This window comes from Cheilinus undulatus, linkage group 5, assembly GCF_018320785.1.
Source record: "Cheilinus undulatus linkage group 5, ASM1832078v1, whole genome shotgun sequence".
Lineage (NCBI taxonomy): Eukaryota > Metazoa > Chordata > Actinopteri > Labriformes > Labridae > Cheilinus > Cheilinus undulatus.
The window spans coordinates 50,114,447-50,177,317 of NC_054869.1; the positions used below are offsets into that span (position 1 = coordinate 50,114,447).

The 62,871-nt window shown below is 37.6% G+C and overlaps 1 protein-coding gene across 3 annotated transcripts; it reads right to left on the reverse strand.

The window, feature by feature from the left end:
* Window positions 1-208: 208 nt before the first annotated feature.
* LOC121510214 (nuclear receptor subfamily 5 group A member 2-like) lies at window positions 209-49,771 on the reverse strand. Of its 3 annotated transcripts, none has more exons than XM_041788171.1 (7): window positions 49,541-49,771; window positions 47,136-47,254; window positions 46,086-46,227; window positions 35,211-35,872; window positions 12,818-12,937; window positions 10,249-10,396; window positions 209-1,642 (listed from the first exon to the last, which is right to left on the reverse strand). In XM_041788171.1, the coding sequence occupies exons 1-7, from the start codon at window positions 49,560-49,562 to the stop codon at window positions 1,389-1,391; spliced, it is 1,467 nt and encodes a 488-aa protein (XP_041644105.1). In that variant the 5' UTR covers window positions 49,563-49,771; the 3' UTR covers window positions 209-1,388. The 3 variants fall into 3 exon arrangements, with proteins under 3 accessions (XP_041644105.1, XP_041644104.1, XP_041644106.1); XM_041788170.1 differs by having other exon boundaries at window positions 47,136-47,257; XM_041788172.1 differs by lacking the exon at window positions 47,136-47,254.
* Window positions 49,772-62,871: the final 13,100 nt, after the last annotated feature.

A 62,871-nucleotide genomic window follows, 5' to 3' on the forward strand; every position in this document is an offset into this window, starting at 1 on the left:
ATAGGTCAGTCTTCTTCTCCACCTGCCTTCCAGGTAGCTTTCAGGACCGGCAGGCAGGTTCGTATTTAAAAAACGCGTTTCACTCTTTCTGTCCCCAAAACATTGCCGTAGACAACATGGCGGTTCTTTATGTCAGCCTCCGTGAGGGCGACCCGCGGTAATGTAAATTTAAAAAGCTTTTTTCTAATTTTGTAAAAAGAAAAAAGTTTAAAGGGGATGATTGTGCACTTATTTTAACATACTTTACATTGATATATAAACATTATATCCCATGTACACCGTTTCTGTTCGGCGAAATGCAGCCAAATTCTACACATTGTACCTTTAATAGTGGTGAAAGGTTATAGAAGCTATGGATGCTGTTCACTGCTGCTGAAGTGTGTGATGCTTTCTTGGCTGTATGCATATTGCAATGATGTGAAGTCTTAGGCCATATTGTAGGTCTTGTTTCATAGGGAGGAGGGAGGGCAGGTATGATTGTTGTCAGCAAATTCTGATTAATTTTTTGAGAGGAGGATTTTCTCATTGCTAAGGCTGGACTTGTGTTCAACTTACAGCTACAATGGGATTTATTTATGAGCTATAATTGTATTTTTGCACGACTAAAAGAATGCGGGAGAGTCAGAGAGAACACATCCAGGTACATGTTGGTTTACTTTGTTGGTCTGTTCAAAACCTGAGCCATGATCAGTTTTCTGAACTCTGTATTTTCCTGCTTGAACAAAACCGAAATGTGATCATTTCTCATTATTATCTATACTTTTATTTTTGTTGCATATCCAAGAGTCATAAGATGTGAAAGATTTATTATCAGTCATTGACCCTCAGATCCCTGCGGGTGTACATCTTCAGCTCGTTTACAGCGTGGAGTGAGATCGTTTCATGTACAGCAGGTCTTCGTCTGTCAAAGTGTTTAAAACTACTCAAAAATTAAGCAGCTGTGGACACTCTTGTCCACATGTTTTTGGCGCATGCTGGAGGAGCGCCTTCCTCCCAGTCTGAGTGTTTCCCAGGCAGCCTGGTCATCTTTGATGCTGGATCAGTGTGATATTTTGTCAAAAAGGATATAATATAAATCTAACAGCAAATCTAATTTTAGATTTGTTGAAAGGAGGGTACAAAATCCAGTTTACAAAGGTTTCATTTTATGAAGCGCTGCACACTATGAAAACAGTGACTTTGAAATTCTACCTTGATGCAGACGGAGTTTTATAATCAAACTCTGAAGAACATTTATCCTTTTTTTACTCAAACAAAAAGCCCTCACAAAGAGGAGCCATTGTGTCAATCTTCATATGATTTTTTTTTCCCACTCACACTCAACCTCCCACACACGCTCCTACACACACTCTCACCTAGAGAAACAACACGTGACGGCAGAGCAGCCCTCACACGCACGCTTGCTTTGCGTGCAGCATCTCGATGAGCAGGTTGTTGCAGGGCACCTCTCCGCTCAGGTGCATGTAGCACAGGTAGTCCTCGGCCTGCGTGCTGAGAGAGCGCAGCTCGGGCAGACGCATCACCAGCTGGCTGAACTTCTCCTGGAACTGAGGGTAGGTGGACAGTGTGTACTCCAGCAGAGCCCCGTTCACCTGCTCCTGGACGCCCTCCACAAACGCCTGGTCCTCCAGCAGCTTCACATCTGTGTGCCCAAAAATAATTGAATGATGAAAATGAGCCTGTTTATAATACGTTTATAAAGTAACTGTTTGTTAACCTTTGCTAGGCTCGCCCTACCGTGGATCATTTCTTAGTTAGAGGGGAAGAGGAAGGTGTAATTATTGTACTTATATCAAACAACATAGGGGGAAAATTTGCTTTGCTCCAGAAGTCACATTTGATCACGAGTGTCTGAAAGATTTCACCAAAACTGCAAAATACCCTCCACACGGCAGGTGTCTAGTGGTCTGGCAGAATTTTCTGTTGCAGTGGTTCCCAAGCTGTGGGTTGGGACCCAAAAGTTGGGCACAAATGTGTGCCTGGGAGAAAAAACGTGTAGCAAAAGTCTGTGATGTACATAAGCTCTCAACAGAGATGCATATGTGCCTTATTATTGTACTCTCTCTCCTTCAAAACAAATGAATTCAGATTGTTCTCTCAAGGTTTTCACTTATTTATTTCTATGTCTTAGCATTACAAAGCTGTTTTTCCACTATAACCAAGTGGTTCCTTTAACCTTACAAAGCAGATTCCATGTCTGTATCAGGCAGATCCAATCTGAAACCATTGTGCCAGGTCTGAGAACAGGCCTGACCAGTCCACGTCTTTTGAGGTTCTCGGATGGATAGAATAGTGGCAGTTTAACAGAACTGGAAAGAATTTCTTTATTAAAACAAGAGCAGAGAGAAGATGTTTTTGCACTTCTCCCAGCCAGCCTCGGCATAAGTTTTATCCACTAACAAGATTAACTGTTCATAAACTACAACAGCTGCTTAAAGAGAGTAGATGCCCACTAACTAATTTTGGTTGCTGTGACAGACAGAACTTTCATCCAATCACATTCCAGAAATGTTTTAGAAAGTCTTGTCGATCCCCAACACTTTCTGTAAGAGATTTCCGAATGAATGTGAAAAATATCAATGAAATGGATATATATTAAACAGTCTATCTGGTGTACCAGAATATTTTAATAGCAACTGTGGCTTAGTAGGTAGAGTTGGTCAATCAGAAGGTTGTGGGTTCGATACCCAGTTCCTGCCATTACATGTCGATGTGTCCTTGGGCAAGACACTTAACCCCAATTTGCTCCCACTGCTGTATGAGTGAATGGGTATGTGTGACCTGTGATGTAAAAGCGCCTTGAGTAGTCGGACGACTACACAAGCTCAAGTCCAATTACCACAATTTATTTAGAAACTGCCAAAATTCATACAATGATCGTTTTGTGGGAACATCTGTGATAACGATCATTGTATGAGTCCTGAATCACTACTTTGGTGAGTAAAATCTGATCTTTCCTCATTGGCAATGACAACAAGAGGATAGATCTCCAACCAGGTTATTCAGATAAATCTGGATAATAACAATGTACAGCAAAATTGACAGTGTCAAGTAAAAATCATATAGAGTAAAATTTAACACAATATAGTGTCTATATTGGTCCATTTAGTTAAGTTACACTTTTTAAAGTGTTAAATATTATACACAACAAGAGCTGCGGAAACTCTTGACAAACTGTTGGTCTCAAATGCAGATAGTCAACTTTATAGCAAGGGGATCCATACTGATAAAGAAAATGAACTATGACTCCTTTAGGAGCACCTAAAGCCTAACTCAGTGGATAACTTCACTCATGGTGCAAATTTGTCTCATAAAAAATGCACCAGAAAGCAAAAGAACCCCAGGAGGTAACACTGTACTAAAGGCGACATCCGAACACAACTAGAGGGTATGATGCTAGGGTATGGAGGGAACTCTGCCTACACATCTACTCAGATTAGAAATCGCAGTGGATTTCTAATCTGGATGGATGGGCACTGCAGAATAACTCCAACACTGAAGACCATTTCACCCAGAATAGAGTTCACATTACACTAAAATCAATTTGGAAATATTTTACTCTGACAAATCAACACTCCAGTTTTTGCTGTTTTGAATGTGATGTGGAATCATTCTCTCTCTATGTGCTACTGTGTAGTCAACAGAGGTGGGAAAAGTACAGGAGTGTAGTGCTCAAGTAAAAGTAGATACTCCGGTAAAGCTTACTTAAGTAGAAGTAAAAGTACTGATTTTGAAATTTAATTACTTTCCACCCCTGCTAATATCACAGTTCTCTTTTTAAGTGCTACTGATTATTTTAACTATTTATGTATTGCACATTTGGACGGAAGCCCCTTTTTGCCATAAAGATTTCAAAGTTGTTCTCTGACAATTTCAAGTGAAAAATCTTTGGCAAAAATTCTCCAGTTGATTTATTTGTGTGTTAAATGTAATGTAAGCCAAAGCTAAAATCAGGGCATATATGCATTCAGTGACATGAGATCATGTTTTTTTTGTCTTTGGTTGTTTTTTCCCCCTCATTAATTGAACATTACTCTGTTATTTAAGGCATGCTATAGTTAAGCCATAGTAACTGCACAGGATGCTCCTCACTGTATCTTCATCCTACTCCCACAGTGGTGGAAAACAAGGACACTACTGCTGCTTTAAATGATTCATTTCAGCTAAAATACTCACAGACATCTCAGTAGAAAAGTCAAAATTAATCCACACCTTCTGATATATCACTTTTAGACCATTATCAATTTTTTAAATCAATTTTTCAATTTTAATTTTGCTTTATTGGCATGAACGATCAGTTACTGCCAAAGCAATTAAAAAATATAAAAACATTAAATATTTACACATAATATTAATTTGCATATTACATAATTCCACAAATAATCAATGTATCATGAAATAAATCTGATTAATAAGATAAAACAACAAGACTAAAAAAATAATGGAGATAAAAAAAAAAAATAAAAAAAAAAATAAAATAAATACAATTCAGTGTGTACGCTGGGAATACACTGATTGGTTGTCCCTCAGGCTATGGCAGGATTGAATGTATTTAGCAGCATCTACACAGACGATTCTGTGTTCTCCTAACATGTATGTCATTTTATGTTCATGCTGTTGTGATTTAAAGTGAGGAACCCCTTGCTGGATTTGATTAATGAATTCTCTTCTGATGTGTTCATATGTACTGTAGTGCAGCAGGAAGTGTTTGTTTCTACCTGCTTCTGAGTACAGAGCTGACAGTCTGTCCTCTCTAGGTAGCCAGGTGTGTGCGTGTCTACCTGTTTCTATGTTCAGGCGGTGATCACTGAGTCCGTACATGGTCAAGGTAACAGTTATCGATAACAAGTACTTTTTCATGGTTAAGCCTCATGTTGTAACTGTAAGGCCTTGTTTATACGACAACGTTTTGCTTCATTTTCCATTTTCGTTTCCCAAAAGTTCCACGTTTACACAGCAACGTTTTGAAAACAATCTCCGTCTACACAGGAACACAGGAAATTAAAAAAACGCCTTAGTGAGGTGATTTATTGCACAATAAAACTGTCTCTACAACAAGGGCAGTGTTTTTCATGTGTTTTTGATAATATGTAACATTTTTATCATACACGTGTGCATGACAGTAATTCATCACTAAATCCTCATCATCATCACCATCGTAGCGTGGCAGCGAAATTTTACGGCACATATAAACACAAAGATGCATTGCAAGACCAATCTTATTATAACGACATCCTGTTAAGACTGTTTGATTTTCCAGGGACAAATTTTTCTCCTAAAGCCTTTGATTTCTCGTGGATTTTCTCCGAAAGTGCGGCGCTTCCTGCTTTTAGCGCAGCAAAAGAATGATAGCAATTTCAGAACAATATTTCTACTTCCCCTTTTTCAATTCTATCTATCTATCTATCTATCTATCTATCTATCTATCTATCTATCTATCTATCTATCTATCTATCTATCTATCTATCTATCTATCCATCCATCCATCCATCCACCCATCCACCCATCCATCCATCCATCTTCTTGGAAGTGATTAACTGTCTTTTTTAACCTTAACACGGAAGCTTTAATCCTGTCACCATCAACTTTGCATTGATATGTAGCCGGTGAGGAGGAGACAGGGGAGTCTATGGGCTGAAGTTAGTTATTAAAACTTAAAGAAAAAAAAGATAAAGTCTAAATCATTTCCAAGAAGCAGATATATAGGAAAATAGAAATATCATCCTGAAAAGAGGCTCCAGCTGCGCTCATGTGCAGCGCCACGCTTTATGAGAAAATCAACGAGAAGGTAAAGGCTGTAGGAGCTGAATTTGTCTGTGGGGAATTAATTATTCTCAGCGGATAGCTACGTTATAACAAGACTCATCTAGCAAAGCATTTTTGTGTTAATATGAGCCAGGAAATTTCTCTGCCTCACTACGATGATGGTGATGACGGTGATGATGATCGATAAAAAAGGTAAAAGTAATCATTTCCAAAATGAATAGCATGACTTTATCTAAAGAAACTGGCACTGATAGCCCTCCATACGAGAATAATGGGTCCCCTTTTCATAATCCAGCTGTCTGTGACATGACAAGCAGTAAAATCAGACGGCTCGGCTCGAGCTGTAAAGTGCTGTGACACTCGTGCTTGACAGCTGATTGCAGCCGTGGTGCGCATGTGCGTTTTCAGATAATGTCATTTTCCCTGTTTACACAGACACAGGGGCGTTTTGGAAAACTTCCACCCTGGAGCCCATTTCCAGAAAGTTTCGTTTTCAGGCACCAAAACGCCGTTGCCGCGTAAATGGACAGCCAAAATGCTACAAAACTTTTGCGTTTTCACCTGAAAATGTTGTTGTATAAATGGAGCCTGACTCAGAGTGAAAGTGCTGTCACACAACCAGGGGATTATTGGAAATCAATGAATCATTTTGTACATGCACTCCTGCACATATCTTATAACACTGTTATCGTCATTGTTGGACATAGAAATGTGTTTTGAATGCAAAGTAATTTCCATTTTAATAATGATATGATTTTTACATGGGATAGATTGCTATTGAAAGTATTGATTAAGCCTGGATTATGGGTAATTTCAGCATTTCATCAAGACTAAATAAAGGAGTTCTATTCAACGGTGGCATGTGAAACCTTCATTTATGGTATGCATTTTATAACCAGTATTTTTCTGTCTATACTTTATGTGAGAAATAAGGGAGTGCACATTGTGTGGGTGGTTGTGAGTGTATGTGAGACAATAGCCGAGCCCTCCGGTGGGCCAGCATTCAGCATCAGCTGAGCCCAGCTCTGAGGATCCATTCACACAGTAATTAAATGTTTTTGAATCAGTGTTCTGAATCATCTTTTCATACTGCTTAAGGGCAATTAAATTACCCCCGAAAACCTGACTCTGAAGACGAGGGAGAGCGAGAGCAAAGCAGCCACAGGCAACGACAGCAAATATTTTCTGCCTATGACAAGTGCTCTCACCATTCAAAAGCTCTTTGTTCCCGCTCTGCCAGCGCTAAACAGCAAACACTTCTGGGAATCTGGGCCAGCCACATCTATGCTCTCTCCATCTGCACAAACCGCCACATGAATGTCGGTCCTGCCATCGAGTGATGGAGCCATCCATTACGCTTCTTTTGAATGCCATTAGTGGACAATGGAGGAGCATGTCTTTGTTAATATTGGCTTTTGTCAACCCTAGAAATTTAATTAAGTGAATTTATTGGAGGGAAAAAGGCCAGTTTGGAAAACACTTGTAACCTTACAGATAAATAGGTATGGCAGATAATCTTCAATTGTGGCATTTTCTTTTTTTATTAGGATGTCAGTCGTGCTATTCAAATTCCGCTAAAGGACAGCATCAGAATGGCCCTGCAGCCCCACCAAGATGATTGATTTTTACATCCAAACACTCTTTTCTTCTTCAGCAGGATGCACATGAACACTCGGTATTCACAGATGGGTCAATAAATGATGAATAATCTTTACTTAAGGAGCAAATCTATTATAAATCTGTGTAGACCTGGGTACACATCCAATAATAAATTAGCAGTGCTAAGTTTTATGTCAATTATTAATGCGGACATTCACATTAAGATTTTCAAAACATTTAACTTCTACAGTTTCCACAGCATAATTTTCAATGCATGAGCTTCCTGTACTTTAGAGCATTGATGCCCATCCTGGGGGTGTCCAGGCACCCAGGGGTGGTAAAGGTCTCTGTGTTATATGGTTGATTAGTAGGGATGATATTTGATGCACACCGCTCTACCACAGGCACACCACGCATTAGGAACTCGTGCTTGATGGTGTGCCATTAATGTTTATATCAGGTGTGCCATACAGCCGGCCAGTGAGCAGGGTCTACCTGACCTACAAGTTGTTCTGGGGAAACAGTATATTTCTATAGTATTTTCCTTCATTTAAAAAATCGAGCATAATTGGAGTAAAATACCAGTATAAGTATCAATCATATGTCATGGCTTGCTAAATTTGACAGGTCAAATGAAGCCAAACTGGAATCCACCCAAATGAAGAGCCGTTCTTGTTGAGCTGAACCAAAATGCCCGTATTACTAAAAATGAGCCAGAACTCTCATCACTAGTACTGTCAACTGTCTGGGAGGGATATATGGGCAGAGTTCCCATCATGCCCTTGGGCAGAGTGTTATATGTGTTTAGGTGTTGTCTGTTGTACAGTAATCCCTGCTACTCCTGTTTCTGGTGGATTGTTTTTTTATGGGAGAGACATTTGCACCATGTCTGAAGTTATCACCTGAGTTAGAGTTCCTGTTTTTAACTTCAGGGATTCCTAAAGGATTCATAGTGGGTATTGTTCATGAGTATGCATTGCTTTGCTATGAGGCTGACTCTCTGCTTTGTTCTTGCTAGAGGAGATCCACCTTTCCACAGATTTTCAACAGGGCTGCAGCTCTGTCATATTGTAAAGTAGTAACACTGAGGAATGAGAGAGACTCTTAAACACAACGCTTCCTTAGATACTCAGTATACAGTACTGTGAGTAAACTTTAAATGAAATACTTTCTACTTTTACTTGAGTAGATTTATAGGCCTAAACTCTGACTTGTACTTAGGGGGCAATGCCAGGGAAGGCTTGAGACTTTGTCTGCTCTGAGGTTTTAAGATTTGCTCCTATTAATGATCTTTCAGTGAGAAAAGAGTATTTAAAGGCCTATGTTGTTGGGTTTATATCAATGAAGAGATGTAAAACTGATGTTAGCTTACACAAAAATGTGCAACACTTTTCTGTAATGGTGGGAAATAATGGGGGGAACTCCTTCTTTAGAGAGCTTTTCGATATCAGGTCACCTGATAGTCCGGGGGTCTCGGTTTGGTTCGGTTCGGATCTCAAATTGCAACATTGTTGCACTTTTGTATGGTTTGGTTCGCATTCACATTGCCCTAGGTCAAACGAACTGAATCATAGGTTTGTGGCACTGTCGTCTCAAACAAAGATAGGGAAGAGGAAAAGGAGATGTAGAAGAAGACAAACACGGAAATCCATCTAATTCCAATGCTCTTTTTTTAAATAAACAATGAAAAAACACAGAATTTATGCTGTCTTGGGGTTTCTGCTTCTGCACTTGGGCATTATTAGCAGCCAGCAAGCTGTTCTTTACATGAGACAAGTAATTCAGCCAAAGACAAAGACGAGAGACTACGAGGTGTTGCTATGGCTACACAGACGTCAAACGAGGTACCGACATGTATTTGAGTGTATTAAATCACATATATAAACCTGTATGTCATGATGTCTTATGCCACTTTCTGCCTTTGGTTTACAAGTTGGTCCGCTTTGCTTCCACACCTCAAACGAACCACACCAGGTGTCATTTGGAAGCGAACCAAGACCCCCTGTTTTCAAGTGGACCAGAGTCGAAAACGAACTGGACTATCCAGGAAAACAAACCAGAGTTTGTTTAAAGTGGACCAAACAGCCGTGTGCTTTTATTGTGAAATGTTGCTTCCTCTTTGTAAAGTTTCATACATCTGGAGCTCTGATATAGAGCATACTGTAGATATTCACATGGTAGACTTTATGACCCTACATATTGTTTATTGGTGGCCTGACAGATGCGTAGGTTGTGGCTGCTGACTTCATTCTTATCACAATCATAGAAATCTTAACTTTCTACTAAATAAAGGCATAACACAGCAGTTTTGTAGATAACCTTGATAATGAGGTGAAAACAGCATGACTGCCTGTGGGCAGACTATTGGATATTTATAAACTTTAAATATTACTGTTAATTAGGGCTTTCAGCATTGATGTGTTGACTGGAATGAAATTAGGGTCCAGAATTTTCAGTTACATTGATTGCATGCTTCATTTTACCTTTTTAGCTCGCATTGTTCCAATCGACCCAAAATTCCTTATTTCTTTCACAATTAAAGCAAGTCTGCACCCAAACAGGAAGCCCATCGCCCTGAATTTAATACAGGACAGACATTTGAAATAAGAATTTTGAAATGCAATTAGAGGCCTTTCAACAATTGTGACAAGAAGAGTTTTCACTATGTCCACCGCTGCAAACAGGTATAACATGAAGTTAATAAAACGAGAATTCCCACTTAGACTAAATATTTCAGATGGATTTTCCTGTAGTCAGTGAACATACTGCTGGTGACAGCATGTGTTTCCTTTCTTTTAAGGAATGATCACTGAGTCTAAGTCCACTGTAGTGTAACGCTTCCAGTGATCCCAGTTATATAGTAGAAACATGAGGCAGACTCACTTGGGTTGAAAAGAAGGAGGAATTTCATACAGGCGATCTCTCTGCGGTCCACCTGCAGCGCTCGAAGCCGGGCCGCCAGCTCCTGACCCCTTTGGACCAGACTGGAGAGAGTGGCCTCGGCTTGAGACAGAATGAACGACAGCTCCACCTGGAAACAGGATGCTGGTTAGTTTCTCTGGATTCATACAAGCGTGACATGAAGCAGCTGAAACAGGATTTAAAGACATGCCACATCTCTCCCTCTCTGTGATTTATTGAGAGGTAAAAATGGCCACCACATCAAATAAAAGAATGATTGTCTGCTATTTCCTATACTTATTTTCTGTTTGGCCTGTGAAAATTTTTGGTTTTCATCTGGAGAGAAAAAATGTCAGATTCTCAAATAAAATGTGAATGTCGAGGATAAATCACTACAAATGAAAATCTGTCAAAATACTAACAATATACAGTGTATTTAAACATAGTAAACAAACCACCTAACCAACCACTAAAATATTCTGTCTGTAGAGACAAACAAATAAAAGTTAAAATGTCTCTTCTTTCTAATTTTAAGAATGAACTCTTAAAACTAAGAACTAAATGGGAGTTTTTAACTAAGGTCTGAATTGTTTAAATTCTGTGCAAATTTGCTGACCATAATTAGGCTGCCGTAGCGGGGCTGCAGCTTGATGCTACTCACTGTTGCACCTTCCTGCTCTCACAGTGATAGAAAACAAACACTCCTGCTTTTCTAAGTGCCCCATTTAGCTTTCAAAACCAGACAGCTCCGGGGCAAAGTCCAAAGCCATCTAAACGTAGCACAAAGAGAATGGAAATTTGTGTTTTATAGATTATTTCTTTGCATCTTGGCAATAAATCTTATGCTGCTGGAAAGCCTGTTTATTATTATTATTATTTTTTTTTTTTAATGGTGCAACATTTGTAAGGAACATGCATTTGCAGGATGAGCAGCAGAGCTGAGTATGTGGGTTGGGCTCATAAAAATTTGCCAGATCTTCTCTGCCAATACCAAACAGCTTATTCTGTTGTTTCTACTACTTTTGGTACAGGTGCCTGATTGTCATCACTGGAGGCTATCTCATTACAGAGAGATACTGAAATGAGATCCAGCAACTACTTCCAGAATTTAGGAGTGGAGAGCAGTCCTGACCTCAACCACATTGAACACTTGTGGGATCAGCTTGGGTGTGCCGTTGGTGTCAGAGTGACCAACACAACCACGTTGGCTGACTTGTGACAAATCCTGGTTGAAGAATGGGATGCCATCCCACAGCAGTGTGTGACCAGGCTGGTGACCAGCATGAGAAGGAGGTGCGATATTGTGGCTGTGTATGGTTTTTCCACTGCTACTGAGGATCCTGTCTGTTAAATTAATGAATTGTTAAATAGGTCATGTTTCTTCATACTTAATCCACCAAACATCAAGAGTCAATTGCAGAATAAGCTGTTTGGTATTGGCAGAAAGTTGGCAAAGTTTTCATGGGGTTAGAGAAGTGTCAACACTCAAAATGTCCTTTATAGTGTTTTTTATTCAAGGCAGCAAGGCACCTTGCTGTTGTGCCTTGCTGCCTTGAATAAGGCAGCAAGGCACAACAGTGCTGACACTTCTCTAACTCTAGAAAGTCTTTTGTCTGGCACCTTTTAAAAAAGTTTTTGTGCTTGGAGGGTGCTCCTTTTTTTTTTGCTTTTTTGTTAAAGTTTTCATGGGCCCAACCCACATACTCAGCTCTGCTGCTCGTCCCACAAATGCATGATCCTTACAAATGTGGCACCATTTTTAAAGAAAAATAAACAGTCTACTTTCTGTGCTAAATTTATATGAAACAATCGATTTTTGTAACATTCACTTTAGTATTTTTATTTACTGTCTCTCTGGAACAAGCCTTTTTTCTATTGTTAAGCTTAACCCAGAACTTTCAGTCGTTAAAACCAAAGCAATTTTTATCCAAATAGGAAGTAAAGTAGTCTCAACTTAAGACAGTATGCATTACAAAGTAAAATCAACACAGGTTAAAGTTTGTTGATAAAATATCTTATCTTAAATGTGAACCTTAACTTGGATATTCAAACAGAGAACTCCTGAAAAGTGGGAATGTCAACCAAGGATCATTGCACATCAGTGAGTCATTTTGTACTTGCACTCCTACATATTTCTTAATTTATAACAGTGTTAATACATTATTTGACAGAATAGGCACTTTAAAGCTGTCTCCTGTCATGGTTTCAGATTCAGGTCAGGTTTCAATTTTATCAATACAACTCAAAAGGTCTGAATTAAAGTGAAAAAGTAAAATACTCAGTGGAATCCACTTCCTGTCATTGGTAAGGCTTTTTAACTGCACAGTAGTTTGGTCACCATGTATGCTAGAGCCTCCATATTTTAACACTGTTTTGAGTTTTGTTGTCAGACCAAAACGATCAATAAACAATAAGCAAAAATTTAATGTGTATTATTGTTTTTTTTTTAATCCTGTGTTTATTTTTGAGCTTGAAATACATGAAAGATTTGCAGAGCCAAGCTCCAAACTGTGTAAGGGAGCTGATGGGAAGTGTGTGAGGGTGGCGTTACCTCCTGGCCGGTCACCAGCAGGATACTATCTTCCTGTCCGTGCTGCACTTGTCTGAAAATGTGATCCAGGACCAGAAGTTCAGACCAGCAGTTATGGAGCAGCTTCATTTGATCTCCCACCTTCAGGAAGTAAACACACATACATAGAGAGTCAGAAACATTAGCCCTATTCAGACAGTGCTAGTTCTAAAAACTATATTTATACCTCTGAGATATCCTCCTTACAGTAGCATAACAGGGGTCAAAGTCACCCCACCTTTATTTAACTACTGAGGTAAGCTTTGTCTACGTATGAATTCACTGTAGCAGCGTCCATATTAAGACAAAAATAAAGAACAAAATTGTCTCCTTAAACCAGCTTTTTATCATTTTGTTATTTATCTGAAATTCTGAAGATGTTCTTTTGGCACTGATATTTATATGGAACTAACACATCTGATCTGTGTGTGATAGAAGGGAAAGCTGGCAGTGTGCTCTGTTCAGTATGCCACCATAATTGTAAACACGGGTAAAGTCTCAGTCACATCTGGCAATAGTATTTGGTTAGCGAAGAGAACTTTTGCTGTGGCAAAGACATGGAACTAAGGGTCCTGAATCTCCAAACAAACAGCTGCCCTACACACGTTTAAAAATAAATGTCATAAATAAAACAGGGGCGATATGAAGAAAATAAGCCTACTCTGAGTTTGTAAAAAAAGACAACCCCCATGCCAAGCAGGCTTTCATGTGTTTTTGCCCTGAGGAGAGGCTTCTATTTAGCTACTCCACCATAAAGCCCATCTCCACACATGATCTCTGCAGCTCAGTCAGTGTGAACATCACCTCTCTTACAAAGGCCCTTCTCCCCGGATTGATGAGTTTGGCCGATGACCAGCTCTTGGAAGAGTCCTGGTTGCGCCACACTTCTTTCGTTTGAGAATTATGGAGTCCACTGCACCTTCAATCCCGTCTCTGAGCTCTGCAGCTCCTTTGACCTCATGGTTGGTTTTTGCTTGTCATTGTCAGCTGTGAGGCCTTCTATAGAGAGGGGTGTGCCTCTCCAAATCCTGTCCAATCAATTTAATTTATCACAAGTAGACTCCAATCAAGGTGTAGAACATTGGTTCAGAACATTGGGCGCCAAAGATCTTTGGGGGGGGTCTGCTTTGATGTTGTCAAAATTAGATGTTTATTTTTTTAAAATCATGATTAGAAACATGATGTATTAGGGCCAGCCTAAAAAGTTAAAAAATGAAAAGAATCTGTGAATTTTTTTAGCAAAAAAGTTAATATTTTAGTGAAAAAAAAATCTTAAGTTCTTAGATTTGAATGTTGCTGTTTTGTTTTTTTTTCCCTAGAAAACAGACTCAGAATTTCAGAGTTTAAAAAAAAAACTTAGAAATATAAAAGAAAACTAGAAATTTCTGGGGTTATAAAGTCTTAAATTTTGGCATTAGAAAGTAAAAAATTTCAAGTTTTTAAAACCCTATATTTACAGCAGTGTTACGCCAGAAAATCCACAAGAAATGAAGTTGAAATAATGATAGGATTTTCTGCTTTTTGACTCTATAATCTCACACAAATTTACAACTTTTAAACCAAAAATTTCTTTTTTTTTTCAGGTAAATTAATGACTTTTAAACTTGAGAATTTGTGGTGTTTTGGGGTTTTTAATGATTAAATCTTCTTTATTATTTGTGGCCCTAATATACCCTTGTAAAAATGGAGAGTTAATACATTTAACCTTAACAAGTGGGTCCTGGGGGGGACGTAGCTTGTCTTAGATAAAAGTAGGGGGGCCTTAAAAAAGGTTTGGAACCACTGGTATAGAAAACATCTCAGCAAAGATCCAGAGAAATGGGGGAGATAAATTTACAACTATCTATCCATCCATCTTTCTATTTATCTGATACAAGAATGAAAGATAAATATATATAGTATAGAGAATTGATGTCATTTTTTTGTTAAAATATAAGAATGTAGACAATTCCACCCCCAAAACATAATTTTATAGATAACTTATTTATGATATTTGGATATAATCAGATCATTGTTATTCTCTTGTTCTGAGAGTGTTAGAGGAATCATTTAAGCAGACACAGGTGTTTTTATATGGGATGATTGCGGTCTGCTGTATGTGACTGAAAATGTCTACTAGTTCAATTACAGATTTTTGTGTAATTCCATCGCTATATGCCGGTTTTAAATAAATGAACGAGGCAGGAGCTGAGAAACAGATGAATTCAGAGGTGAGGGGGTTGCCATGATGATGGATGAATGCAGGGATTCTGGGTGGTGTTAGTAAATGTTTGTGTCCATGTTGTGTATTTACGAGCATCGTCTCAGACCTCATCAACCTGCTCACCTCTCCCTCACCCCCCTACCTCTCCTGGTCACATCTGCTCTGCACTGGGGGATGGGTTTGTGTTGCGCTGTCAGACTGAGCCCCCCCCCCCCCCGCTGTAATATTGTCTGTAAACTGAAGGACACAGCCGCCAGTAATTCTACAGCCACAGCTGCTAATAGACCCAGACGCACATTCATCTGACACGGACCTGACAGAATTACTGTCCACCTGAATGAAACTATATATCAGACGCAAAGAAGAGGTCCAATGTTGTTGGCCACACACTCATTTGGACCCGGCGGTGGTGGTGGTGGGGGGCGGAACGGTGATAAAGGAGGGGGTTAAGGAAGCAAGAGGTCTCGGTGACCTCCTGTGCTTCCTCTCCAAGAGGAGTTAGACTCTCAGCCAAAGGATCTGTCTGAAAAAAAAACCTCAACATGGAGAGAGAAGCTTTATTTAATCCCAGACAGAATGTTTCTGTCTATGTTACTGAGTTTAACCCATTTATCAGCTTTAATACCTGTAAGATGTCATGTTTCCCTGTGAGAATCGTATTTTACTGCACATCCAGGATGTAACATAAAGGACTAGAAATAAATAATAAAAAGTGAGTATGGTAAACCTGGTCTAAAGAGGAAAAATGGAACGTAGTGGCCTCTGACATGGCTGTCAACTGGCCAGCAGTGGAAGAAGTATTATTTAGAGTTTTTTTATGATCTGGAGGCGAATGAATGGTCTCACAAACATGATAAAGCAGAGCAGATAAGAGCTGACAAAAATAAAGTATTTCAGAGAGTTTCTTTTGAAGGTTAAAACTGCCTGTATTTGATTTCCCATCATCCCTCTCTTCATTTGCTTTTAATATTATCAGATAAGAGTGGAGGATGTGTTCAACCAAGACTGATTACGAGACTTTAAAGATTGTTCTTCTGAAACAGTTTTTTGTTTTGTCACAGGAGTGGGTTTTTTGCTTGCTCTGATCCAAATCATGGATTACCACGAGTTTGATCTCCAATCACAGTGGGATATTTATATCAAATGTGTGATGTTTTAAGAAAATGTTTTCTAAATGGTTGGCAGGAAAAAACTCAGATGTACAGAAAATCTGACATTAACTTTTTTAAATACCGTTAAATACCCTTACCTGAGTGTTACTCAACCCTGCTTAACCCAAGAGCCAAACTGTTGAAAAATATCTTTGCAAGAGCCACAATCTAAGTGGTGAAAAGTGAAGTAGCAATTAAAATAAATTAAAGGGAGGGGGGAAATGGTCAAAAAGTGGCAAAAACATGGCAAAAAATTAGAGAAAAGTGACTAAAATGGGCAAAAAGCAGTCAAGAGTGGCAAAATAGGGCAAAAAATAGGAAACAAATGATATATAATGGCAAAAGCTAGCTTAAATAGACAAAAAAGGGATAAAAGTGGCTAAAAGAAGTTGCAAAATTGTGCAAAAAAGAGGAAACAAGTGGTATCTAATGGCAAAAGGTAGCTTAAATGTGCGAAAAGTGGTGAAAATGGTGAAAAGGGGCAAGACTTGGACAAAGTAGGGGTGCACCAATTGCAATTTCTGGCCGATCACCGATCTTTAAAAAGCCTGACCTGTGGATTCCGATTTTGGCCAATACCGATTTTTTTACAACTGACAGCATCAACCTTCAATGTTACAATCTTATTTTATTGAAAAACATTGAACAATACCCGTGAAATAATACAAACTTGTTATTTTACCTGCATGACGTAGTCCTCTCAAATATAAATGAAAAGTTTAGAGCATTGCTGTCCAAACTACTTATATCACTTCCTTTAGTCTTTCATTTTTCACATTTTAGTAGGTAGAAGCATATGAAACTGATCTTATCCAGCGATCTTATTTACAAGGATCGGCCGATCTCCTATAATTAAGAAAATCGGCGCTGATACCGATTTGCGCTGATCAATCGGTGCACCCCTAGACAAAAGTGGAAAAAAGGTGGCAAAAATTGGCAAAAATGGGAAAAAAGGGGTATTTAATGGCAAAAGGTAGCCTAAATGGGGAAAAGTGGCAAAAAGAATGGGCAAAAATGGGCAAAAAAAGTAAGGAAAAAAGTCTTTTAACGGCAAAGGTAGCTTAATTGGGTGAAAAGTGGCACAAAATGGTGAAAAAGGGTAAAAATGGGATAAATGTGGCAAAAATGGGACAATTGTGTTTGACAATTAAAGCCTCCTGCATAAGTCTGTTATGTGAATAACTTCTGAGGTCGAAGTTACCCTTTTCTAAGGTTTTCTGGGGAAATAATATTTCAAATGAAGACATAAAAAGCCACAAATAATCACAAAAAGCCACATGTGGCTCCAGAGCCACACGTTGAATATCACTGCCTTATTAAGACCCTCTTAGTACATTTTAAGACCCTGTTACATCATTAAATTCTCACCTGTTCACATTAGCGATACAGGTGTATGATTTCAGCTGATTGTAAGATGTGGAGAAAATGGCCTTACTTTCTCTAAATGTACTCTTTTGGGGTTCAAGTGTGAGAAAAAGACATCAGTATGAAGTAGCTGAAAATAGAAGATCTGATTATTCACTTAAGCCAAAAGATAGGCATGCAGAATGACTTCAGACTGGTGGACTTCTAAAAAGATCTCTTGTGTGACTGAAACTAAATATAGAAAACAAAGACAGAAAAATGAACCTACAATGTTTTTTTAATCAAAATATATGTGAAAAAACAACTATTGAATTTAATCCCTTATGTTCCTGTATTTAAGACATTCTCATGATTTTTGAAAGTCTCAAGTTTCATCAAAGTGGTTTATCAAATTCTAATCATTTTAAGAGCCCATCCCATACGTAAACAAAGACTAGTCGATACATGGCGGACTGTTGCAAACTTTCCAATTTTAAAAAAGGACACAAAAACACAGACTGCTGTTGTCACTGATCATTGATTTTTTTATATTAGGAAAACCAGACAGTTTGTAAATGAGGCACAACTGAAGCTCAGGAATAACGTGGATGTGTAGGCCAAAGTTGCATATTACTCCTCCTAATCTGTGACCTGTTAATCCACTCAGATTGTGTGGTTGGATGAGCAGGTCTGTCTGTGGTCTTATTGGTACAAATGTTGAACTGGCTACAGGTCAATTCAGATATGCGAGCAGATGCAATTCGCCACATTCCCTTGTCAACCTTGGTCCTGAACTGCTCTAGCCTCCTGATGGCAATCACCCAGTCCTGCACCAGGCCTACGCCCCATCTCTCCAAGTATCCTCCCACCTGCCCTCCACGATGCATGTGACCAACCCCTGGCCAGCCCAGCGGGTCCTGGGCACCCAGTACGCAGTGAGCTGGATCAGGCCCAGGAAAGCGCACCAGGTGCCAAGTCTTGCCAATGATAACCAAAGATGTGCCAAAGAGAAGTTGTCCCATAGGAGTTCAGCAGGTGCCTCTGGCCATCAGTCAGCGTCCAGGACTCACAAGAGTACAGCTAGTCCAGGAGTACCAAGGACTGTCTACAGTAGCCCTCTGAATAAAGAAAAAGCATAACGCTTCCTGCAGTTAGGTCAGATTGCATTCTCAATCAAACAATCCACACCACTGTCTGAAAACAGAGGATTGACACCCAACTTCTCAGGAGGTCTCAGTACAGTTGTTTAGTCCATGCAAGGGTTTGAGTGGCAATTTTTATACCAGCACAAATGAACCACACTAGGCTGGACACGCACTAGAGGATTTTAGCCCCACTCTAGGCCAGAAACATGTTCTATACTTTCAATTCAAGGTCGGTCTGCCTCCGACAGAATACTGACAACGTTGAGCAACCAATTAGAACTAGCAGACTGGTTAGCATCACCGACTGGACTTTATGTACAGTGCTTAACAAATTTATTAGACCACCTGTCATATTTGTCTCAAAGACCATCCAGCATCATGAAGTGCTTTAATGCGGACTCTTTCATTTTCAGTGAGCTCTCCACGTTTTACCATTTTGAACAGGAATGAGGGATTTCAAACTGAATTCACCCAAATTCGAGCCGGCTCACTTGAAATGAATCAAGCATAACATTCAACCACTAAAACTCATTCTTCTGTTCAGGAATGAAAGTAAATAACTATCATTTGACATATTAATCAAGAAATATTAATGCACTTTACTATTTTTTCAGTTTTTTTGTAAATCAGTCAAATTGAAAATTCATGGATAACAATAATAATTATACTTTAGCATTAAAAATATAAATGGTTTAAAGAGCTTCTACATATTGGTGTATTAACCATTGCAGAAACATAAAAAATAATTTTGGTAATTACCAATGCTGTTGATTTAGGGCAGCTGTAGCATAAAACTTACTTTGGTTAGGGTTAGGGTGGTCAAATAAATTTGTTAAGCACTGTATGTTTACCCACATTAGAGTTTACCTTCATCTCAGCCAGGATTTTCCCAAGTCCTTTTCCCATATTTGGATTTTTGCTGCAACTGTAACACAGACAAGGACAGCCAACTCAGGATTCTGATTTTCTCCTGAAGGCGTGTTGACCACACAAGATTCTGCTAGATCTCCCGGTCTGCTGAGTCATCATTATGTGCATTCAAACAATTACATGATGAAGAATCATTTGAAACTACCATTATGTTTTCTTAGTTCTCTCAGATGTTATTATATACAGCTTATTCACCCAGATCCAGAAGCCATAACTTAAGGTTGTAATTTCCAGGACTAGAGCTGATGCTCATGCCAGCTACCTTCACTGTAATTTTATGCCTTCTTTGTGAAATTTCCTAGAAGAAAGGATGATATTACACATCATGACCTTTTTAAGACAGGTCTAACTGACACTAAGGGAAGCAGAGATTACCTTTAGAAACCTAGCAACAGGAAGCATCAAAGAGAAATGCTCTGAAACTGAGGCTATGAGTGCTTAACCATATAAAGGTCTGTCATCAGGTTTATCCATCTAACAAAACTTCATCTGAAACACCGTCAGAGAATGATGAGACCAATACAAGAACTCCAGCAAACTACAGTGAGAGCCATTTTCCACAAACAGAGAAAACTTGAAACAGCTAGTGTTGAACCTTCCCAGGAAAAGCCAGCCTACCAAAATGACTCCAAGAGTGTACCAATGACCCATCCAAGCAGTCACAAAAGAACCCAGACCAACATCTAAAGACCTGCAGGCCTCACTTGACTCAATTAGAGTCAGACTTCATGATTCAACTATAAGAAAAAGACTAGGTAAGAATGGCATCAGTGGGAGAGTTCCAAGACCAAAACCACTGCTCAACAAAAAGAACACACAGGCTTGTCTCACATTTTACTACAAACAACCACAATGATCCCCAAGACTGAGGAAAATATGCTTAACTTTTTAATAGGTGTGTGTCCCGTTTCATCTGGAGTAAAACTGGAGTTGTCAAAGCTGAAAGCTCTTTTTCCAAATTCTGTCCTTACCCTAGGAACAGATAAAACTAGTGAAGTGCAAGAACGCAAGGCATAGCAACTTCTTGTTTTCTGCAAAAAAGTACACAAATAAGGGGGAATCAAGCCTAAAAGAGCCTTATAAATAAGGGTCAGCCAATGTGCATATCTGCGAGCACTCAGAGAAGGCAAGTTTGATCAGTGATGACTAAAATTGTTTAGCTTTCACCAAGATGACTGAAACTAGACTGAAATGTAATCTTGATTTTGTCAGACATTCAAAATCTGTGATATTTCTCCACTGTGGGTAAATCTGTCAAAACACAATGCATCTGCATCTCTTTTGCCTCTCAGCTGTAGAAAGCAGGGATCCCAGGTTTAGCAGAGTGCAGAGAACACACTACTATGACTTGGTACCAGATTTAGGCGAAATAATAAATACTTGGACTAAAAGTAAAGACTAAAATGTGAGGACTTTTTATGGACTAAAACTAGACTAAAACTAAAAAGGGCAAAAATGACTAAAATGTGAGTAAAACTAAAAGACATTTCATCTAAAGACTAAGACAAAAAATAGAAATAGCTGTCAAAATAAACACCGCTGTGGTACAGTGCTTAACAAATTTATTTGACCACCCTAACCCTAACCAAAGTAAGGTTTATGCCACAGCTGCCCTAAATTAACAGCATTGGTAATTACCAAAATCATTTTTTATGTTTCTGCAATGGTTAATACACAAATATGTAGAAGCTCTTTAACCCAAATGATATTTTTAATGCTAAAATATAATAATTATTGTTATCCATGAATTTTCAAATTTACTGATTTACAAAAAAATGAAAAAAAAATTGTAAAGGACATTAATATTTCTTGATTAATATGTCAAATGATGGTTATTTACTTTCATTCCTGAACAGAAGAATGAGTTTTAGTGGTTGAATGTTATGCTTGATTAATTTCTGACTTCTCAGAGAAGCCCAATGAGCCGGCTCGAATTTGGGTGAATTCAGTTTGAAATCCCTCATTCCTGTTCAAAATGGTAAAACGTGAAGAGCTCACTGAAAATGAAAGAGTCCGCATTAAAGCACTTCATGATGCTGGATAGTCTCTGAGACAAATATGACAGGTGGTCTAATAAATTTATTAAGCACTGTATAATGCCTCAATTCTTATGCATACACCAGTGAATCTACTTAATTGTTTTTGAAAAATAACTTTACTTAATCTCTACACCATTCTCAAATGCTGCAAGTAATTTACAGGGGTGGTAAAAAAATCGATACAGCATAGTATTGCGATATTTTCTCCAGTGATATATCGAATCATCTCGTCCACCAAATATCAAATTCTTGTTTTAATTAATTGCTAATATGTACTGAAGTCTATGATAATAGAAAAATAACACAATTGTTAGGAGAATAGTGTGTCCAAACAGGTCAAGAGAGGTCAGAAAGCAGGAGAAAGTTAGTACAACCAACATGGCAGGACCAGGGGAAGGACATCAGGAATGTAAGCAGGGCACAAATGAGATGGACATGACACATGAGGTTTGCAAGAAGTGCTACATGAAAATAAAACACACATAAAACACAAAATACGACAAACATGAGGGCAAGGCTAATGCTAAATCAGGTAAACAGTTTGAAAAATGGTATAGATAGCAATAAATCGCTATATATGGTATTGCAATACTTACTGTATTGCTAAATGTTTAAAATCGCAATATCGAATCGTGACCCAAGTGTCATGATAATATCGTGTCATGGGGCCACAAGTGGTTCCCACCCCTAGTTATTTATCTGTTAACTGTAACTCAAATGCTGTAAGATGACTCTCTGGTGTAAAATGCATCACCTCATATCTACATTGCACTAACAACTATCCTAAAATATCTTATCTCCCTCATGTAAATCTGCCCACATGCTTCATGTTTTATACTCTGATCATAACTAGTCAGCGTCCTTGCACTCTTTGTCCATCTTGCAACCACACCAATGGACACAGAAATAAACTAAAAATAATACCAAAAACAGCTTGTACATATTCAAATCTTAATTTCTAAAACTTTTGTCAGTTTATTTATTTCTGTATTTAATGTTTAATTCCTGTACACTGAGAGTGAAGCTAAACAGAGTCAAATTCATTGTTGCGTAAGCATACTTAGCCAATAAAGGTGATTCTGATTCTGATTCTCCTAAGACACTTGCTATTTTTAAAAAAACATGACGTTGGAGCTCTAAGGAAATGTACATTTTAAACCACCTGCCGTCAAGACAGCTAGAGAGAGGCACACAGGGTAACTCGCTCAAAGAACAGACTTTCTATACAGATGAATCAGAGCACTAGACCAGACTAGAATAACAAGTCAGCAGGTTAAGTTCTTAAAATTGTTTAAGTAGACAAGGTCAAAACAGATTGTTTCCACAGTTAAAATCACTGCAGTGCTTCATTTTGCCATAATGGCGTTTCCTATAATATTACTATTTAATTAATGAACCGTATTGTCCCTCTGTGCCAGCCCCTCATGCTCCAGCCACTGAGCACAGACTACTTTTGAGTTTTCCTCTCAGCTCTGTCTGCAGCACAGGCTCACACCAGAATAGGCCATGGTTAACACTAGAAATAGTAGATGAAATACAATACGATACGATACGATACAAGAACTTTATTTTATATATATATATATATATATATATATATCATTATTATCATTTATTTATTATTATCACGGACTCCCTTTTTTATGTTGTGAGATTATTGTTGGGAAAAAAGCAGCTGCAATTTTTGTTCTATCCTCTTTTTTCGGGGCAAGTAGGTGATAAACTTCTTCAAACATGGTGCAGCTGCATGTGAAGAGAGGAGATGACAGCCAGTTTCTTTTTAACACCACTGTGGACGCTCCTCTGGAGACGGTGATCCAGCAAATAACAGCCATTTACAACGGGGGACTCAAAGTGGACAGAAAATGTTCAGAGATCCCTGAGCTCACAGATCATGGCATTTCTCTCCCACCAAACATGCAGGGGCTGACGGATGAGCAGATAGTAGAACTGAAACTGAAAGACGAATGGGAAGACAAATGTGTGCCCAGTGGAGGGCCAGTATTTAAGAGGGATGAACTTGGGGAAAGGAGCAGACATGCTCCAAATGATAAAATGAAAGAGGTGTTGATGAAGACACTGGGAGAAGCAAAGGCACTAATATCCAAAACAAGGCCAACCAAATATGATATCCATTTATCAAAAACACTGAAGTACATTGTCGAGTAATGCAATATTTTTACAAAGACTCTTAGAAGCTCAAAGAAGCTTAGTCCTTAGAGATACTGCTGGGGTTTCTGCCGGTTTAATCCCAAAGATTGTACTTTGCTAACACACTGATTTTATCAGAGAGAAGAGACGAGAGGGAATCCTTAACTACCATCAGTTCATTATTCTGGAACGACAAATATATGGTACGTATTTGTTTAACAGTGCATCTCCGTGTGACTCTATAACATCTTTCTCGGGCACTCCCTCAGTGACTGCCTCCATGCTCACCAGGTGAATGGAAGGTCAATCAGAACAAAAGCCTCCTCTGGTGAACCGCAGCCATCAATAGGTTCCATTCTGTTCACAATTTAACAACATTGTAGACGAGTGCAGCACTGAGCTGCAGCGAAGAGCCGACATTTCGCCGTTATCATCAGCTAGGAATGTAATTATCCAGTGCAGGGAAACAGCTCTATCTCTGTGAGGCTTTCTTGGCAAAATATACAAGCTTTGTTCTCACCGTCCATGCTGGCTGTCCACTGTGCATAAAATGGGCTGACCTGTAGCAGGAGTACATCAGAAATACATGAGTATCTGTGTCTGCTGATACAAAAATTACCATGGAGTTATGAGGTTAAAAAAGCGAAACAGAATAAATTTGGTTGGTTTGAGAGGTTCAAATCTTATGAAGCTAACTTAAAAATCAACAAGGAAAAGACCAGCTTTTCTTACCTAAAATGTATGCATTTATCTTTTTATACACAAACATTAGAGACATAATGTGTGTCCATACAGTCACAATACAATACAGTCTTGTGTTGCATTGAAATCAAAATCATTAATATCTACAGGGAGGTACACTCTGCTGTCAGACTGTGGCAGGAAATTGATGAAAGTTGGATCTGAAAATAAGATTCTAAAAAATAAGGTCGATTGGTTCCCCCTTAAAATGGGGCACCGATCAACCCCAAGCATCTAGAATGTTCTCCATAACATTTCTGGATAAATGGATGTGGCATTTCATTCAGCCATTTAATTTATACTAATGGAGATTTTGGCCCTTTAGTTTAGCAACTAGCTGATTTAGCATGACTAGCATGTAAACAACATGCTATGTTGTCTTTTTGAGGTTGATCGGCTGCTCAGTTTGACATTATTCTGCAAACCGTTTTTTGCTTCGACCCTGGGTGAGCGTCTGGAAATTGTGCACTTTCATAATAATGTTCCTCAGTGTAAAATTGTAAAGACTGAGAATTCCACCATCTACAGTGCATGAGAGGAAGAATCCAGAGAAATGTCTATGCATGAAACACAAGGCTGATACTGGTGGCTTGTGATCTAGCCTTCAAGCTGCACTGCATTAAAAACAGGCATTATTCTGTACTGAAAATCACTGCTTGGGCTCAGGATCCCTTCCACTTCATTGTTTTGTCGACACAGTTGGCCATGCCATCCACACATGCAAGCAGAAGCTGTACCATGCAAAAAAGAAACCATATGTGGACAGGATCCAAAAACACTGCTGTCTTCTCTGGACCACAACTCATTTAAAATGGACTGATCTAGATGGAAAACTGTTCTGTGGTTAGAAACATTTGAAATTCTTTTTGGAAACTGCGGACACCATATTCTGCAGACTTAAGAGGAAAGGGACCATCCAGCTTGTTATCCTGGCTCAGTTCTAAAGCCTGCATCTCTGTTGGTATGGGGTTGCATTAGTGTCTAAGGCGTGGGCAGCTTACACATCTGGAAAGGAACTATCAATGCTGAAAAGTACATAGAGGTTTTAGAGCAACATCAGGATGCATCTTTCAGGGAAGACCTTGACTATTTTCGCAAGACGATGCTAAACCACATACCACATCCATCACAACAGCATGGCTTCACAGAAGATGAAGCAGTCCAGACCTTACACTAATACAGTGGTTCCAAAGCTTTTTTGTCAGGCCCCCCTTTGGCAGATGAAAATATTTTCGGGCCCCCTACCCCTCACTGTACATATCAAATTGTAAAACACGTAAATGTACAACCAACACACCGACATTTACAACTTTGCACACAAATTCCTCATATTTTTATTGTTTTAGAATTCACCACAACATAAAACCTTAACATTTTGAGTTTTAATATCCTGACTCTCTGAAGATAAACAGTTTGCTGAAATAAAAACTTATCAAACATCTTTAAGATCTCTAGCTCCTGCAATAATTTCAGTGACTTTGTGGGCTTTTTTGGTGCTACAGAGCATTGGTTCTCAACCTTGGGGTCAGGTCCCCTTGGGGGTCTCAAGACACTAAGAGGGGGTCTCCAGATTCCTTAAAAAAGAACATTTTTTTAGTTCCAATGTTGCCAATTTCGCCAATTTTTAACCAGCTTTCATCATTTTTTTCCCACCAATTTTAGCACATTTTGCCATTTAACACTTGTTTTTGTCAACCCTTTCCACCACTTTTTTCTGCCTGTTATTGCCACTTGTAGACCAATTCTTGCCATATAAGCCAAATGTTGCCTCTGTTGACCCATACTTGCCACTATTAACCCCATTTTACCACTTTTTATGCCCAGTGATTTCCATTTTAACCACATTTCACTATCTGATATGCCCATTTTTTGCCAATTTGACTAATTTCTGCCAATATCTGCCAATTGTTTCTGTCTCAGTTAGCACTATTTTGCCAGTTTCTATTGATATTTCCTCCAATTTCACCAGATTTCCATCCATTTTTGCCAATTTAAAGCCTTGTGTATCCATTTTTTAAATTCCCCTTTACCACTATTCATGCCCATCTTTGCCCCTGTAACTCATTTTGCCTTTTCTGGCTATTTTTTGTCATTCTCATATAATTTTGCCATTTCTACCCCATTTCTGCTACTTTTAAGCTCTAACTTCACCACCTTTTCCACCATTTCGTGCCATTATTAACTCATTTTTACTTCTGCCAAGGAGGTTATGTGATCGGCAGGGTTAGTTTGTTAGTTAGTTTGGTTGTTAGAAGCATAACTCAAAAAGTCATGGACGGATTTTCATGAAATTTTCAGGAAATGTCTGAAATGGCATAAGAAGGAACTTATTAGATTTTGGGAGTGATCCAGATCACCGTCTGGATCCAGGTATTTTTTTTAAGGGTTCTTCACTATTGGGAGATGGGCTAATGGAGGAGGTCTGCGCTCTCCGAGTGCTTTTCTAGTTTTTTTCAATTTTTAACCCATTTTAATTATTTTTTTAACAAAATTGATTTACATTTTCAAGAGGGCTATATACTACACAAATGATTAAAACAGAGATTTGTTTAACTGGTAAGAGTAGGGTTTTTTCAGGTTAAATATAAAATATGGATGTCACAGCTTAACTTTACACTGGACCATGATTTTGCTGACCTCCATGGGCCCCCAGTTTGGCTGGGCCCCAGAAACCTCTCCCCTTTATCCCCCATTATGGACGGCCTTGTCTGCACGACTACTCCTGAATGTTCATGGCTGTGTTCAACCATCTTCAGGTACCATGGGGGTCCCCAGTCTCTGGCACCTTTATTTTGGGGGTCACGGGCTGAAAAGGTTGAGAACCCCTGATCTAGAGTTTTGGGGGCAGCTGTGAGACTAACAATCTCAGGCCATGTTCTCCAGCTTTGGTTTTTTTTTTTTTAATTGCAGCACAGCAGAACAAACAACTGTCTCACACAGGTAGGATGTAACAAATGAGAAGAGTGTGGTCAAGGCTCTCAATGGCATTGTTGAAGCTGAGGTGACATCACTGAACTGCTCATATTCTGCAGTGCTGATGTCACCAGGGCACAAGAGTCAGCACTGCTGCCTCACAGCAAGAAGGTCCCTGGTTCGCTTCCCAGTCAGGGCCTTTCTGTGCGGAGTTTGCATGTTCTCCCTGTGCATGCGTGGGTTCTCTCCGGGTACTCCGGCTTCCTCCCACCACCAAAAACATGCTCATTAGGTTAACTGGTGACTGAAAATTAGCCGTAGGTGTGAATGTGGGCATGCCTGGTTGTCTCTCTATGTGAGCTTTGCAACTGACTGGCGACCAGTCCAGGGTGTACGCCGCCTTTTGCCCAATGACAGCAGGGATAGGCTTCAACCCCCCCACGACCCCGAACAGGATAAACCACTACACTAATAGAAAACATTTGTAGCATTATAAAAGGAAAAATCTGTGTAAAGTCCCAGGAATCCTACATCAGAAAAGAAAGGGACAACATTCCTCTTTCAAAACTCCAGCATCTCGTCTCCAAGAAGAGATGCTACACACTGGTAAACATGAGACGAACATCAGTACATGTCTCACCTTGAGTTCAAGAGGGATAATGTGCATCACATTTGTGCCATAAGTTCAGTGCAGGGTATACAAGAAATATACATGCTAACTTTTTTGCAAGGAAGAGGGTGTACGATAACTACCCTACCATGGCTGCAGAACAGAAAAGTTGCTGGTCTTCTGGGTCTATTTAATTACTCAGTATTGTTAGTGACTTCAGCTGAAAATAGTTTGCTTGGATCAAATACAAAACACTTTAAAAGGGACAGAATGCCGGGGAAATTGTTTAATTTCTTAAATCATTTGGCCTTGGTATGTTAAAGGATGTGTGTTTGTCACTGAAGGCAGATTCCCTCATGACTCACTCAGGAAGGTAATATTTCATCACTGTGTTATTCGCTTGATTTGTCCGAGAAGAATTACAATCCTCCATTTTCATTTAGAGTGCTGTGTATTCAGCCATATTGTCAGCAGGAGGAACACTATTGATTTCTACAGCAAAGACGAACTGAATCATCAGAACGGTGATACACGCTGCAGTGAATCTGGAGGCCCGTTAACAAAGACAAGCACAGAGCCACAAAGATGATGGAGAGAGACCGTGATTCATGTCCAGCCATCATCCCCGGGGCTGTTTGTGTGTGTGGCGTGATCAGCTGTTGTGCTCTGAGGAAACACAGCGAGGAATGATTACCCTTACAAGGCCGAGTGTACTCCAGCACACTGCTTCAGAGTCAGCCCTGTTACAGCCACATTGTGTTTAAGAGTGTAAATATGGTGGGACTAAACCAAAAATAAGGCAGAATATTTCAGTCATTACTGAACTCTGCACGTTAAATCAAACACTTAATGTCAGCCACAAAACAGTAGGGATGGAAATGACAAGACTCTATTGATATTGATGCCATTATCGATTCTTCTTATCGATTCAATTCTTTATCGATTCCTTCCTGTGTGATTTTTTTTTAGGTTTTCGCTGTTAACAACTCAATTTAAGTCTTTTTCCCTCTGAGTGTGGACAAGATGTACGCCACCTTCAGTAAGAGTCAATGACAAGCAAACTTCAATTACTGTCTATAATAAACAGTTTAGATAACTAAAAATGTTAAACATGAAGTGTTTGGGAGGCAAACCTACAAAAATATACTTAAAATATAATGAAGATACAACACTGCTGCTCATTTTCTTTAGAATATAAAACATTTAAAATTAGTCTCTATATCCTAGATCTCTGGACGTTTACAAATAAATTGACCTCTTGTACAAAATTAAAATTTCTTGTGCAAAAAGATTCATGCCTTGCATGCAGATGGTACACGTCATGCTGTTCAGGCCATTTTTTTTTCAACTGCTTTAGCTTGTTTTTGTGACTGTCCACCAAGTTTACTTCCTCAACTTCTCTGTCCTTGTCTGCTCTGATTGCCTCTTGTGAGACCGTGTTTTTTTTTAGGAAGAAAGGCATTGATAGGTCACATATTTTACCCCTTTAAGACAAGGTTATATTGGTCTAAGAGGTCCCCAAAAACATGCCTGTGAAGTTTACTGCTGAAAAAACACTCAAGTATTGGATTTTTGTATGTCTAAAAAAACCCTCTGTTTCAGCTCTGCTCAGAATGAGCTATTTATGTGTCTGTGACTTTAAATGTTAATAAGCTGCCTGACTCCACTCCAGTTTTTTTTTTATTCATTCTGGCATTGCACTTCAAAAATTCTACATATTATATTTTAAATCAGCCATATAATATTATCATGCTGCTCTGTTATCATCAGGACTCTTATCTAACTACTAGTAGGTCTTACATATCATAAAAATGCGTTGAGCCAGCTTTATAGTAGTTCTGTACAATACAACCTTTTCTGATATGATATGCAAGTTACTCCACATCTCTGTTCTTCATTTCTGCACTTCTCTTCACAAAATAAACAGAAACTAGATATCTGATTGTATTATTCAGATTAAATGGTTCCCTCTTCGTGTGTGTTGTGGTTGTGTTTGGAAAGCGACTTCTCTGACAGAATTGTGGATGTATGAGCAACTATAAGGCATAAATACATATACAAAAAGCCTCTAAGTCTGTATTCACGTAGGCCTTCACCAAGTCATTTCATCTATAAAAACATTTGTCATGAATGTCTTGCAAAGCAATGTCACATAACTCTGCTGTTTATAGTCCTGTTGAATTCTGTGCTTGGAGAGAAGTAACAAATTAAAAATCAACAGAATGAGATGTCCTTGCTGAAGCTACAGCTTCTCTTTATACAAATACTGAGGATCTATTTTCAGGCATTCACTGTCACTTTGCTGCAGTGTCTTTTGATTGTCTGTGTTTCAGTAAAAATGAGGCTGTATTCACAGCCAGACGTTAGCACTGGTTCACTGCTGTTCGGGAAGGGACACTTCAAGAATTAAGCTTTCAGATCTCAGACCAGGACCACGTCTGTTCTAGGGATGTAACGATAACTGGTATCACTATAAACTGTGGTAAAATTCGAGATGGTTAGCATTACCGTTTCAAATTTTAATTACCGTTAAAACCATGTTTGATTACCGCACTTTGAAAACTCACGATGATACTGATGCTTCCTGGAGAAGCCGCAGCGCTCTGTGGCAGTAATGCAACTTCATGGATGCCAGCTGCAGTTAAACACCATAGAAGAAGAAGAAAGAGCAGCGCTCTCTGAGACTCTGGTGTGCATGCGCAGTTTGAAAACATGGTGAGAGAGAACGCGAGAGAGCGAGAGAGAGAGCAAGCCAGAGAGAGCGAAAGAGCAAGAGAGAGAGAGCGAGAGAGAAAGAGAGAGAGAGAGAGAGAGATTGTACACAAAGGTACATGAAACACTGAAAGTGTTCTTTCTGTACCAGTTTTTCTTAGATCTGTAAGACTAGATCTAGTCTTGAGCACTGAATGTAAAGAAAAGTATTCTTGGATCTTATCTACAATTTGCACAAAGTACAGCTACCTCTTATGGCCATAAGGTGCCATCTTTAATGCACATTTGTATGTTTGATGTTAATATTTTAATGTTCTGCCAACAAAGTACATTGTGTGTGATATTTTATTTCATTTAAAAAAAAAACTTGGTTAAATGATTTCAGTGTGTGTATAATTACTTTTTGAACATTTTGAGCACATTTCAACAATACCGTGATAATAATGATAACCGTGATAATTTTGGTCACAATAACCATTATATGAAATTTTCATATTGTTACATCCCTAGTCTGTTCTGGTCTGAGAGGGCTCATGATATGAAATATATTCATTCATTAAATGAGTAGCAGCTCTGAAGGATGCAGCATCTGTGTTTAGACACGGCAGAGTTCAGATTTGACTCTTATTTATTCTCAGTAAGTTTTTTTGTTGCAGAAATATGATTCAACTTAATAAAAAAAAAGCCACAGATTAAAAGATGAAACATAAAAACAAGAAATTTACACACTCTGTATGGGTTGATGTTAAAGTGATGCACCAAAGTTCTCTAAAACACTGCAATAACTGCTGAAGTTCAAACTTTTATACAAATACAGCACCTGGATCTAAACTGCAGAAGAATTTACAGAAAGTAAAACTATTTAATGAAACAGAAGAATATTTTATCCAACACAAAAGCTTTTCAAAAACATGAAAACATGTTGTGAATTGAAGGAAAAATATTTGTGGAACACGAAAAAATTTAAACCAAAAAATGTGTCACTTAATATTTTTTCATTCAATGAAATGTTTTTTTTTTCTTTTGTTGGATCTTTTTGTGCCTACTGAAACGTCCTTTTACTTTGCAAAACAATTTGCATTTCATTAAATGTTTATTTGCTATTCCAGAATTATATAATAGAATCAAAGCTGACAAACTGTCAGAATTTTAGGTCTCAGAATTTCTATAATCTGCTTTTTATCACATTTCTTATTACACTATTTCCCATTTAAAATTGCTTTTGTTTTTCTTTTTGTTTTCTTTTTGTTTTAGTCTTGAACTTTAAAAAATGACTTCTTGTTTGAATACAGACCAGCTTTTATTTTGAAAGAAAATAAGGAACTTTAAGTAGATTATGACATGAACTTAACCACGGTAAAGGGAACTTGTTATGATTGAAAAGGAAATAAGCAAACAGTAAAAAGTAGTGTCAGTGCTTAAAAATTAATCTAATTAATTACAGGTTTCGTGATTAATTAATTGTAATTAATTGCATATATTGATAATATGAGTAGGACTGCACTAAAGATAGCTTTACTGTCTGATCCTGTTTGTAGTTGCATATTTATGTGTCTATGATTGATGTCCATATTTGACTCTGTTAATACAAAGTTGACTCTACTGACATCCTCCTTATCCTCCTACACACACACCAACTGTAGTCCGACCTCTGCTCCCAGTCTGCACACGCTCTCTACCTCTTCATTGCTGTTTTGTGACTGTCAAAAGTTACCTTGTATTCCTCATAAACAAGTTTTCATTACCAGAAAGCGCGTGCAGGAAGCTTCTGGTTAGTAATGTCACCAAAGTTCAAAACAAAAGATGTGCTTACGATCAACATCGGACCCTTTAAAGAGATTTTAAAGCAGCAGCAACCAGAGTAAAGCTTTAAACAGAAAGGTCTGCACACTGGTGGATGAATTCAGCGTTTACAGACGTAGCACTGCAGCATCTGTCTGCATAGAGAGGAGCGCTCATCTGTGTGTGCGTTTGTGCACATGCTCAGGAGTTCCACACAACACAGGCAGGGAGAAGAAATAAGAAAGACTGTCCTATCAGTCAATCCTGGACGGTGCGTATCTTTTAAATGTATAAGATGATAAAAATCAAAAGACCATGAAAAGTTTGGCTTCTTTTCATCAGGTTTACAACACTGTGGTGGACGGCTGTTGAAAAGAGTGACATATAACGTCAATGCGATCACTTTGCATACATTTTTATGTGATCAATTAATTGGGTGAAATTAAAATGTAATTTTTACAGCACTAGTAAAAAGGTAAAACTTTGATTACATAAAGTGTAGAAGACTGACTAGTCCACTGAACTGTCTGTGAGTTTTTTAAGCCCTCATGACAATCAATCAATCAAACTTTATTTATAAAGCACTTTTTATACATAACATGTAACTCAAAGTGCTTTACATAGACAAATAGACAAGGTGAGTTGGAACTCACAACTGCTTACAATGGGCCACTCTGGGACGTCCTAATCGCTTCTCAGGTAACACCTCTGGATTTAGTTAATGCTAAATAAATCTCTCTACAGGAGGGACAGTATTGCGCATCAACTGCTTTTGTCCCTGCATCTGTATCATCTTGATAATCCCCAAAATCAGACTCCTGTTTGTCATCAATATTGTAGCGGTTCTGCGAAATTTTCTAAACATAAAAACACAAAAATACTTTGCTAGCTCAGTCTTGTCATAACTATGAAATGTGCAGGGAATCATTAATTTACCACTGATACGTTTACCTCCTCTGGCATGGATTTCTCACGTTTTGGCTTGTATAGCGCTGCACATCCTGCTTGACTGTAGAGTTTATGGAGGCAGTGTTAATTTTGACAGCTATTTTTAATTTTAGTCTCAGTCTTAGTCTATAGATTAAATGTCTTTTAGTTTTAGTCACATTGTAGTCGTTTCTACCCTTTGTAGTTTTAGTCCATAAAAAGTCCTCACATTTTAGTCTTTACTTTTAGTCCAAGCATTTATTCTCTTGCCTAAATCTGGTACCAGACCATCGTAGCGTGTTCTATGCACTCTGCCAAACCTGGGTCCCTGCTTTCTACAGCTGAGAGGCAGAAAAACTACAGATGCATTGTATTAAAACAGATATGATGGATTTTGAATGTCGACGAAAACTAAATTTCCTTTTTAGTCTAGTTTGAGTCATCTTCATGAAAACTAACTTAGTTTTAGTCCATTTTAGTCATCAAAAATATATTTTTGGCTTGTCTTAAATAGTTTTTCTCATGAAAAATTTAGTCATAGTTTTTAGTCGACAAAATTAACATGGTATGGGGGGGCCAAGGTTGTAATGGTTTTGGAATTTTCATTAGTTTTATTTCTATTTAGTCTTTACTTTTTATTTTACATTTCATTTTTTAAATTAGTTTCTACTGTGGGTTTGTCAGTGTTTTTTTTTTTTGTTTTTGCAAAACTGCATCATTTCAGTTTATTTTTTAGTACTTTCAGTGTTTGTTTTAGTTTTTTCAGCAATACAGGATAAAGTACTTGTCTTTTTGACTTTATAATAACAAAAATGAGGTAATTTTGTCCCTAATTCTACCTTATTTTTGTTTTAGTTTTTGCTGTTTTTAAGAGCTTATTTACTTTTAGTTGCCTTAAATGATTTGTACATTTTATTTTTGTCCATTTTATTTTTGTTTTATATTGGTTTTAGTTAACTATAACACACTTGGAGGAGACAGTAGTGAGGGAAGTGAAGTGTGAAAACTTAAAAAAAAAGTGGCTGTATCATTTCCAAAATTCATACATTTACAGATTTTCAAAATGAGATTTCTATTCCCTATTTTACATTTAGTTTCTTGCAAAATCCTGCAAACAGCCGTCTGAGGCTTGACCAGCTGAATCACAACAAACATCACCAGATTTAATTCAAGCTGAGATGGCTCAATTCAGACAGCTGCAAGCGACTTTCTAAAACGGCCATGTTGCATTGCAAATCTTTAGTCTGAAATAGGCTGAGACATTCGGAAGCAGTCATGGTTTTATTTTACATCGCTGCGGCTGCAGGGAAACGCTGGCATGGATTTACCAAAGTGTGCAGAAAACACTGACGCTCTAATTATGGAGCTTAATCTCACTGTGATCAATGCATTAATGTTGACAGTCCTGAAGCTGAAGAGAAAATAAAAATGGAGGATAAAGAGGGGAGGAAGACATGCATCAAACAGCACCAGGCCCAGGATTCAAACCTGCAACCAGTGTGGACTCCACCTGGGTTTCTCTGTTTTGTAGAATGTTTTTAATAATCAAAATGATTTTTTGTGTTTCAGAAAGGCCGTGTAATTCAAGAAATATTTTTGCATTAAATGAAATTTTTTTGCTGTTGACCTTAAGGGCCACCGTACAAAAGCAGATCCATTTTAGATTTTACATTTTTCCTACCAGGCAGAATCAATGTGCATGTGAAGAACACCAATAAAGAACTCACCCTGAGCTCCTTGAAGAAGATGCAGCTCCGAGCCCACTCCACTATGGAGAAGAGGGTCTGGTCCGCCATGCGACACATGAGGCTGAAGGTCGTGCTGGGCTTGTCCAAGCGGCTCCGGCCCCCCTGCTCCTGCTGCAGGTGAGCCACGATCTTATTCTGCACCACCAGCTCATCCGGATCGCAGCGCAGCAGCTCCAGCACCAGCGGCGGCAGGCTGGGGGGCTGTGGCGAGGCGGAGGGGTACATTTCTGGGTAGGTGTATCCTGTCAGAGACTCGGGGGAGCTGGTGTAGTCGGGACACTCGGCTTTGATGGCCCTGCCGGGGAAGGCTGTGTACTGGTACTGAGTGGTGATGGACAACTGGGACTGCATGGTCATGCCCAGGGAGGGGGGTCCATAGAGGTTGGCCTCGTAGTCTGTGGGGGCTGTGATGGAGCTTGGGGTGGAAGGGAGCAGGCTTTTGGAGATGGTGGGCAGGCTGTGCAGAGTGCCGGTGAAGCTGTAGTCGGTCTGCAGAGGAGAGGTCGGTGGAGGAGCGGTGGTCTCCAGCTTAAAGCCGTTGGATCGTATCAAAGCCTTCTTCTGCTGCTTCAAGGCCCTGTCTCTCTTGTACATGGGGCCAAATTTATTCCTCCCCCCACGCATGCGGTCTGCTCGCACCGCTGTCGCACAAGAGAAGAGGGGGAAAACAGATTTACAAACACAACTCTACTGAACTCTCTGGCACTATAAAGATCCTCTTTGCATCTTTGCAACACTCCCACATGAGAGTTGGCAACACAGAATTAACATGCAAATGCTGCCCTGGGCTTCTACTGTTCACTGAAGCGATTTTTTTTACATGGGAGCCATTGTAGAGGGGAAGGCGAAGTCTATGATGGGAGAAGGTCGAGCCACAATTTAACATCTACTGATCAATGAAATGCACATTGATATTTCAAGCTGGATGTTTTGTCATTAATGTCAGACATGCATTTATTACCCAGGGCAGATGTGATTTTAGGATCAGAAATCAGAACTTTGGGGGGGGGGGGGCTCAGCTCCATAAGAGGTTATGTCCTGTGGACCTCCTGCTAAACAACTAATTTAACAAACAAGAAATATCTTCCAACAGGAGATTTTTATTAAAATATTAACATATAGCTACATGGGATTCACACAATAAGATATTTTGAGAATAATATTAATAATATAATATGATATGATCAAGTCAAGTCAAAGTTTATTTATATTGCACATTTAAAAAACAACCTTAGTTGACCAAAGTGCTTTACAGGCTTTGACAAAACATAAAAAGCACAACAAATGACTCACAAAAACGTAACGATCCGGCAATATCAAAGAGAATGCACTTCAAAATGTCAAGCTCAACTTGTATTAGAAGCCAGTGAGTTTTCAGCAAAGATTTAAAATTATCTATAGACTGAGCAGTTCTAATGTTAAGAGGTAAACTGTCCCACAGTCTAGGAGCAGCCACAGCAAACGCCCTGTCACCTCTGGTTTTAAGACTGCATCTAGGAACAGGAAGCATCTGGTGTGTTGACCTCAGTGCTCTGACTGGAGCATGTTGGTGCAACAACTCTAAAAAGAAGGTGCCAATCCATGTAATGCTTTAAAGACAGATAACAACATTTTAAACTCTATCCTGAAACTGACGGGAAGCCAGTGAAGAGAAGCCAGCATCGGTGTGATGCGGTCTCGGCGTGTCTTCTCAGTCAGAAGCCGTGCAGCTGCATTTTGGACTAACTGCAAGCAACGCTGAGACGACTGGTCCAGACTAGGGCTGAACGATTTGCAAAAATAATCCAATTGTGATTTTTATCCCTAATATTGCAATTGCGATTCAATGTGGGATTATTCTTAGGTCCCTCATCTTATGTATTTTTCAACAAATTCAAGCAACAAATCATTCCATATTAAAGCCTACATTCTGCCATGAAACTCATCATATATTTAACCATTTTATTGGAAATGGATCTACTACAGTTGTACTTGGCAGAGAAGGTCTCTGCTCAAAAGATGCTTCCTGGGTTAGTCAAGCAGCTGCTTTGACTATGCAGGGAGCACATGGCTAGAAACCCCCATGTAGATACACACATTTATGACCATGTGTATTGAAAACAATGGAATTATTCAGAAGCAATTAATCCATAGTAGCATGAATCTAAATATGATGGTGCAACAAGGTTTATGCTATAAAGGAGGAGGCTGGGGTGGAGGAGGTGAAGCTGGCTATCAGCTGACCACAACTTGGGTATGACTTTTGTGAACTAACACTAAGCTTAATGAATTTTAGATATTTATTTTTGGTCATATTGCAAATTTGATGACATTTGCTTTATAGAAGCGCATTATCATTTTTATGTCCCTCATTTTGATTAAGGAAAACATACATAAAACAAGAAAAGGAGGATTTTTGTAAACCATTATACAAAATTTGACACTTAAACACGTAAAATATCTACTGCTGCAAAAATATTATTTATTAAACTGATATTTTGACACATTTCAAGTTAAAGAAATATTGCAATGTGTGCGATTTGGAAATTGCAGCAGGCCATATTGCGATTTTATCTAATTTGGGATTAACTGCCCTAGTCCAGACCAACATACAAAGTATTACAATAGTCTAAATGAGAGGTGATAAACATGTGGCTTACCCTCTCAAAGTCATTTGGAGGAAGGTAGGGCTTCACCTTCCCCAACAGTCTGAGCTGAAAGAAGCTGGTCTTAACCACTGAACTGATCTGATAGTCAAATCTGAAGCACCTGTCAAAGATGACACCAAGGTTTCGAACAAAAGTGTGACAGTAGGAGGCAAATGGACCGAGAACACTGTCAACAGCTTTCAGGAGTTCAGATTCTCCAAAAGCTATTATTTCGGATTTCTTTTCATTTAAATGTAAGAAGTTTAACTACATCCATAAATTTACATCTTTTAAACAGTTTTGTAAGACTGTAAATTCTTTTAGGTGTCATGGGAAGATAAATTTGCAGGTCGTCATCAAAAAATGAAATGATACATTGTGTTTCTTAAAAATAGACCCCAAAGGGAGAATATACAAAGAAAAGAATGGGGGGCCTAAAACGGAGCCTTGCAGAACCCCATAACATAAAGGGATCAGCGCATAAAAAAACTGAACAAGATTGACGGAGAAAGTCTTTTCTAATAAGTAAGATTGTAACCATTTCAGGACAGCACCTTTAACATCAGCACATGATTCAATATGTGATAAAAGAATCTGGTGGTCAACCGTGTCAAACGCAGCAGTCAAATCTAAAAGCACCAGCACAGCGGAGTTTCCAGCATCAACCAATCATATAACATAGTATAATATAACATAATATAATATAATATAATATAATATGATATGATATGTTATAATATAATATAATATAATATAATATAATATAATATAATATAATTAATGTTCTTTTTTCTAGTCTAAAGTTATTAAGGCCTATAAGAGCATTTTCCCCATTCAATATAGTAATTTTGTAAAGTAATGTAGATTGCAGCTGAATTAGCCTGTCTCACTTATAACAGCTTACCCTTTTCATTGTTAATCTCTGCGGGTTGTGCAGAGTGATCTACCCTGCTCTGAGCTCTTTTTATCAAGACTAGAGCCATGCGCGGGTCTCTTTCTTAATCCTGCTCGTGCCGTCCACTCCCACCTGCACCTACAGCAGGTGTGTCCAAACCCACCTGCAACATGACAATCCATGTTAAATATTCGAGAAATAGTGCATTTAATTAAAGGCAATATTGATATGTTTACTTAAGCTCCACCCTGATGAAGTTTCCTCTCTGAATGAAGAAATCTGTTAGAAAACAACCTTGTCCTTGACGTGCATCACACATGAATAAAAAAGCAGCCAGGGGTCTCAGACTGTTTAACTCCTGGTTATGGCTTAGAAATAGAAATGTCAAAGTAATATTTACAACGTTAATTTGCACATCATTCATTTTAGTCACACAGAGGTGACAAGTTTCCTGGAAAATCTGCGCGTCATAAAATTTTCAGCACGCTTTCAGATCTGATGATCAGATCTTACAGACAGTGTGCTAATCTTTACTCCATTATGCCGTGCTATTACTATCCTCATCATTAGATGCTTAGTGCAATAAGGCATATTTGTATGGAAAGGGGTATTTTTCTCCAAATAACTGCATATGTGCATTAATAGGCCTACAACACAATTAAAGCTGTGCTTTTTGACTTATTTACAGTTTTCAAGGAAGTCCCTGAATGATGACTCAGCACAGCATTTTGGAATTTATAGAAAATGTGTCCATATTTATGATTTTTCAAGGGCATCAGTGTTGAACCGGTACACCCAAGAAGTCCTCTGAGATGTATCAGGGACAAGTGGAGCAATGGTGTGGGATGCAAGTCAACACAGACAGACAGAAACACCAGCAATTATAATAGTAAGATTAAATCAGTATGCTATGCTGTAAAAAGTCATAAATAGCATTAGCTAAGCAAGGCAAAGGGCTAATTAAGTGAATGCTAACATATTTTGCCAGTGCAAAGTATAACTCAGCCTATAAATCACATTTCACACACTCTAGCGTGCTAAAACACAATGAATACTTCAGTCATTCTGTGGTTCCTGTAGCTTACAGGTCTGTTTTGCTGGTCTACTTTGAGATTTAACCAGTCCTAAAGACAGAGAAGCCTTTGGGGGTCTGCAGTTGCATGAGTAGAAATATTTGACTTAGAATATCAAATTCAAAAAGTTTCATTTTAGTTCCAAAAATCTGGAGGTGTAGGCTGATTGGCCCATGTAACAGTTCGCCTATTTTAGGTGGGCTGAGATCAAATTTAGGGGTGATTTAACCTGACCTAAGGAAGGTCTACAATACTTAGTTTAAATGAAATGCAGGTTTTCAGAGTGGAATTATTTATCTTACATCATTTTGGTTTTCAGCGGAGATCAGTAGTCTTAGAATAAACATTTATATTTCACTGAAGGTTTATTATTGCTAGGCTATCTTAAATGTAAAGAAGTATATTGAATTCACTTGAGAAAATATGGATGTTGTAGTGATTCTTCAGGGTCAACTGATGTGATACACCTTGTATCAAGGATCGTATACATCTGTATGGTGCTCTGAAAAGTCTGAAATGCTAAAAGACAACCTACGAGTGAAACTTTACGTGAGTTGTGAAATATTGATCTGTTTGACATAGAGAGACAGACCTTTTTCTTAAAGTTTTCTTGTATTTTCATGGCTAGTATCTTGTTAATTCAGGAAATTGTGGGAAAAAAAAATTCTCTAGAGAAAGCAAAAAGCTTCCATACTTCTGAAACGACCTAATACAATGGTCTATATCTCAGAAATGTCGGCTTTTATTCTAAGGAGAATCTTGGTAACTGTGTGACAGTCAGATAAAGCCTTTTGGTATGAAAACCTCTTTTTTATTAAATATACTGGATGATAAATGCAAGCCTGATGTCTCTGGTAAAACCAGCGGCTTGAACATCAGTTCATATTTCAGGGAATAATGAGAATTTCGATTCTTGATTGACCTCCCACCGTCATAGATTTACAGTCATTTTGAGCAGCGGCACCCCTCAAAGATTCATCCCAGAAGCCTTAAACCAGCATCTGCATGTAGCCTAAATATCTATGAATGCAAACTAACTCACAATCCTTTTCCACCACTATCCCCAGCTTTCCAGGAGAGTAAACAACAGACATACTGGTCATTCTGGCTTCCCTTTTAGGGCTGAGAAGATTCCCCAGAGTCTGTGTAGCACTCCTCCTTCTTGTAGCCTAAATAGAGCTTTTGATTTAAAACAGGGGAGTCTCCGGGGTTTTATCAGTTAGTCAAGAATGTGTCCTTTTTTTTCTGCTACGGAAGCAGGTGCTTTCCTGCACCGCTGTCTGGGAATCAAGCTCACCCCATGTGTTGGATACAATATGAGAGCCACAAGCCCAGATGTATGTATATCAAGAGTGTCCAAACTGTGGCAAATTCTAGAGGTAATTTTAAATATGGCCTCCATTATGATGCATAGCTTGTGCTCGACATTACATCTTAGAGCAGTGCTGCTGTGGTAATTCTGACTATCTGATAGGAAAGATTGTTAAACTGCTTTTTTCAGATGGCAACAGACGTAATAAACAATATTAACAAAAAGGCAAAAGAAAATCTTGAATATAAGGCACTTCTGAATAAAGACAACAAGATTACCGCAGCGAATAGCAGCATGAATCACGCTTTGTTGCTCTCAAGGTCCAATTTGCAAAATATATCACACAGATTATCTTCCAGCATCAACATTCCTGCAACGTTTGCAGCTTTGAGCAGTTTGTTGTTGTTTAGTTTAGACATCAGTGTTTCCTCTTTGCTGCATAAAGCGTCATTTCGATCGTGACCAGGGACAGATCCAGTGGTGGCCAGGGCCAACCAGGTCCCCTTTGACTGTGACTGGCCACCTGAAGATCCTAAACAATGATTGGCCATTTGTTTTCTCAGTCATTAATGGAAAGCTAAAATAGCTGATGCTGTTTTTGTTTTTTCTTTCAACATGTAGAATCACCAAGCATATCTTAACCTACAGTGGATTGGTTTTATACAACTGCTGTCAAACAATTAGATGTTTTAACCACAACTGATCTCAGAATTTCTATAAGTAATCGCAATTAATCTTTTTACCACATTTTAAAACTCCACTATTTTGCATTCGCAATTGGTTTTGAGTGCAAAATAGAGCATGACTTACAGGAGTAACTTGATAAAAGAGTTTATTTGCCTCAGGAGAGAAGCAAGGCAAGCAGACACTGCACACTTATTGACTATGTATGGCACCAATCTCCAAAATGAGAAATCTTGCAGCTTGATTTACTGATGGGTGATGCCCAGTTAAAATTTATGTTTGTCCAAGGCTTTAAATACATTACTCTAATCCTATTTATCATTAATACACAGGCCTAATGTGCAGAGAGGGAGGAAAAAAAAAATAAACACTCAAAGCGAGGTCCCTGTATACGACCAGGCCCTACGCGCTGTGCATGGTCTGTGTATAGGGAGGGGCGGGCCTAAACACAACAAAAGTAACTTGTTATGGATTTAAAAGGATTTTTTTTTATGACAAGATGTAAATTACTTGTCCAATTATCTGTCTGTGAGTTTTTAAAGGTCTCATATATCAATCAAAATATCCTTCTTCAGGCTTTTCTAGCAAAAACATGCCCCAGGCCTGTCCACAATCCCCCCAAGAATCAGAAAAATCTATTCCCTCCCTCCCTTTCTTTTCCCACCTTTCAGAAAATGTGTGCTGAAAAGAGTCGTTCTCAGATTTTCCCCTCATAACGTCATGCAGGAAGTTAGCCCCAAAATTAGTTGATTGGCCCTTCCTACTTGGAGGAAAGTTTTGCCCTCCTCTCCTGATCCTCCAATCAGCTGCCAGCTGTGAGGATGATCAGGAGAGCCACATCCATTAAGCTACATCCATTTCCTGATAGGGGCGGAGTCAGCCAGCTCAGTAACATGAAACAGAGGGGGTTTAAGACATGCAAAAATCCAATACAGGAGTGTTTTTTCAACAGAAATCTTCACAGGCATGTTTTGCAGGGAGATGCTGTCTAGATTAGCCAAAGGTCATTGAAAGAGACCAAAAAAGCATTAGATTAATCACAATCTAAAAATCAGTGCACTAGTTCTCAACCTTAATTATTGGCTATTAACTCATTGAGTGCCACTGACGTTTATATGCGTCATTTAAAAGCCAACACTTGAGTGCCATTGACATATAAATACGTCAAAGTGTTTTTTCAGAATATTTATTTTACCATAAAATAACATTTGTAATACAATTTTCAGATGTCTTTTATGTCATTGAAGGCAAAATTATAGCATTCAAATCACTGTTTTGCTTGACGGACTCTCTTTCAAAAAAAATGCATTTTTCTCAGCTTTCTAGAAAAAAGTGGTCTTTTTGGTGAAACTAGCCTCTATTCAACTTCAGATAAATCAAGAACAGAACGAGGTGCAAACAAACGTTTTTTTCCACTATGAAATAAAGTTTCTTCTTTCATTTGAGCTATTTGGTGTTTTCAGAGTCGTAGTACAAAATACTCTGTGGGTCTTGAAAGATGACTCAAAATGGCCAAAATCGCTGGCACAAGCCACTTTCCATTTTATAAAAGGGCTGGCACTTAATGAGTTAAGACTAATCTTGACAGGCCTTAAACATTAATACAGCCGCACTATAATTACATTTAGGAACTGTTTAAAAACACCTGAAATGTATAACAGCAAGGTTACTTGAATTTTTTGCTGCCTGTACTCTCTGGTGAGTTCTGAAGTTTGAGAGTGGCAAAGCTTTTTGGGTCAGTTTTAGTAAAACCTGGTTGCTCCTGTCTCATAAACATTTCTGGACAATCTGATAAACATGTGGGGAATCCTCACAAAAACAAATTTGAACAAAATTGTAAACTATCACTTCAAAATGTGCAAAATACTTGATGCACTGTCACATTTCATATGAATATGCGGTTTCAAACACAGCCTCCATTCCTCCTATAACAAACAAGCAACCGTGATCACACTTAGTCTGCACATGCTCAGTAGGGTTCCCTCTCTGCCTGCTAAAACTCAGAGTGATCACTTCAAAATGGCAAAAGTTTAATAAAAAATAATTTTGAGATTTGAAGCATTTGAAGGAATACTCACTATTTCTACACAGTGGTCTAGAGTCTAGGAGATTGTTATTTTAACCAAAAAAATGTTAATGTCTCCACACTGTTAATTCCACATTAGCATAAGCAAAATATGCTAATAGCTGTTGCCAGGTAGATTACACAATTCTTGAATGGCTGCCTGAGAGGGTAACTGTGACATTGTTCTAAAAATACACTTTTCAGCATTTTGTGAAGAAATCAATTTATAACCCCATTTGTTGCTTATGTTCTGTGTTTGAAACTGCAGTGTTCCAAATTAGGGCTAGGCAATTAATCATAAATTAGATTAAATCGCAATATGGTGTGCTGCAATTTTCAAATTGCAGATGGTGCAATATTTCTTTAACCTGAAATTTGTGCCAAAATACCAGTTCCAAACTTTTTTTGCAACAGAGACATTATGTATTACATATCATGCAATCATTCAAGTTACATGTTTTTAGAAGTCTAAAAAAAATCCTATTTTCTTCTTTTTTTCTACATTTTTCTTATTGAATATGAAAATGATATAAAATTACCACTCCCTTCAATACAAGAATTCACATCTGATTTTCAATACGAGTCAAATTCAGTACAATATCTATTTTTAATAAAGTTGTTTAGCCCTTATGTAATCTAATCTTGTGTTGGTTATAGTACAGAATGATTTATTGCGTGGGTTTATTGGACGTAACATAAGGTAAGGAACTTCAGAAATAATCGCATATCAAATCACAGTGGCAACATTGGAGAAAAAAAAACGCAATTAGATTATTTTCCCAAATCGTTCAGTCCTGTTCCAAATGTAAACGTTTGCACTAAATCCCTTCACTACTCATTCAATATAACATGAAAAATACAATTCAGACATGTTTAGGAGGCAGAATTGAAAATTACTGAACTTCAACAAAGTGAATTATTGTGATTAACATTGACTTTTTAGTGCAGTTAGATCAAGAAAAAAATTATGCAAGCACTGAAGCATTTTTTTAGGTTTAACTAAATCATTTTTGCCAGAATTAAAAGTAGATTTTGTTGACATTTTAAATCGGAAATTTTAAGCAAAACATTTCTGGGGCAGCAGCCCCCTAGACCGTCCTGTGGTTGGGTAATCCCCTGATATTTAACACGCTGGCTCCGCCCCCAATCTTCTCACTCAAAGGAAAAATAAAGATTATCCTCTCCACATGATCCCATTGTGGTTTTCTGTTTAAATGTGTATTCCTCAGCTGATCAGTGCATTAAAAAACATTTTACTCACTTTGACTCAGTCTGAAATTTCAATGTGTATATTTAGCCAAACAAACTTGGTAGAAATAAAACATGATATTTAGAAGCAGACTGATCTAAATCACCTGAACATATACATTTTTCTTATTTTTTTTTTTTTACTTAGAAAAGGCCTTTTGTTCATAGGGAGGGCCCCTTTTCATGGACTCCCAAATCTTGAATTTTTGCATCTTGCATGTTTCTACAGTACCACAGAAGGGACCAAATAACAGATACACATTTTTTAATCCACAATTGCCACCAGAAGAGAGCATTATAGTCTAGGATCTCTTAGATGATGATAACATTTAAATGATTTTAATGAGGGAAATGGTTTAATGGTTGGTTTACTCATAAATACTTCGAATCAATCAAATGGAATTTAAAACAAATAGAAATATAATAGGTCAAATTATTGGATACAATGAAAGAAATTAGATTTATTTAAGGTGTGTTTTAATTTAGAAAGCAGTGTTTTAGAAAGGTCTCCAATGTTACAACAGTGCTGTGAAACTTGACCCCTCGGTGAGGACTACTGAAACACATTAATTTGTTTAATTGAACTGATTCCAGTAGTCTTGCTCTTGTAAGTTAAATATACTGTAGGTAGAAATTACATTGTTTATAATTTCATTTTTAAGTGCTTCTTGGGTGAAAAGATGAGTAATGTGTGTCACATGATTTCTGAGTTATGAGGTGAAACAGGAACTGTGTTACAGCCGGCCCTGGTCTCCCCTAACGACTGCTAAAGGCCCATAGATGTGCTGTTTACCTATCCTATCACATCAAATTATTGCTTTTATTATCATTATTTATTTATTAATATTTATTTGTTTATTCTTTATTTATTTATTTTGCAGTAGCCGTAGGTCCAGCAGTTGCAATCTTTAAAAAAAGGTGTAGCTAGTAGGCTACAGAGTGAACGGTACCTTCTAGCCTCATCCCCACGCTGAGACACTTCTGGAAGCGGCAGAAAGGACATCTCTTCCTCTGGGTTTTGTCGATTTTACACTCCTGGTTCTCCGCACATGTGTACCTCTTGTTGTTCTGAACAGTCCTCTTGAAGAAGCCCTACAAAAAAAGAGCTCACGTCAGACAAGAGCGGGAAAAGACAACGTGCTGCGGAAAGTACATTCACACGCAAACCACGCCTTTCAAAATAAAATGTCGCAGGTAAAAAAAAAAAATTAGAAAGGAGCTTTATTAATCCTTCGAGGGGGAACTTGATTTTAGCAGCAGCTTACATGATATTTGTTACATTCAACAGTTAGACATTAAACACTAGCACATAGCAAAAAAAAAAAAAAAAAAAAAAAAAAAACATTGGTGCACAACTAGGAATTACACTTTAAACTAGCAGGCATAATTAACGACGACACGTGCTTATCACCGGTAGATATCATCAGAGATGTACCAACTATAAAAAATGTATTGTAGTCCTTATAGATAATATGAAGAGTTCTATGTTTATTCATTTTTGCCATGTAAATGCAGGTATGAAAGTAGCACACCTAATGGCTAAGTAGCATAATGTTTAAGACGGATACGGAAATGGAAACATTAAAAATGTAAAATAGGTCCATTCAGTGAACATAAATATTTAACTGTAATACGGTATAATATAATACAAGTGGTTGAGACGTATCATAAGATGTGCAGGAGGAAAGGCCATAATAATAGGATAATTTGGATATTAATAAGGCTTATACTACTTCTAGTAGAAATAAGGCACATTTCTTTTGCGTGTTTTACTCTGAGTGATTATCTAAAAACAGAATATTGGGGCGAGTGTTGGACAAGAACATTTTTTTTTTTTATCTTATACTAATAGAAAATCATTTAACAGTTTATACATTTCAAACCTGTCATAATTTGTTTTATTTGAAAGCCGTATTCATTTCGATTGCTTTAGACAATGCAAACTTAATTCTCTCCGTTCATTAAAGGCTCGGTGAGCGTGTACGCGCGCCGTGCGTTACCTTGCAGCTCTCGCAGGTGAGCAGACCGTAGTGATATCCGGACACTTTGTCTCCACAGACAGGACACAGCTCTTCCAGATCTTCGTCGTACGTGTACTCCATCACCTTCAGAGTCACACCTGCTGCATACACACGCGCACACAAACAGCAAAACAGTAGAAATGACACACTGAAACCTCCTCGTGCACAGCCATCTATCAACCTGATGTCATATTTCTACGTATGATAAAATACATTCTGCACCGAGATGCCATTAACAGAGCATGCTTAAAGCTTAAATGTCTGACGGAATTTTCTTCCTTAGCATTTTTTAAGTGCTTCGGTTTGGCTTGCAAAAATCGTCTGAGCAGAGTCTTTATTTGAAACAACAGCTTTAGAGCTGCAGAGTTCATTTCACTAATGATTTGATACATCTAAAAAATAAATACGGAAGCAAAAATGTAATTTTTTTGTACTGTTTTCGCAAAAATGCCGTTTGAAATTCCCCTGCACACAATTCATTTATATTATTCATCTATGTACATATTTTAACATTTTTCCATCATGCTTTATAAATAAGGCCTTACTGAAATAATGTGTCTGGAACGCACGAGCCTATCCTGATCATGCAACAGTTAGGGTCTCTCAGATTGATCGGACATCTCCGCAAAGGTCTATAATATTCAACTTCCGTTGGGGCCACATCGAATGAGTCAAATTATTGCGCAAAATCGCTGAAATAGCCAACCTAAATCTAGATGTAGATAAACAGGGTGGGTGCTGCACAGGGTAAAAAATGTCTGACATTAAATGCTGTTCTCTCATGATAAGAGAACAGAGGAAAGGAAAGGATTTGTGGACTCAGTGAAAGGATAAAATCGGAAACAAAAGGCCGCAATGCTCTGCTCTAGAAATTGGAGTCAGAAATGTAGAGTTTCCTATTTCATGTCTGGTAAAGAAGGTGCGGAACAAATATTTTATAACCGCTCAATTTTCACTCGGATTTTTATCCGTCGCACGAACCCAAATAAATGCTGTTTTATTTCGCCTGTGGATCTGCAAAACAATCTATCACCTAAAGTTATTTCTTTATGTTAATTTGCATTTCTCTAGGCTGCACCACATCAGCACTGATTCAAACATTTCTCATCCAGCAGCTCTGCACGGTGTCCTCAGAATGGATCCATCAAAGATGAAGGTTTTTTATCAGGTAAGGGGTGAAAATATTTTATGTTCGCCAGTGAAGGCCAACTAAAAATAAAGGCACATAAAAAAAGAAAGAAAAAAAAAGCTGACGTTATGCTGAGAAAGACTATTTCACTGCAGCTCGACACATTAAAGAGAGCTGAACCAAAGTGAAGAGAAATGAGCTGAAACACGCGGAAGCTAGCTGGGAGAGGACGGGGGTTTAAAGCGGCAGATATTCGGCCCACAGAGGACTCACGCGCCGCCGCCCTTTGAAGTGTCCACGCACGCGGCTCGTTAAAAAGATGAGAGAAATGCCGCGCTTAATCAGCAACACAGGTGTGTGGGTTCTAGCTAACATCGTCATTGGAAGAAAAAGAAAGATCTGGAAGTATTAGTCTGTAGGAGCAAAACCGGTTTGAGTCACTTTCACGTCCCTGGTCTTGGCAGAGAATGGAATAAAAGGAACTAAAAGGTTTTAAAAACCTGCAAAAATGTACGAGTGAACCACCTGACGTTCAGTTAATTTATTTTTTATGTATATTGCTCCGTGTTGAATAGGTGTGATAAAGTGAATACATAGGCTAATATTATTTAATCAAATAGAGGTATCAATTTTATTTAATTTGTCGTCTTTTAGTGCTTCTTTTCATGTTTCTAATCTAATGGACATTTTTATATAATCAGATTTTTATCATTGTTATATTTCACGTTTGTAAAAATACTTTTATGTAGCCTAGATTGTGAAATGTTAAATACAGTCTTTGGGTAAAAAGAAATAAAGATAGGCCTGTTAAATAGAAGTTAACAATATCGTTTTATTCTGGTATTTATTCTTTTCTAACACTTTTCTATTGTGGGTTAAAATGAAACTACAAATTCATTATCTGCTTATTAAATAATTCAGCCCACATAGCAAACTGTTCGTTTGTTATGGCCTGAATATGATCTGAAATTCAGCCAATCTCCTATGTAATATATAATACATTTAAATTCTTAAAAACGCCAGCTTATTCTGAAATAAAGCACTGCTTCAGATAAAGGGCCTAATCGTCATGTTTTAATTGCGCAAAATAATGTTATATTTCCTCTTCAGTAGACGCAGTAGTAACGTTCATGATCAAGCAACAGGTTATGAATCCATATTATTGTTATATGCAGATTTAAGCCATTGGATCGATATTTTTACAGCATAATTAAATATCATTTCTTCCTGGAGATGTTAACATAGACAGACTTACCGTGAGCCTTATCTCCCAACATCTGATCCGCAGCCAGTCACTGATGATTGTCTAATAATTCAAACCTGGATGGAGCTGTCGCTGCAGCCTTGCATGGGCTGCTGAGGAGAATAAATAAACGTAAAAAGTCACGAATCCGGATGGTCTTTGTCTGTGGAAACGCTGCTTTAAGAGGCAGCAGCGCGTCTGTGCTGAAAACCCGGTGTGGTGATGACCATGAAGATCTCTGAGTCAAACTCCTTCAGTCCGCTCGCTCTTCACTGATTCCCTTATCACAAAAGTTAGATTGCTCAGACGCCATTGGTGCACGATGAGTCACGTGGCAGATGCTCTCTGCCTCCTAGGGAGAGAAATGCCTGGACAGGATAGAGAAAGAGCGGTGCTGATGAAGGATACTCTGATTCACAGAAAAATGCAGCATGGAGCAGAGGAAGAAACAGCCTGTCGAAGTCTTTAGTATGTATAACAGCCCTGATAATTATTAATGTAACCAGGAGAATTATAAATCTCAGTATTTAACGTTGTAATTATTTATTGGAATAACAATTTATTAGGATTTTGAACCCATTATAGGCGTGCACCTCTAAATTTAAATTTTAAAAAGATCAGCTGTCCCCCCATTTCTTTAGATGTGAGAAATATTTTGCACACAATAATTTTAAACTTTAGAAAGCAAAACACTAAATTCTAGCAGATAATTCCACGTCAGGATGCATGTCATTACTACCTTAAAGATGGCAGAAAACCCATAAGTTGGTATTGAAAAGGGAGGAATTTTGGTAATATAATATTTATTTCAGGCCCTTTTCTTAATGGGCATGTGTTGGGGGGGAAAATGTGTCATTTATAGTAGAAAATAAGTAATAGAATAGCAACACTATGTTGAAAGCCTCTTATTCAAAACTTTGATGACATAACACGTTGCTAATATTAGCACCAAGATATAGCTGATGAGCAGATTTATGATTTGGTAATGGGGGAAAAATTGTTTTGGCCTGTACAAGAAGAAAAACAGTTGCAGCTGCATAGCACTGCTTAAATACAATAAAAACGATGTGAATATGGACCAAACAAGCATGCAAAAACGTTACTATGTTTTAAGTATATCAAGGTCTGTGTATATTGATAGTATAGTTGCAAGATGTACAAAGTGTGCAAGAATGCTAACAAAGATGATTAGTTCAAAGTTTTCATATGAGGTTAGTACAGTATCTGAGTTACAGTGAACATCTGAGTACAGTAGAAAGATTGAATTACTAATAAGTACAATAATAAATAATAAATGAACTGGTGAAAATGTGGAAAGTGATTTACGTTACAGTTAGTGGATTAATTAGTGCAAATGTGCATATAAGATGAGATATTTCACCAATGTAATTAAAGTTACAGTAAGAAGAATTATTAGTGCAAATTTGCATATAAGATGAGGTATTTTACCACTGTAATTGAAGTTACAGTAAAACGAATAGTTAGTGCAAATGTACGTATATGATGAGGTATTTTACCACAGTAATTGAAGTTACAGTAAGTAGAATAATTAGTGCAAATGTACATATATGATGAGGTATTTTACCACAGTAATTGAAGTTACAGTAAGTAGAATAATTAGTGCAAATGTACATATATGATGAGGTATTTTACCACAGTAATTGAAGTTACAGTGAGTAGAATAATTAGTGCAAATATGGATGTGAGATGAAGTATTTTACCATAGTAATTGAGGATACAATAAGAAGATTTATTAGTGCAAATGTGCATATAAGATGAGGTATTTTACCACAGTAATTGAAGTTACAGTAAGTAGAATTATTAGTGCAAATTTGCATATGAGATGATGAATTTTACCTCAGTTATTGAAATTACAGTAAATGGATTTATTAGTACAAATTTGCATATGAGATGAGGTATTTTAAAACAGTGATTTAAGTTACAGTAAGTAGATTTATAGTGCAAATGTGCATATTAGATGAGGTATTTTACCGCACTAAGTTGAGTTACAGTAAGTAAATTTACGAGGGAAAATATGTGCATATGAGATGAGGTATTTTACCACAGCAAGTTAAGTTCCAGTAAAATGAATAATTAGTACAAATGTGCATAAAAGATGAGGTGTTTCACTACAGTAATTAAAGTTACAGTAAGTAGAATATTTAGTGCAAATTTGCATATGAGATGAGGTATTTTACCACACTAATTGCAGTTACAGTAAGTAGAATAATTAGTGCAAATATGGATGTGTGATAAAGTACTTTAACACAGTAATTTAAGTTACATTAAGTGGATTTATTAGTGCAAATGTGCATATGTGATGAGGTATTTTAATACAGTAATTTAAGATTAAAAAAAGTAGAATAATTAGTGCAAATGTGCATATGAGATGAGGTATTTTACCACAGTAATTGAATTTACAGTAAGTAGAATAATTGGAAAGAAAGTGTATATATAAGATAAGGTATTATACCACAGTGATATAAGTTACGGTAAGTGGATTTATTAGTGCAAATGTGCATATGTGATGAGTCATTTTACTACAGTAATTTAAGATACAAAAAGTAATACACTTGGTGCAATTGTGCATGAGATGAGGTATTTTACTACGGAAATTGAGGTTGAAGTAAGACGAATAATTAGTGCAAATGTGCATTTGAGATGAAGTATTTTACCACAGTAATTGAAGTTACAGTAAGTAGAACAATTAGTCCAATTGTGCATATGAGATGAGGTATTTTACAACAGTAATTGAAGTTACAATAAGTAGATTTATTAGTGCAAATATGAATATGAGATGAGGTATTTTACCTCAGTTATTGAAATTATAGAAAATGGATTTATTAGTACAAATTTGCATATGAGATGAGGTATTTAACAACAGTAATTTAAGTCACAGTAAGTAGATTTATAGTGCAAATGTGCACATGAGATGAGGTATTTTACAACAGTAAGTAGAGTTAAAGTAAGTAGATTTACGAGGGGAAATATGTGCATATGAGATGAGGTATTTTACCAAAGCAAGTTAAGTTCCAGTAAAATGAATAATTAGTGCAAATGAGGATAAAAGATGAGATGTTTTACCACAGTAATTGAAGTTACAGTAAGTAAAATAATTAGTGCAAATTTGCATATGAGATGAGGTATTTTACCACAGTAATTGAAGTTACAGTAAGTAGAATAATTTGCATTAATGTGCATATTAGATGAAGTATTTTACCACACTAATTGCAGTTACAGTAAGTAGTATAATTAGTGCAAATGTACATATAAGATCAGGTATTTTACCACAGCGATTGAAGTTACAGTAAGTGGATTTATTAGTGCAAATGTGCATATGTGATGAGGTATTTCACTAAAGTAATTTAAGTTACAAAAAGTAGAATAATTAGTGCAAATGTGCATATGAGATGAGGTATTTTACCACAGTGATTTAAGTTACAGTAAGTTGAATAATTAGAACAAATGTGTTTATGAGATGAGGTATTTTACCACAGTAATTTCAGTTACAGTAAGCAGGATAATTGGAAAGAATGTGTATTTATAAGATAAGGTATTATACCACAGTAATTGAAGTTACAGTAAGTAGATATATAAGTGCAAATGTGCATATGAAATGAGGTATTTAACCACAGTGATTGAAACTGAGGTAAGTCGAATAATTTGTGCAAATGTGCATTTGAGATGAGGTATTTTACCACAGTAGTTTAAGTTACAATAAGAAGAACAATTAGTGCAAATGTACATATAAATTCAGGTATTTTACCACAGCGATTGAAGCTACAGTAAGTGGATTTATTAGTGGCAATGTGCATATGTGATGAGGTATTTCACTAAAGTAATTTAAGTAACAAAAAGTAGAATAATTCGTGCAAATGTGCATATGAGATGAGGTATTTTACCACAGTAATTGAAGTTACAGTAAGTGGATTTATTAGTGCAAATGTGCATATGTGACGAGGTATTTTAGTACAGTAACTTAAGTCACAGTAAGTAGAATAATTTGTGCTAATATGCATGTGAGATGAGGTATTTTACCACAGTAATTTAAGCTCCAGTAAGAACATTAAATAGTGCAAATGTGCATTTGAGATTAGTGAGATGACTACAGAAGTCGGTGGGCATAGCGAGGTGTATTCCTGACACTACAGAAGTAAGCGGAGCTGTAGTCTTGGAGACAGAGCGGCCTTGTAATCGGAATCAGCTTTATTGGCCAAGTATGCAAAAGCAACAAGGATTTTCACTCTGCCTAGCTTTCCTCTCAATGTACAAGGATTAAACAATAATGTAAAAATACATAAAATTGCAACGTATTAAAATTAAGATTTAGCCGAGATATGTACAAGCTTTTGTTGGTATTTTTCTAGTATATATAAAACTTTGTATGTGAGAAATACCACTTACCACTGTAGCAGGGCCCATGCTCACAGATGCTGATGATCAGGAGCCAATCAGGTGCTCACAACAAGAGTCTACAACAGAATAAGCTGTTTGGCATTGGCAAAGAAGATTTGGCAATTTTTTCATGGGTGCAATCCCCATACTCAGTTCTGCTGCTCATCCCAAAATTGCATGTTTCTTACAAATGTGGCACCATTTAAAAGGGAAATAAACAGACTTTCCAGTAACATTTAGTACCAAGAAGCAACGTTACAACAAAGAAATAACCTTCCAAACACTCATTTCCTTACTTTTGTTCTAGTTTTATGTCAAACATCTTGCAACCATCTTGCTGAGTATTAATAACACTGTGAGAAAATAAGTTTTGGCATTACATCTGCATGTCTTTGAGCACCCATCAATATACTTTAGCTTTTAAATCATGCAGATTCATTGCAGACCTTTATGGCTTGTGGAGTTATTTTTAAATTGGCTATTGAAACAATGGTTGTATTTAAAGCCCACAGTAGTGGATTCGTCACAGCAGCTAAAGTGTGTTTCAGCAGAATTAAATACATCAGCATTAATATCAATTGATCCTGACAGAACATTTTGCTTTGTAAGCGCTGTGGGCAGTCAACGTGACTATTGTTAGTTGAAAGAGGAAGCAGTGGGTGGCTACTGAGGGTCAGTGTGTGGATACATGAAGGCTAAGGGTCCACAACACTATACAACACTAAGGACAGGAAGCAGAGCATTCACCCACAGTCACTGTCATTGGACTATGCCAAAGTCTCCAAACTATAACGTGGTTTCAATTTCTGACGACTCCTCTTGACTAATCTTTCCCAGATTCCTGATGCTCAATTAAACTTAAGTGTACAAAACTAGAGAAAAACTGTTGTAAAAATCTCTCAGAGTTCAAAAGGAATAAATATTAAGCTTGATGAGCCTTCCAATGTAAAATAAATCCATCATAACCTTGAGGTGCCTTCCCATATCATACACAAGCAAACCTTGATACCAACAGACCCTTAAATTGCTGTTCATAATGCCTCAATTAGGTTCTGTATTTCAAGAGGTCTGATCCTAATTACTTTTTGTTCTTGGTTTACCAAAAGCTTAATTCCTTTAATTATTATTGTAATAATGTGGAGCATAAATAGTTAAAATACCTTGATAATTTTGCATCCACGAGAGAGTTGTGAACAACTGACAGCACTGATTTTATCATTTGGTAAAGGAATTAAATGGACCCACTTTTGGCTTTCTGATTTGTCAGCTGGCCAACCAATCATAGAGCCCCTTCTCATTGCAACCATTGCTGGGAGACTTCCAATTTGGACTAAAGAGAAATCCTTTCTAATATTGAAAATATGTGATTTTCTGGTAATGTTAAGGAGCTGTAACATTACTTGATAATGAACTTACTTAAAATCACATTTATGAACTTACATTATACATATTTATTAATAATGATTTATTATATTATATTATTATAAATATTTATACATAGTATATAATGTTATGCTGGCATTTGGCCAAAACATTTTTATTTTTCATCATTTAAATCTTTTTCATACATCCATGATAAAAAAAAAAAAATATAGATCACATTTCAGTATTTAATCAATTGAAAGCATACATTATTTTGTTTGTTTGTTTGTTTTTTTTTGTTAATCATTCTCTAAAAAAAAAAAAAAAAACGGTTAGCAAAATGTAATGTTGATGTTGCTATTCTGTAACATTAACTACTTAACTTTAACATCAGTTTACAACTGAACATTCCTGTTGGCCTGGAAAGGGAGATCAGAATGTATGAAACATCTTGGGTTTTTTTCCAATAATAATCAGTTTGTTGATGCGTCACAGGAGGACAAGTAGCGCTAGCCAACATCACTAGCCTCAAATGTCAGTGTGGGTTACCTCAAACAACTCTTATCTTATCTTATCTTATCTTATCTTATCTTATCTTATCTTGTGTCTTTGTCTTTCTTCAATCCCTGAGGACAAGTTTAGAAAATAATAAATCAATAAAATATACAACCCCATTCCTAAAAATGTTGGGGCGCTGTAAGTACGTAAGTAAAAATAGAATTCAACAATTTGCAAATCTCATAAACACATATTTTGTTCTTAATAGAACATCCATCCATTTTCTTTACCGCTTATCCCGTTCTGGGTTGCTTGGGGGCTGGAGCCTAACCCAGCTGTCATTGGGCGAGAGGCAGGGTACACCCTGGACTGGTCACCAGTCAATCCCAGGGCTGATATACAGAGACAGACAACCAGACATGCTCACATTCACACCTACGGGCAATTTAGAATCACCAATTAACCTAATGAGCATGTTTTTGGTGGTGGGAGGAAGCCGGAGTACTCAGAGAGAACCCACGCGTGCACAGGGAGAACATGTAAACTCCACACAGAAAGGCCCTGGCTGGGAAGTGACCAGCGACCTTCATGCTGTGAGGCAACAGCACTAACCCCTGCGCCGTGCTGCCCTAAGAAATAAAAGAAATAATTTACCAAACACAAATTTCCTTACTTTTTGTGCTGAGTTTTATTCTGATTTTCTTTGGTTCTTGGGCTTTGATAACTGACAAAAATGCTTCAACAAATTTGGTCACTTACTATTATTGCTTTTAGCTAAATGTGGAGGGGCATTAACATTACTTTTTGTAGTTCACCACCTGCTATAAGGCTCTAGTGATAAAAATAGCCACTCCAAGAACTATAAGAAAACTGTCAGGAGGCTTACATTACACTGCAGGGCTGTTATTAAGGGGACAGACTGGCAGGTACTTTGTTAGCCATGTGCAGAGGACATCAACATACATATTTACCTGAATTCATTTCCATTTCCTTTTTTCTTTTTTTTGCAGGTCCATATTTGTAATTGCTGTACCGTGTTTAAGAACTGTCATTCTCTCTTTGCACAGGAGACACTTGGTGTTCTCTGTCAAAAAGGTGTGTAGCTTGGAAATATCAACATATCTGACATCAACGGAAGTCATCTATCATGCATCCCTATTAAAAAGTAACGTTGGCTCCGAGGAGGTTTTTTCTCTTTTAGGTGGGACTATTACTTGTTAGATATTGGCTGGACTAAGCCCCAGAAATGTGCCTCTTCTGGTTTTGTGCCCTGGTTGTTAAAAACCCTTTAAAATCTAACGCGTAACTGACAATGCACTCTTGAAGCACACTTTGCATTACCATAATTACACGACTGTTTGTGTTATCGTAAAAAATCAAATCGTTTCTGAAAGCTGAGATTGTGCTTCACAGTCAACATGTGGTTATTACCGTAATTTCACCTTTCCTCGCTAAAAGTCTTGCATAAATTTCCCCCCTTTCTGTAGTTCTTCATTTTTAACTGTTAAAACACTTTTAACATGATGCAAAATGTAAATAACTGCCATATATTAAAAGTTGTAAGTTCTGTGGAAAAATGGGCAAAAACACTAACTCACAGGACCCTTTCTGGGCATTTTATGGTTAAAATAAGAAAAGAGTCCAGAAACTCAGGAGTTAAAGGGTTAACGTTTCGGTTGCACACAGGGACATAAGTGAGACTAGGGGTTTCTTCACCGAGTGTGTTTAATTTTTTCCACAAGTATCTTGTGCTTCTTTAATTTTTAAAGGATAACTATTTATTGATTTGATGTCTAATACTAGTTTAAAAACAGAAAGCTGATTTTAAACAAAAAAAGGAAAAAAGGATCACCTTTTTGAGCACATCTTCTTTTGTGCTTATCATCTTTTCTCCAGAAAAATTAAAGAAGAGAAACTGAATAAAGAGCATGAGTCTGTTTTGAGACTAAATAGAGGTTTCTTACTGATGATTCTTGTACTTTTTAAACAAATAATCATGAGGCATTTATATAACCTAGTTAGATTATGCAACACCGAAAAATTCTAACCTCTAAAATGAACACTGAAATAAATAAAGAAAATAAAAAACAAATCCACCAGCAGATTAGAATCTCTTTATTATAAACACACAGGTGTCAGAGTGTACAGCATATGATCTAGAAATGAATCATTTCAATACCAACCATACTTGTAAAGTTGGAGGGAGATTTCAATGGCTCAAATGTGATCAAAAACATCCAAGACAGTTTCTTTTATATTAAGAAACACAAGCAAAGGAAGTTGCCAGAAAGGTAAACTTTTTTCTTTCTTTAAAAAAAAATCCCGAAATAAGCTCCCAGTTCATTTGTAGGAGTTTTTAAAATGTGATAGAAATGATTAATATTATGTCGTGTACCATGGGTGTAGCACAGGGGGGGGAAAGGGTACTGATTACCTGGGGCCCCGGTAGGGAGGGGCCCTTGAGAAACCTGTAATGAAAAAATGTGTTTTTATTTATTTTTTCTTAGTAATAAGTGTCATCACTGAATCAAAAGCAACTAAATTAATCAGTCAACTGACTGAAATTTTGTATCAAATAGAATAAAATGAAATACTGGGGGGGCCTGCTCCCTTAAAAACGTCCAAATGGTACAGTCCAGCGCTGCGAGATAATGCAAAGTAATTCAGTTTAACCATATTAAAAATATTGCTCATAACTGGATAAATTATGGTTAAAATAAAAAAACAGAAAAAAAATGTTCATGACTGTAAAATTCAAACAAAAGATTCAACAAGTCGGAATATCAACACAGAAAACTGAAGTTTTAAAAATCATTGGATAGCAATCACATCAACAATTCATCTAACATGACATGTAAACTACACAGTTATTCTATTAACTAAAAACTAACTGAAAATAACTAAAACTTCAATTTCTAAATCTTTTTTGTTGACTCAAACTAAAATGAAAACAAGGCTTCGCCAAAAATGTATTTTTGCTAAAACGTATTAATCAAAACAGGTGACATCATATCCTTAGTTTTGTCTTTTACATGAACACTGACTGACAGGTCAAGACTTTCCACGATGGCAGTTAATGTCTAAAGTTGTTTTCAAATATTACGTTTGAGTTTATGAAATAAAAAAGGGAATAGGAGTCTATTTGAATATATTTTTTAAAAATGTAAAGGTGAAGTGTGCAAAATTTTGGAATATTAGGAACATCTAACAGTCAGGTTCTAGGTCACAGGGGTCAAACTCAAGGCCGGAGGTCCGTGGACCAGTTTAATCCGGCCCGCAAGATGATGTCATATTTCTGTTATAACTGGCCCATCAGTATGAGGTCTGCAGATTTCCTCAAGAATAAAATTTAAACTTATCCTTGATGATTTAAAATATCAACATAACGTCACAAAATCTGAAAAAGTAAAGAGTAAAAATATTTAGATAAGAAGTCAGGAATGTGGGAAAATAATTTGTGTTTTAATTTCACATTTTCAATTTAGCATCTCACAGTTAGGACTCAGACTTAGGATTTGCATTTTAATTTCATACTTTGAGCATTTCAACTCAGAATTTTGACTTCTCTCATAATATTTTTAGCTCTATGGTTCATAATTCTAATTTTTTGTGATATTTTGACCTTTTTAACCAATTATTTTGTGGTTTATCTCATATTTTTAACTCCAAACTTTGTCCCATAGTGTGACCCTTAAGACTCACAATTTAAAATGTTGGATCATATTTTGACTTTTAATTTCATGATTAAAAAAAGTATTTCATATTTTGACCTTTTAAACTCATGATTTTGCCTTCTTTTTCATATATTTGCCATTAAAAAACATTATTTTTCAATTTCAATTTCATATTTTGACCTTTTTGAACCAATAATTTACTTTTCTCATATTGTGAGCCTTAAACCTTATCTTTTTAATGTTTTAAAAGTCAAAATCGTTTATCATCAGTGCTAGCTTTTATTTTCATATGTTATTATTTTGTTAGGCCCTCAGGTTAGACCTGAATCCAGAATCCGGCCCCTGCTGTCACTGAGTTTGACACCCCTGCTCTAGATTGTGATTCTCACTTCTGATTCTAAATGTGGCATCCAGTGGAAATAAAACCCAGCTTCGTCATTTTCTCCCATCTGTGGTGTTGTAGAAAAATGCAGAATGCAAAAACCCATGGAGGAGACCCTCTCTATGTATGAATAAAAGGCTTATCCTAATTCAGAAAAAAAAAAGAATTCAGGTGATGAAAGACTAATTTAGATAGGCCTTATTCTCAATATCATGTTTTTATTCCTGCTAAACGCTACTAGGCTAAATATTACATACTGCAACTTTAAGATGTTGGCTTAAGGTCTTGCCCCTAATGTATCTTTTATCACTACAAAAACTAAGCTTAATCCTAAAACTAATTAGAAAATAATCTAAAAAAAGCATACAGTGTGTAAAATAAGAACTAATTTTAACAAACATATCTGCAGTAAAAAAAATAAATAAATAAACTGAACTGGCATCAAAAACCAAAGAGGGAAAACTACACAAATACAAAACTTCTAATCTATTACAAACTATAGTGATAACCTTGCCTAACTGAGATTCTCATTTTGGTGCTTGGAAGTTTAAAGTAAAGGCTGTGAAAGTGCTCTTCAGTGGGGAGCATAAAATCATGGAAATGTTGAAAACGACCAAAAAGCTGAGTAACTACCCACGCACGCGCAAATGGTTTTAATGGAACAGCTGAAAAAGACATGGAAAAACTCGAGAAAGTGTAGCCCGACTCACTTAGACTTGATTAGCTTGAGGAGAGAATCCCTCCATCCTAAAGAGCTCAGATATGACTAAAAGCTTATGAAGCTGAATAGTTCTGCACCATTTCTCTTCAGTGACTGCTGCAGCATTTTATTCTATTATGAACACACATTTGAGTGTCACTGTTTCGCTGAAAGACTCTTATCTTAGCTCCACACCTTTAATGAAACACTCTGTAAGTATGGTCAGGCTGCATTTAAACTTGTCTTTCAGCCAATGATGATATTCCTGCTTTCAGTGGATGATTCTCTCCTGATTATCTTCACATTCAGAACGCTAAAACCCCTCCTCGTGGAGCTTTCACCCAGATTGATTGCAGTGCTATCGTCTTTTATCCACAAAGATCCTGCCTCTGCAGCAGAAAACAGTTGTCAGCGTGGGGGTACAAAATGAACCAAATGTAAATGATGAAGCCAAAACACGAGGCGGGCCGTAGCCCTTCCCCTTTATTTATTGTACAAATATATCTGGGAGACAGAGACAAAGCTTGTCTGATGCTGGGGCTCTGCTGACCTGTAGTCACAGCACACTTGCAAAACAAAATAGTGCCAGAGAAAAACACAAGATAGGCCATAATTCTTGGCCCCACTGACAGAGGGCCCGACTCAGTAGGGGCCTCTAGCATGAGTTGGCATGGCTTGGTTTGTGGCCTGTGCTCTGGCGTAGTAGGGTGAGCAGATATAGGCTAATCGAGGACCTTGCAGTGAGGTCAGGGGTGAAACAGAGTGATAGATAGAAGCTATCTGCCTGCATGTGCCTTCTGCTGAGCAAACATTTCAAATGGCAGAGATGTGCTGTGCAAGTTGTTTTAGAGGAGGGGTAACTTTGTCAGGGACACGGCATGGGTTTATATAGTTTACTGATCAGTGCATTCAAGTTTTATTAAGTTTTAGGCCTCTACGGTCAATTATTCCAACAAAACATGAGTTAAGGAGTTGTTTTAAGGAAAGTAGCCATGACTGATGACACAATGGACACTATTGTGTGAAGCACTCTAGGCCTGCATTGATGAGCTCCTGAAAATGAGCAGTTACAGCCATCGTCCAGATTCTAAGGTCACGATATGTGCAACCCCACTTTTAAAAAAGTTGGGACACCATGTCACATGTGAATGAAACAGAATCTTGTGATTTGCAAGTCTTCATGCACAACAGAACACAAACAACACATCAGATGTTGATGTTTTACCATTTCATGACAAATATTAGCTCCTTACTAATTTGATGCAAGCAACACATCTCAAAAAAGTAGAGACAGGGCCATTTTTACTATTGTGTAGCATCCCCTCTTCTTTTAACAACAATCTGTAAACTATTAACCTTGCAAAGCAGATGGATATGCCCGTTTCCATGTTTCCCATTGGCGAATACCTCTTGCAAAACTCCCGTCTGAACCATCTGGGCCCGGATAGAAAGTGACAAGACCAATCAACCGTGAGGGGCAATACTTCCAGGCGCAGCAGAGTCGTGAAGTAAGCAATCAGCAACAAGAGGCCGGTGCGATTACAGTGGAAGAAATTGATAAAGACAGTTTAAAATTGAAAAAGGAGAAATAGAAATATCATTCTGCAAAGGCTATCTTTTCCTGCTGTGCTTTAAGCAGGAAGCACTGCACTTTCTGCGAAAACCCATGAGAAATTAAAGCCTGCAGACAGGCTGACAGAATGTTCATCCATTCACCCTCCAAGTTTTTTTCAAAGGCTCTGCCCTTTCCCAAATTCTATTAGAGGTTTACAGATGGATGTGTGAAACGACGAAATGTCGTCAAGTTCTGATAAAATTGACGTTTTAGCAGCATCCACGCTAATAGCTTCCACCTCTTGCTAACTGGGCTCACACTGTTCAGATGGGAGCTTTGCAAGATGGATTCGCCAGTAAGAAACAGAAACAGGCGTTTCCATCTGCTATGCAAGGTTAGTTATATTGTGCAAAGAAGAAGGAATATGTGAACACAATCCAGATCCCCAATCTCATTTAAAATGGACTGAGGCAAAATGAAAAACTGTTCTGTGATCACATGAATCACAACTCTTTTGGAAACTACAAAGCCATGTCCTGTGGACTAAAGAGGAGAGGGACCATCCAGCCTGCACACAGTTGTCAAGCCTCCATCTCTGATGGTATGGGGTTGCATTAGTGTTTATGGCCTGGGCGGCTTCTGGAAAGGCACTATCAGTGCTGAACATTATAGAGAGGCTTTTGAGCATCATATGCTCCCATCCAGTAAAACGATGCCAAACCAAATACCACATCCATAACAATAGCATGGCCTCACAGTGGAAGAGAGATGATTAAA

What these genes read in the sequence shown, in the direction of transcription:
- LOC121510214 (XM_041788170.1), bottom strand. Translation starts at nt 49,562, where the DNA reads ATGTTGGGAGATAAGGCTCACG. An exon ending in TCTTCTTCAAGGAGCTCAGG is followed by an intron (nt 12,938 to 35,210) that starts GTGAGTTCTTTA and finishes TACTTCCTGAAG; the next exon opens with GTGGGAGATCAAATGAAGCT. An exon ending in CCTCCTTCTTTTCAACCCAA is followed by an intron (nt 1,643 to 10,248) that starts GTGAGTCTGCCT and finishes TTGGGCACACAG; the next exon opens with ATGTGAAGCTGCTGGAGGAC.